The sequence below is a fragment of the Zingiber officinale genome, chromosome 6A (genome assembly GCF_018446385.1).
Source record: "Zingiber officinale cultivar Zhangliang chromosome 6A, Zo_v1.1, whole genome shotgun sequence".
Taxonomy (NCBI): domain Eukaryota; kingdom Viridiplantae; phylum Streptophyta; class Magnoliopsida; order Zingiberales; family Zingiberaceae; genus Zingiber; species Zingiber officinale.
The window spans coordinates 110,843,960-110,903,901 of NC_055997.1; the positions used below are offsets into that span (position 1 = coordinate 110,843,960).

A 59,942-nucleotide genomic window follows, 5' to 3' on the forward strand; every position below is an offset into this window, starting at 1 on the left:
TCCGGCCAGCAAGATCTTCTTAGCCAGCGATCGTCCGCCCGGATGGCCTCCGCACGATCCTTGATGCACTTCTTGGAGGATGTACGCCGCGTCTTCCGAGCTCACACATCTCAACATCGGGCGGGAGAAAGCCTTCTTGTAGAGTTGATCTCCAATAAGCGTGAACCAACCGGATCTCCTTCTTAATAGGTGGGCTTCATCCCGATCGGACGGTGTAGCACCCGAGCGGAGAAACTCCATGATGGGTGTCCTCCAATCGCTCGGAAACGCTAGACCTTCCATCCGGTCGACGTGCGCCACCAAAGATACTTGTTCAATTGGCTGCTGGATGACGACTGGCGTTATTGAACTTGCGAGTTTGGCTAACTCATCTGCCGCCTGATTTTCCGCGCGGGGTATCTTCTGGATAATGACTTCTCTGAAATTGGCTTTAAGCTTTTCGAAGGCCTCAGCGTAGAGTTTGAGCCGAGCGTTGTTAATTTCAAAAGTACCAGATAGCTGCTGAGCGGCCAACTGAGAGTCTGAATGCAGCATCACCCGTCCGACCCCCACATGCCGGGCGGCCTGTAAGCCGGCTATAAGGGCCTCATATTCTGCTTCGTTGTTTGTAGCTCTGTAATCCAGCCGGACGGATAAGTGCATTTTTTCTTCTTGAGGAGAGAGTAATAGTACGCCAATCCCGCTTCCGAGCCGAGTGGATGATCCGTCCACGAATATTTTTCACATGGCTTCGGGTTCTGGCCTTTGTACTTTGGTGACAAAATCCGCCAAGGACTGCGCCTTTATCGCCGAACGGGGCTGGTATTGAATGTAAAATTCGCTCAACTCCGTTGTCCATTTGATGAGCCGCCTGGACGCTTCTGGATTCAACAACACTCTTCCCAATGGGCTATTCGTTCGGACGATGATAGTATGAGCCAAGAAATAGGGACAGAGTCGCCGAGCGGCGAGGACCAAAGCGAAAGCCAGCTTCTCGAGCCCAGTGTAGCGAGATTCAGCATCTTTTAAAATATGGCTTAGAAAATATACAGGTTCTTCTCCGTTCGCCCTTACTAGTGCCGAGCCGACTGCTTGCTCAGTTGAAGAAAATAGATACAAAGCGGCTCACCCATAGCTGGCTTGGCTAGCACAGGCAGGGAGTTCAAGTATGTTTTCAGATCTTCGAACGCCCGATCGCATTCTTCGTCCCAGTGAAACTTAGTGGCTTTGCGCAAGATTTTGAAAAAAGGTAGGCTCCGGTCGGCAGTCTTGGGGATAAATCTGGACAAAGCAGTTATCTGACCGGTCAAGCGCTGCACTTCCCTCAAGTTTCTTGGGGGCGGCATATCTTGTAGTGCTTTCACTTTGCTAGGATTTGCCTCAATACCCCGCTCGGTCACTATGTATCCCAAGAAACGCCCGCCTTTTGCTCCGAACAGGCACTTCTGAGGATTTAGCTTAGCTCCATATTTCCGCAGCGTTCGGAAAGTCTCTTCCATGTCTTCAAAGAGATCGATCGCTCGGGCGGACTTGATGAGAATGTCGTCCACGTATACTTCTAGATTTCGCCCGATCTGCTCTTTGAACACTTTGTTCATCAAGCGCTGATAAGTGGCTCCCGCGTTCTTCAGTCCGAACGACATCACATTATAGCAATAGGTGATGTCGGTTGTAACGAAGCTGACTTTTTCTTGATCTTCTCGGGCGAGCGGCACTTGATGGTAGCCTTGATATGCGTCGAGCATGCATATCAACTCGCAGCCTGCCGTAGAGTCCACCAGCTGATCGATCTGGGGCAGAGGATAAAAATCTTTTGGGCACGCCTTGTTAAGATCCCGGAAATCGATGCACACTCTCCATTTGTTGCTCGGCTTGGAGACTAGTACCACGTTTGCCAACCAGCTTGGGAACTGGACCTCGCGTATGTGGCCGGCCTCTAGGAGTTTCTCGACCTCCGCTCAGATGATTGCATTTTGTTCGGCGCTGAAGTCCCTCTTTCTCTGCTTCACCGGCCGAGCGTCCGGTCGGACGTGAAGCTCATGCTGCGTTATACTCGGTGAAATTCCGGGCAGCTCATGCGTCGACCAGACGAAGACATCACGGTTTCTCTGGAGGCATTTGATCACTTGCTCTTTTTGGCTTGCCTCCAAATCGGCCGCAATGAACGTTGTGGCCTCCGATCAGGTCGGGTGAATCTGCACTTCCTCTTTTTCTTCATAAACCAAAGAGGGAGGTTTTTCAGCTATAGCGTTCACCTCGATCCGTGGCGTCTTCCGAGCGGAATTGGCTTCTGCTCGGACCATCTCGACGTAGCATCGCCGAGCCGCTAGTTGATCTCCTCGTACTTCTCCAACTTTATCTATTAATTATTATTTTCTAATACTTGTGTGGAAGGTGATTTGGACTAATATTGTTTTGCTAGATAAAGGAGAAAGTTTGCCTCCGAGAAAAGTGTCCGAAGGCGCCTTCAAGCAGTGAAGGCACCTTCACAATGTTCATAAAAGGCGTCATGGGCAGCAGCTCGGCTCGATCAATTTGTAGTTGATCAAAGGCATTTTTGAATATGATATTGACCGAGCTTCCTGTGTCAATAAAAACGCGGTGAATAGTATAGTTGGCTATTACTGCTTTGATGAGGAGAGCATCGTCATGTGGTACTTCGACTCCCTCCAAGTCCTTGGGCCCGAAACTGATTTCGGGTCCGCTCGCCCGTTCCTGGCTACAGCCGACCACATGGATCTGGAGTTGCCGGACGCTCGCCTTCCTTGCTCGGTTAGAGTCGCCTCCGGTCGGCCCGCCAGCTATAATGTTGATTTCGCCTCGGGAAGTGTTACTTCTATTTTCTTCTTCCCGAACGGACGGTCGGGGCCGCTCCCTAGACATCCGGAGATTCTCACGTCTGGGAGTATGATGCTGCTCGGGAGTCTGTCTTTGTCGGCGGTGGGGTATCGTCCGATCGGCTTCATGAGTTCTCTGTCGCCTGTCGGATGATGGCGATCGACGGCCGCCACTTCGGGGAACGGGATGAGCGATCAAGGGAAGACTCCGGCGATCTCTTGTGTTGTGCGTGTTCGTCCGGTGGAATGAGCAAAACATAGGGGTTCACACCTTTTTCTTCGGTCTGGGCCGTTCTGCAACTACCTCTTGTACATGGGACCTAGCATGGGGGGAGCGGATTGCTTCGGCCCTCGGTCCTCTGGGCGGCTGATGAGCAGTGTGCGGCTTCCGCTCGGCAGGAGGAGCCCGCTCGGTTGGAGTTTCCTTTCTACGGGCCGCTTGGGCTTCCTCCACGTTGATGTATTCGTTGGCCCGGTGTAGCATATGTCGTAGTCTCGGGGCGGCTTCCGAATGAGCGATCGGAAGAAATCCCCATCCACGAGGCCTTGTGTGAAGGCATTCATCATGGTCTCCGAGGTGGCCGTAGGAATATCCATGGCCACCCTGTTGAACCGCTGGATATAGGCTCGGAGCGATTCGCGGGCTTCTTGTTTGATGGAAAACAGACTGACACTAGTCTTCTGATAGCGCCGACTGCTTGCGAAGTGGTGAAGGAAGGTCGTGCGGAAGTCTTTAAAGCTTGTGATGGATCCGTCCGGCAACCTCCGAAACCACCGTTGAACCGATCCCGAGAGGGTGGTAAGAAAAACCCGACACTTCACTCCATCTATGTATTGATGAAGAGTAGCGGTGTTGTCAAACTTACCCAAATGATCGTCCGAGTCGGTGGTTCCATTGTATTCACCGATCGCCGGAGGTATATAGTGCTTTGGCAGAGGATCCCGCAAGATGGTTTCTGAAAACTGACGGTTGACCCGCTCGGGAGAAGCGTCCGCTCGGGGGGCCTTGCCTTTTCTATTGTCTCGTATTGGCACTTCATCTGAAGAAGATCCTCAATCACGATTAACTGCTGCGACTTCAGGAGGAGTGCGGAATAGGGCCCAATGGAATGGAAATGTGGCCTGTGGAGCTTCCGCTCGGCCTCCTGATGCTGATGTTGCTTGCTGATCAATCCGCTCGGCTTGCGACTTCTGCCTTTGTTCCACAAGCTTAGCTGCTCGTGTCTCGATCAGAGCGTCAAGCTCCTCTGTGGAGAGCATCACCGAGTGCTGTCGTCCAGCTTTGTCCATTGCTTCCGATCGGATTCAGGAGTGTTCCCACAGACGGCGCCAAATTGATCCTGTCCGAATCGCTGAATCAATGGACGCTGGGCACGTGGAGTTCTCCAAGTTGCTGACGTAGATCTCCGGCCGGTCGTATGGAGCTCCGGCGAACCTGCAAAGAAGTCGGGCCGGGAAGGGGTTCCCGGCGATGACCCTCCGACGCTCAAGTCAGGCAAGACAACAAAGCAGTGGCTTCGAATATGCAAGAATGCGTACCTCCGGTGAAGTGCGAGGCTCCTTATATAGAGCTGGGAAGGAGCTTATGCACACATACCGAGGCAAATACGTGTCCCCAGCCCATACCTCAGTAAGGGCTTGTCAGAAAGCTTGCCTGACATCATACTGCTACAGTCCAAGCACGTCTTCGATGGGACAGCGGAACCCTTTGTCGTAAGGTTTGGAGTATGGCCTGGCCATAGAGCATGCAAGCTGTCAGAAGATGTTCCTTGTCCTTTTCTCCTTACTCCATGACGGGTGTCCGGCCGGTCGGCACTCCCCTCACGTCCGGCCGGTCATATGTACTGGTCCACTTGCAGTGTGCTCTGTGGAGACTTTGCAATATGCTACTCTATGCCTTCGGCCGAACGGGCTATCCGCTCGGCCATATGCCTCTCTTCAACCCGAGCGCCGAAATCCTGACTCTTCGTCGGATGCCTTTAACTCTAATGAGACCCCGTTCGGCCGACCGGTCTTCCCCTTCTCCGGTCGGCCGTTCGGCCCTTTGACTCCACGTGGCGTTGACTTCCCTCAGAGGGGGGTCCCTGTTCTTACCGCCGGATCAGAGAGCAAATATGATGAGAAATAATGAAAAGAAAGTGTGATGAGAGAAAATGAGGAAAGAAAATGTGATGGGAGAGAACATGATGAGAGAGAATGAGGAGAGAAAATGTGATGAGAGAAAAAGTATAATGGAAGAGAATGAAAAGATAGAAAGTGTGATGAGAGAAAATGAGGAGAAAGAGTGTATGATGGGAGAAATTAAGGAGAGAAAATGTATGATGAAAGAGAAAATGTGATAAGAAAAAAAAAGATGAAAGAGAGTGTGATAGGAGACAAAGCATGATGAGAGAAGATGAGAAAAGAGAAAGTATGATGATGAGAGAATGAAGAGAGAGAAAATATGATAAGAGAAAATGAGGAGAGAGTGTGTGATGAGAGAGATTAAGGAGAGAATGCATGATGAAAGAAAAAGTATGGTAAGAAAAAAATGATAAAAGAGAATGTGATGGGAGAGAAAGATCATGACGAAAGAGAATGAGAAAAGAGAAAGTATGATGGGAGAGAATGAAGAGAAAGTGTGATGAGAGAAAATACGGAGCGAGAGTGTATAATGAGAAATTAAGGAGAGAAAAAATATGATGAGAGATAAAGTATGATGATAGAATGAGAAAAGAGAAAGTATGATGAGACAGAACAATGAGAGAAAAAGTAATATGAAAGAAAAATTGAACAAATATATTAAGAATATTTTCGCTCAAAACTTAATTCTCATTCTCATTCCTATCAAAACCCAAGAGAGGAGGTGGATTTCATCAAAACCCAAGTTTTTGAGTTTCATTCTAAAATTTTAATTCTATTCTCATCAACCAAACACAAGATTTGGGAATGAATCCATTCCCTCATTTCTAAACTCCTAAACCAAACACCACCTAAATATTCTAATTTGTTTAACCGTTCAAAGCCTATATAAAATAATATTCACACTTTAATTTAATTGAACAATATTCACACTCTAATTTAATTGAACAAAAATAGAATACAATTTGCAAGAAATACGATGGAGGAGCTAAGGGTGTCAATTCGAGTGGGTCGGATCAGGTTGGATTGATTTTTTTTTTACTCAACCCGAACCCGAGCCCAAATTCAAGTTGAACCCCCTAACCCGAACCCAACCCAAATAATCCAAAAACTCAATTCAAAATGACTTTTTTTTTTTACTATTTTTCTTATAATTCTTCACTTTTATCTCAATACTTCATCATTATCATACTAACATTGATATTAATATACATAAAACATCTTAATTCTCAAAATAAAATTCAATTTAACCCCAAAAATCTAATAAACCCTATATTTGGGTCAACTCGGAACAATCCGAATCCAACTCGACCCAACCCGAAAATTTTCAACCTGAAAACCCTCCAACCTGAACCCAACCCGAATCCAAAAATGCCCAATCCGAACTTAATTTTTCAGGTCGACTCGGGTTGGGTCGTCGGATCGGGTTCATTTTTGACACTCTTAGGAAGAGCTCAATGTTGCCGAGTTAGGCTCGTCCTTTCGACTCCCCTATAAGGAAATGATATAATCAGCCATCTAGTGGTCCTATACAGTTAGCCCCACAACTATTTGTGAGGTAAATTAAGAAGTTATAGTTGACCATTGTGGAAGAGGGTTATTTGTCTAGATTTGCCAATAATCAAGCCCTGCCATTATAGTAAGTTCTGTCTCGCAGTAACGAACTCAACCCTACCTTGGAGGTACCTTTCGACTCCCCTGAACAATATGCTAGGGGGCTTGAGGTCGATGAGGTTCCAAATGTTAGTGTCTTCTTGTCCACATAGTGGGTCAAGAATTCACAAAAATTGGATGGGGATTTGAAAGCTTCTCGTTCGAATAATGCTATCTTCGACATCAGCATACATCAGTAATAGAGATTCATAATTCATCCGGACTTAAATCACATGTTTCTAAGTTCGTATAAATCAACTACTTGGGATGTAAAGACCAGCATATTTCAGAAACAACTTTTTGAAAACTAATGCTCATTCCTAGATCCATTTTTCTTTCTCTTTGCAATAGAATCTACAAAACAATGCATCAATTATAATTTGTTTTACCAATTTTAATATGAAAACAAACTTCATGCTCTAATACGCCTTCCATAAAAACTCCCCTCATGCTGCGATCCTATCAATATTTCAACATAGTGAATACTAGAAAAAAAAATGATAAATCTAATTAGACACGTTAACTAGTAGGAGGTGACTGGTCCGATCCCAACACTACAAGAAAATTAGTCTATCATGACACACATAAATGTCCTTATAACATATTTATGGTGACATTAACATTTTGGTGACATCTATCAAAAACGCCCTATAAAGTGATGTCATCTTAGACCCTCCTCCATTTCCTGACATTTTATAATGTCGTTATACAATATCAATGCTAACATCAAAAGTGTCATAATTTAAAGATATAACGACACTCTAAAATGTCAAGCAAAGTCTTTTTTTAAGGACATTTATATATGTCGTGTTATCATCGTAACAGTGATAAAGCTAAATGTCACTAAAACTCATTTATTATGATATTTATATTTTTTACAAGGACAATAAAAAATGTCAGTAAAGATAATTTATAAAATCATTTTAAATGTCACCTTAACTAATCTATTATGACATTAACAACTGTCATTATAATTATTTATAAATATATTTAAACTGATCATTAATATTTATATAGAATATATAAGATAAATTCAATATTTGCACATCATCACGATTCATCAACCATTTAGAATAGAAAAAATTATAAAATATATTTTAAAGTGCAAATAGATAATCTAAATTCATCCAACAAATATTTGAGTCAAAGTTACAAATGCAAACTAACGACAAATTCTTTACATCCAAAACTAACAACACACTACACTCAAAATATTAAGTTTTGGAACAGTCTTATAAAATAAAAACTAACTAGGCAGACCATCTTCAACTGGCATATTGCTTCACAAAAATCCAAGTATCTATCACCTACAAATACAATAAATAAATTTGTATTAGTGAAATAAAACAATGAAGACAAAAAGTTAATAGAAATAATGATAAAGATTAAATAATGATAATAAGTGGGAGCAGCAAAAGCTTGAATGTGAAAGAGTGACCATAGGTTTTTGGGATAGGAGAGGTGATGAAAAAAATGCTAACATGAAGCATTGAGGGTTGATCTAGGAATTTTAGTGGTAGTTAAGACAAGCAACAATGAAGAAGTTTAAGAGATTCTAAATCCAAACCTCCATCTTTTTTCTAATACTTGAAGAACAAGCAGTAGCCGATGGTTCAGGGAACATTATGGTTTTCAGGTTCGAACCAATGTTCATAGCTCCTTAAGAATAAGAGAGGACTGAAGAGGTGTTTCTTCACATAAAAATGAAAATCTCCTACAATTAGTTTATGAAGCAGCCGATATATTGGACGTCAATGCCTAGAAGAATAGAGAACATGATTAAAGGAAGGAGGTGAAGCTATAGAAAAGGGGAGGAGAGGCTACTCCAGCACATCAAACATGCAGCCTCTAGAGAACTTGAAAGAGAACAACTCTAACCCTAAATTTGATCTACTGTAATCAAGTGCAGACTATATCTATGAACCATAACTATAAATTTTAATAGCTTAAAGGGATGTAAACTTACATATTTGCCACATGATCGCATACATTATGCCAATATAACTAATTCCACCTTTTAAATATATACCACATGCATCATGCAGCAGCCCAACTACACAAAGTACTTTTCTTGATACCTTGATAATAGTTTACTTGTGCAATATAAGTGCCCATCTTGAGCCTATACCAATTAAGAGCGACTAGGTATTCCATTTGGAGTCTCAATAACCTCCAGCATCCACTATATAGCAAGTATGCTCCCAAACATAAACAGCTAGAATAGATGAATTGCTGGAAATATCATAAAAAGATGCATGTTAAACTAAATAATATCAGACACTACAAGAAGGTTCAGAACTAAGAAATGACATCTTCCTTCTAGGGTACTCCGTTCTGTATCAATCAGAATAAGGTTTTAACTTGGAAGCTAATAGAAATTTAACTTGCTCGAGCACACTCATCCTTGTCTAAGAATCCTCTCTTAGATACAGACAAAAGCACAGATATAGCAAATTATTCTCTAAAACATTTTAGAAAGTTTAATGTGCAAAAGGCAAACTCTACCAGTTAGAAAGTTTGGGGATACTAAAACTCGTATAGAATTATAATATGAATAAGAAGAATTACCAATTTGTGTTGCACTTGAGCAAAAGATGTCCTTCCATTTCTATGCTCCTCGGTTTGTCTTGATAAAACCATTCAACTCTTATCTATAATGATTCTACAAAAAAATACTTATTCAAATAAGTTTAACAGTATGATAAATTGATTTTTTTTTTAAAAATGCATGTATACTAAATTTAACACTCACAACATAGTATGACTTACAATGCACAATATGAATGTATAGATATTAATTGCCATAACTCATAAATGACAACCATTTAGTGCGAGATAAGCCCTTAAAGAGTTGCTTAGAAGTATATATGATTCTTTAGCTTCTTTCTTTAGAAGGTCGAGAGGAAGACAAGGTTGTGATTAAAAGGTAAGTCTTTCTATATAGAATTACAATTAAAACCACGGAGCAAAGGTATATAAGTTGCAAAGTAATCCAATTTAGTGCACAACTACATAACAAATTTGGAACTTGAAGCAAAGGTATAACTGACTTTGATCAAGGGTGTGAGAAATTTATATGCTGTGAATAACGATGAAAAGACCCAAAGCATGTCTCAACTGCTCCATTCACCTTCCTATCGATATCAATTTTCCACAATGCTGTGAGATCCCGCTGCACCACAATATCATCATCTAAGAACACAAAAATAGTACACAAAAAACAATCAGTCTTACTTTCCATGGATTACTCTCACATCCAACAGGTCAATCCTATTGATACCAAACCTAGAAATCAATCAACCATATCCATGGATTACTCTCACATCCAACAGGTAGAGCAATTAAGATTGTGAAATCTTAGAAATTAGGAACACAACTTACTTAATTCCATTGCACTCCACTGTTAGTTTGCAATCGAAGCAACCCTACTGCTGGAAATCACGGGTAATACTTATTGCTGCCCACACCATCACCCAAATCCAAGAAATCTATCAACTAACCATATAATGAAATCCAAAATCAGTTCATAGGCTTACCCCAATTTAGTTTCCAATCACGGGTAGAAATCTTCATGTCGGACTAAGCAAGGAGATCAAACACTATCCCCAAAGGTAAGGAATGGATCTGCTGGCGCAGCACAATCAGAGGACGTCGGCGCCCATGGGAACAAATCAGTCGCGAATGAATCCAGGCAATCACTGGATCATGGGAACACGCACCCAATGTCACCGTGAGGGAGAGGCCGCGGATGGAAGATCGGGAACAAGGTACTGGATAGGCAGCGCTCAGGTGGCGCTCAGCAGCTTGGAATGATCCGCTGGACTCGATCCCAGCGATGGTAGCTAGGGCTCGAGATGGGAAAAGGAGTCAGAGATGGGAAGCGGCAACGAACACGAACGGCGGCGTCGATGGCTGGAAGCTATAGGCACCGGTATCTCACAGACAAGGTGCCACGATGATGCGTGAAGGTGAGATCGCGGTGGAAGAAACCTCTCCGTCGGTGATCTAGGGCAGAGACACAAGAGAGAGGAAGGGAGAAGAGGGTGTCAGTGGAGCACGCGGAAGGAAAGACTGCTGCCCGGCGATGAGCTCGTGGAGATCGGCGTGGTGGTGTGGACCAACGCCGACGATTAAGGGGTTGGAGGAGCAAAATCGGAGAAAGAAACGAAGGATCGGGGAAAAATGAGAAGGAATTGGGAAAAATCGATTAAATGCGTAGGTTTAGTTTAATCAAATCCAAATAGTTCTACGATGACATTATCAAAATTTGTCACCATAAATAGTCTAAAATGATATTTTAATATTTAAAATAATCTTTTTTGATATATGTCATTAAAAATTATTTATAATGACATTTATAATTAAATGTCATAAAGAAAGTGTCATAATAGATGATATTTCTAGTAGTGCAACATGGTAAACACTAGAGAATTCATGATAAATGGCCGTGGCGTGGTGGACATGTTTATGGAGGCACGACAAAGAAGCGAACGTCCAAGTCTCAGTAACTTTGGGTGTCTCTTCCTCATATGACTACTGTTTGTGTTCTCATCCTTGGTCTATTCTGCATAAAGTTGTGCTACTAGTAGGCCAGGTATAGAAGAACAGAAGTTTAAATTACAAGAAGAGACAAGTGCAACAAGCCCAAGAGCTTTAACCGTTCAATTCACTTTATTGATATGAAGGAAGAAGAGCTTGACATATTGATCAAAAGAATCTGAGTGGTAAACAACCTAAAGGATCATTCACTTCATCTGCTAAAAGATAGTGATCCTGTCCGGAATCTGAATCAGATGGACTGTCGGATGAAGTGGATGAAATGCTAACCGAGTCGTGATGTCCCGGAGGGGAGGGGGGGAGCTGAGATGGCTTCTGTGTTGACCAAGTCATCAAAAGTCTTTTGGTCAACGCTACTTGCAGCCAGCGACCAGATCGCTCCGGTTTCTAGCCCAGGGGGCGCCCTCGGATAGGACGCTGCTCGAGTTGTCGTGATCCAGAAGCGTAGATGGATAAGTCGAATGAAGAGCTGGATCTGATGAAACGGAGCCGGACGCATCATGGAGCCGGAAGTGACGGCACGAAACCAGATCCGACCTCGGCATGCTGGCCGGGATAAGACATCTACACACAGACCGAGATAGGACACAAGCATACAGGTCAGGATAGGGCAACAACACGAAGGCTAGACACAAAGCACACAGTCCGAAATACAACCGCGGCTCGCAGGCCGGGACACAATGCCGACGACACATAGATCGAGATTCAACCGCAGCTCGAAAGCCAAAACATAGTAGTGTTGTGCATTATGGTGGTAGCTCAGGATACGACACACAATTGGATCGACACGGGGTCAGCATACTATTGGAATGTATACTAAAAGCCTAGCTTTTGTAAACATTTATTTTGAAATAAACAATCACATTGGTTAAAAATATCTACATTTATGTTAAGTGTAGTTGTTCAATTAATTTATATCGTAGATAACATGGTGTGTGGTGTCACGCATAGAAGATCATATTATCAGTTCTTTATAAATTATATATAAACAGTTGCTCACGACTAAGATGGAAAGGAACAAACCGTCGGTAAAGTCGTAGTGTGATTAGGGATTAGTTTATCTTGACTAATAAATTACACTAGTACACTCTAAGTGTATTGAGTATGACCATTTTAGGTAAGTTCTTTTTATACTGACTTGATAAAAGAACTAGACCTTAGTTATTATAAAAGTGTGTGCTCTTAATCCTAATATAATAACAAACACATATATTTAGTATTTATTTCTTTGACTTATCAATGGGCGAGTTTTAGCTCGATAAATCAATAAGCCCGATAAGTTGGGAAATGATATTACTTATAGTGCGTGTTGTTGATTATAGAAGGAAACTGTGTCCTAGTAATCTAGGTTGAGAATGACCCCAAGAGGAGCTCATAAGGATTGTCATGTTAAACCCTGCAGGTGGACTTAGTCCGACATGACGATGAGGTTGAGTGATACTACTCTTGGACTAAGATATTAATTAAGTGAGTTGTCAGTAACTCATTTAATTAGTGGACATTCGACATCTTAAACACAGGGAGACTAACACACTCATAATAAGAAGGAGCCCAAAATGTAATTTGGAATTGGTGCGGTAGTTCAATAATAATTCTTTAGTGGTATGAATTATTATTGATGAAATTAAGTTGTGTGCTCGGGGCGAACACGAGAAGCTTATTTTCATCGGGAGACCAAAATCAATTCCTCCTCTCGGTCCCTATCGTAGCCTCTTGTATGTAGAGAATTATACCCACCTATACCCACCTTCTTACCCACTCTTTGGTGGTCGGCCAAGCTAGCTTGGAACCTAAGCTAGGGCCGACCAAGACCCAAGGATTGAGTCAAGATTAGTGGTCAGCCCTAGCTTGGAGTCCAAGCTAGGTGTGACCGGCCATATATAATATAAAAGGGATTTTATTTAAATTTTTTCTTATGTGGATAACATAGTTTTAAAAGAGAGTTTAAAATTTAAATCTTTCCTTTTATAGCTTTCTACAAAAGATTAAGAAAAGATTTGAAATCTTTCCTTATTTGTAGATTGAAAAGTGGATTTTAATTTTAATAAAACTTTCTTTTTTTGTAATCATGTTCATGATTTAAAAGAGAGTTTAAAAATTAAATATTTTCTTTTATAAGTTTTACAAAAGATTAAGAAACGAATAAGTATCTTTCCTTATTTATAGATTGAAAGGAGATTTTAATTTTAGAGATAACTTTCCTTTTCCACATGTTTAAAAGAAAGATTTTAATTTATAAAATTTCTTTTTATAATCCACCTTGAAGGGAAAAAATTATTAGAGAAATTTTTATTAAAAATTTCTGGAAACAAATTAGGAAGTTTTAATTCTTGTGAATAAAAACTTTCCTTGATGGAGAATTCTTTGTGGTCGGCCACTTTAATAAGAGAAAAGAAAATTGATTTTATCAATTAATTATTTCTTTTTCATGGCAAAGAAAATAAGAAAGTTTTATTAAACTTTCCTTATTTGCCGAGGCCAATGATTATAAAAGAGAGGGTAGAGGGGCCTTCAAAGTAATGACTCTATTCTATTTTTTTTTCCTCTCTTTTCCTCCTTGGTGGTGGCCAGCCCTATTGTTTTTCCTTCTTCCTTTTCTTTATTCTTCATTGGCTGGACCTTATAATCTCATGGAGCTTGAAGGTGGCCGGATTCTAGCTTGGAGAAGAAGGAGAGAAAGGAAGCATCCCTTGGAGCTTGGTGGTGGTGGCCGAACCACATCTATTCTTGAAGTACTTGTGGTGGCCGAATCTTGCAAGGAGAAGAAGGAGCTTTGGTGGTTCTCATCTCGGTAGATCGTTGCCCACACAACATCCGGGATAAGAAGAGGAATACGGTAGAAGATCAAGAGATTATTTGCTTACAAAGAAAGGTATAACTAGTAATTATTTTCCACATCATACTAGTTTTCTTTATATAGTTATTTTTGGAAATACCAAACACAAGAGACTTATAATTCTAGAGTTTTTGGATTTGTTTTGAATTTGTGTTTCTTTTGTTTTATTTTTCGAATTTGTGATTCGATTGTTCTTTTTGGTTAAACCTAGAGTTATATAAGGAAATTAAATATTAACTTTCCTTAAAAGACTTTGTCTAGGCGGTGGTGGATGCTCCCATACCCAAGAAGGTCATGTGCCTCGCCATGCAGTCCTGGAAGCCAATTTTGAAAATTAATATTTAATTAAATTTATAACATAGGTGAATTTAGATCAATAGTGTTAAGTTCCGCTTGCGATCTAAGTCTAAACAATTAAGAACAGATAAGTTAAATTTGAATCAATAATGTTAAGTTTCGTTTGTGATTCCTAATTTAACTTCTAAAGAACACAATAACTTGTTTAGGAAAGGTTCGACACTTGTACAAAATTTTTATACAGTGGAACTGGTACGATCTTCCTAGGACCAACCAACACATACAACAACGACAAAATCGAAACCGAGATGGAGTCGACACATGGACTGCTGACGCATGGACTACCGCCGTGTGATGGCTACGACAAGTAGAGGCTATCGGCGAAGGGGTTGAAATGTGTGGAGGCTGCCGACGAAGGGGTTGAAGTGTGTGGAGGCTGCCGGCGAAGGGGAAAGGAAGGTTGTGGCCGGTGTTGCGAGGAGAAGAAGGAAGAGGAAGGAGGCAGTCGTCGCCGGAGGCCGTCGATCGAGGGTGGCGGCGATAGAGGAAGCTGCCCTCCTCTTTTTTTGTTGGCGGCGGCAGAGAAATCCACGAAGAAGGAAGAAAAAACCCCTTGTTCATGTCGATGACGCTAGGAGGACAAGAAGAGGCGTGGCGGCTAACGTCGGCACCGGCGAGGAGTTTAATGTGAGGGAAAGAGGTCGACCCCCTTTCTTGGTGACGGACCAAAAAACATTGAAAAAAGGAGAGCCTTCAACATGATGAACAGTGCCACAAAAACCCCCAAAACCCTCCACATGTGAAAAGCCCAAATTACCCCTCCTCTTTTCCCTAATTTCCTTTTTACCCTATATTTGTATCACAAACCTCCCTTCAAGCCTAGTCCAATGAGGCGCAAGTCCGACTGACTAGACCCAACTAAACAAAAAACAAAATCCCTCCTGAATGTGGAGTCAAATCATCGTGTCAAGCAGGCAATCGGTTGAATGCCAAGTGAGAAACTGAGCGATACCAAGCCAGTGATCGATCAGATGTCGAGCGGGAGATCGAGTGACATTGAATAGGCGATCATGCGATGCTAAACCGAGCGATAGAGCGAATGCTGAGCGGGAGATCGAGCGATATCGAGTAGACGATCAAGCGATGCTAAACCGAGCGATAGAACAAATGCTGAGCAAGCGATAGGGGGCATGCCGAACGGGTGGAAAGACGATAGGCGGACGGTGTCAAACGCGCGATCGAGAAAATGTCGACCGAGAAACAGAGATAATGTCGTTCGGATGGAATGAGAACGAGCGAGCGATGTCGAGTGTGCAACTGAGAAAATATCGACCGAACGACAATAAATCGCGACTGGACAATCGAACAATGGTGGCTGGGTAATAGAGAGAATGATGGACGAGCAAAGCCATGAGCGCGACCGAGAAAAAATACCGACCAAGCGAGCGGGCCATCGAATAATGCCGACTTGATAATTGAAAAATGCTGACCTGGCAATCGAAAAATGCTGACCTGAATCAAAAAATGCTGAGCGGATCGAAAGATGATGGGCGAGCGATATCAAACGCGCGGTCGAGAAAATGTCAACCGAGCGACAATAAATCGCGACCGGGAAAAATGCCGACCGGTACAAAGCAAACAACTGAACAAATAACCAAGCGATATTGATCGGTTAACTAAGAGAAGGCCAACCTGGTGATCAAAAGAATGCCAAGTGAGCACGAAGCCTGTACGCTGGATAAACATGGAACTTGAGACCAAATGAGAATGGGAGCATAACCCGTGGATCGAGCGCTAATGCGAGTAGAGCATGTGGATGGAGCATGAATGGGAGCAGAATAATCAGGCGGTTATGCGAATGCCGTGAAAGGAGGAAAGTGGGTATCGACCGAGCAGCAAATGCGGGACAAAGTGATGAGTGAGATGTGAGGGACGAGTTCTGGGCAAAGCGGCAAGTGAGGCAGGAGTGGTGAGTGTCGGGCATAGCCATGATTGAGACGTGAATAGTGAGTGTCAGGCAGGTGAGTCGCAAACGATGAGCGCCGGACAGAGTGGCAAGTGGAGCGAATGTGATGAATGCCAGGCAAAGCAGCGAGTGAGGTGAGTATGGTGAGTGCCGGGCAGAGCTGCGAGTGAGCATTAAGTGCCGACCGAGCAACAACGGTGAGCGAAAACGCGAATTTAGAGTGTCGGACAGAGCGGCGAGTGAAACAAGTGTGATGAGTGCCAGGCAGAGCGGCGAGTGAGGCGAACCCCTGGCTAGGGAGTAACCCGACCGACTAGTAGTTGAGCGTGAGAGCCTAACCGGGAGATCGTTGGTCATGAGGGCACACTCACTTGTAACTCACCCTAAGGCGAGAGTCTAGAACCCGACCAGGAGGTCGTTGGTCGCGAGAGCATGCTCGCTTATAACTCACACTAGGGCGAGAGTCTGGAGGCGTGAGGGCATGCTCACTTATAACTCGCGCTGGGGCAAGAGTCTGGAGGCGTGAGAGTATGCTCACTTATAACTCGCGCCGGGGCGAGAGTCTGGAGGCGTGAGAGCATACTCACTTATAACTCGCACTGAAGCGAGAGTCTAGAGGCGTGAGAGCATGCTCACTTATAACTTGCATTGGGGAGAGATTTTGGAGGCGTGAGAGTATGCTCACTTATAACTCGTACTAAGGCGAGAGTCTGGAGCCCGATCGGGAGGTTGTTGGTCGCGAGAGCATGCTCGCTTATAACTCGCGCTGGGGCGAGAGTCTGGAGGCGTGAGAGCATGCTCACTTATAACTCGCACTGAGGCGAGAGTCTGGAAGCGTGAGAGTATGCTCACTTATAACTCGCGCTAGGGCGAGAGTCTAGAATCCTGACCGAGAGATGATCTAGAGGCCTGACTAGTACTTAATCTGAAGACTTGACCAAGAAGAAATATGAAGGCCTGGCTAAGTAGCAATTTGGAGGCCTAGCCAGGAATTGATCTGGATGTCTGACCAGGATTTGATCTGGCGATCTGACCAGGACTTGATCTGAAGGTCTGACCAAGAAGCAATATGGAGGTTTGACTAGGAATTGATCTGGAGGTCTAACTAGGAATTAATCTGGAGGTCTGACCAGGACTTAATCTGTAGACCTGACCAGGAATTGGTCTGGAAGCCCAACCGAGAGATCATTAGTGATACTCTGATCTGAGACCGGTGGTGATACTCTAATCTGAGACCAGTGGCAATAGCTTGACCCCGAATGGGGGAGGTGAAGTCCTAAAGTCCATAGAAGCTGAGCCCGTAGCAATATGAGGGAGAAGAACCTTTATCATACCTGACCATGAAATGGTGTCGACCGACTGAGGATCTATCTCGGTCTCTCAACTCCAAATGCCTGTGAAGTCAGGGAGAGAAATAGTGTCGATCCTGTGACTCCCAAATGTCCACAGAGTCAGGGAGAGAATAATCCTAACCGTCAAAGGAAGTGAAACTCATAGTCATACAAGGGAGTAGAGTCCATAGCGTTAAAAGGAAGTTGAGCACCGTGGGTGAAAGGAGCAGAACATGTAGACGTAAAAGGATGCAAAACAGATGGAGGATGCAGAGCATATAGTAATAATAGAGTGAAGCGCCTATAGCAGTAAGAGGATGCAGAGTCTCATGGTGAAGGGTGCAGAGCCTGTAGTAGTAAGAGGATGCAGAGCCTCATGGTGAAGGGTGCAGAGCCTATAACACACCTGATAGAGGAGCTGGGCTCCTAGTCCCTAATCGGAGAGTAAGACCCTTAGCCTGTAATTAAAGAGCGAGGTCCCTAGTCCTGAACGAGAAACTGTACTGCGATTCACTAACCGGGAAGTTGTGTCCCTAGTGTATGAGCGGGGAGCTGTGCCCCAAATGTCTGATCGGGGAGTTGGATCCCTAGTGTCCAATCAAAAATCGAAGATCCTAGTCTTTGATCAAGGAACTAGGATCTTACTCTCTTATCAGGGAGCTATAACAACCCCTATAACCGTAAAAAGGGAGCAGAGTTTGTAACGTACTTGACCAGGGAGCCGTGCCAACCGGCTAAGGGTTCATCTCGATCCCTTGACTCTCGAATACCCGTGGAGTCAAGGAAAAAACATAATGGAAAAACTAACTTATCGGCCAGTTGAAGCTCCAACTCAATTCCTCGACTCCCGAATACTCGTGGAGTGAGGGTGGAAGATAATACGTTCGTCAGGATCTTCCGAGACTGTGATAATGGCAAAGAACCTCCCAACGTAGTCCATCTTCACGTTCCAGAACAGGTGGAGAAGATTCTCACAGACGGTGCCAAATTGATCCTGTCCGGAATCTGAGTCGGATAGAGGTCGGCTACGCTGTCGCTGGTGTTGACAGAAGGTGATGGAGACCCTCAGTACTTCGAGAGCAGGCTCTCACGGGTTGCTGACAAGGGGCGATGACGACGATGACGAAGCGAGAGCTCCCTGCACACACGCAGACAAGCACCCTCCACATTAGGGACCAAGAACCAGGGAAAAAGTCCTCGGAGCAGGCCCTCCGACGCTCAAGTCAGGTACTTTTTCCCCAGAATAACAGTAAAGAAATGCAGAAAGTAGAAGATAGATGTGAAAAAGTTAGTGAGCGTATCTGTGCAAGGGAGAGGGCACCCCTTTTTATATGACCATGTGTACTTAGGGCTTCTGGCAAGCGTCAGGGGATGTCGGGTGTCAGACCTTATCTGGCGGTGGATGACACTTGACATCCTCTTATAGGTCGGAGGAAGGTTCTGTTATCAGCTAGTCACAGACCGTTAGAATATACCTTGACACACAATAGATATTCTCTGACAGGTGGTTACGATTCTCTGACTCTGTTGTCATTTTTGTTGATCGGGCATGAATAAAAGAACTCCTGACAACCAGCACTCGACGAGCATGACCTGGGTGCATATGAGTAGACCGCCATATCCTGACCAGGCGCATCAAGTTCTTATATATAAGTCTGCTGTGAGAAAACTCGACCGGTAGAGATGGTTCTTTCTCCTCCCTCCCTGTTCCTTATGTACCAGTTTGACTTCCCAACCTGGACATATCGACATAGCAACCATTCTGCATTCCCAACTTGGGCATCCTGACCGAGCCTCCATTCTGAAATCCCGACCTGGACCCCCTGACCGAGCATCTATTCTGAAATCCCGACTGAGCAACCTGTCTGAATTCACGACCTGAACCTCCTGACCGAACATCTATTCTGAAATCCCGACCCGGGCCTCCTGACCGAGTGTTAACTGGGTAGCAGCTTTAAAATTTAAGCCCCTCTGTGAAGTGATACACCTCCTCGACCTCTGACTACCACGCTCCTTTGATTTCTGACTGTCACATCCCCTTGACTTCTGACTGCCACGTCCTCTTGACTTCTGACTGTCACGTCCCCTTGACTTCTGACTGTCACGTCCCCTTGACTTCTGACTGTCACGTCTCCTGATCAAACTCTATTATTATGCACCATATATTATCGATCAGATTCTATCATTATACATCGTATCATATAGTAATCAGATGAAGCTTTCTATTCTACTTGAGGTAGCAGCCGTTTGTCAGATTAAAAGCTATATTAATTATTACAGAAAAACCAGCTATGTACCAAAAGGAAATGCATTTCAAACTTTAGAGGTAACATTGTAAGTAGAAGTGCTAAAGATTCCTGTCTAATTTTACCACTGGATGCATTTCAAACTTCTAATGAATGATTTAATCAAGAAGCTAGTAGATTTATATGTTGAAGGTCGACTACGGTCCTCACCATTATCACATAAGAAGTAAAGAACTAGAGAAGTGGAGAATGTGGATCAAGAAGATGCAATAACACGAAGAAGCAGAAAAAATCATCTTTTTCTTTGTCAAAAACTCAATTAATCAGTCTGGAACTTTTAGGGCGACCAAAATCACAAAGGAAAGGGAAACAAGAAGATAAAGTTGAACATAAGGCAAGCAGGACCGGCTCTAAAGAAGGGTGACATTGGGCCCATAATTTGAAAGGGCCCAATTTTTTTTTTTTTTAAGTATTATGTATTATATGCATGTAATTGGAATCTTGAATAGTTGGACCCAAATTCATATTTCAGAATTTTTTGACATTGTCTTTACTTTTATCTTTTTAAATATGTAATTAGGGTCTTGAGTAGTTGGGATTCAAATTTATTTTGGACTTTTTTTTTCACTCCAGACTTTTTTTTTTTTTTTTTTTTTTTTTTTTGTAGAAGGACCGGAGCTGAAGGCAAGTTGAAACCCTACTTCTGCAAGGAAGAAGCCGAGACGACAATGAATCCGTACCTGTTTTTATTTTGGTCCAATCGAACCGGGTTTATGGACACGACTCGGACTAGATCCGGATCAGAAGGGTATTCTTGTCAGTTCGTCAATAAGACACTAGGTGGAAACCCTAGCGAGTCCAACTAAGAACACTATAAAAGGTTCGTGTGTTGGGGCTTCAACTGGCGGCTGAGAAGGAGGTGATCGAGGAAAGGCGGCGCGATGCAGATCTTCGTGAAGACGCTCACGGGGAAGACCATCACTTTAGAGGTCGAGAGCAGCGATACCATCGACAACGTCAAGGCTAAGATCCAAGACAAGGAAGGTGCTTATCACTCGTTCCGTCCGCTTCACTTGTTCGATCTTATTTGATACTTTTCCGGTTTGATTTTGCTCATTTTTTCCGGATTCTAGGGATTCCTCCGGACCAGCAGAGGCTGATCTTTGCTGGTAAGCAGCTCGAGGATGGACGGACCCTCGCTGACTACAATATCCAGAAAGGTTCGGTTTTTATAATCTGTACTTGGTTTTACTATCTCTTTTCGTAATCATGCGAATCATTTTGGTCGCTTCGTGGGTATTAGAGTCTACACTGCATCTTGTGCTGAGGCTGAGGGGTGGAATCATTGAACCTTCTCTCATGGCTCTTGCTAGGAAGTACAACCAAGAGAAGATGATATGCAGAAAGTATGTTTGCTTTCTCTCTTTTTTTGTTCCTTTTTTTGTGCTTTGCTTTGTTTGATTGCCTTTGCTGTCCTATGTGATCCGATACGGACTTATTGAATGCCAATTAAGATATTTGTAAACGGAACTATGGGTTAAATTCTTCAAACTACAATTGTGCTGTAGAGGTTGCCATGGATCCAAATGTCGACGCGCGTTTACTTTGTCAGCTCCTTTGAATTCTACGTCTTTAAATATATCTTGTAGTGCATCCATAGCATAAATAAAAATGCATTTGTTAGGACCTGATACATGTGCAGATTGCATTTCTTTTTAAGAAGATAATTTAATAATATGCTAATGAAATAGAAGATCTAGAGATGGTGCATGTTTATGTAAGAGTATCAATTTGGATGTTAGTGCATATCAAGCCATTACTAATAAATTTGGTTTTGATCACAAAGAGCATGATCACATTTGCTTTCTAAAGTTAATGTTCTATTTTCATTTAAGGTCAAATATACAACCTTTGCTAGTTTAGTCAAATTGAAAAACTTGTAGATTCTGTTGCAAAACATATGCAAGGTTAAAATTATGTTTTTCATCTTGATGTAATTTATCAAAATAGATTTACTTCAATTGTGTGATTTATATGATAAATGCCAAGGGACTCTTTTTCTGATGAGTTAAATTTCTGAGGCAAATTAATATTCTGACCCTCCAAATGCAAATTCAATCTTATTATTTACATACTGATGATGTTTTAGAAACTTGAAATACTGTAATTTGCTGATTACAGTATTGATTTTATTTTAATTGATATTATGTTATATTTGAATGTATGATTATTGTTCATACACTACATGTGATTGAGTATTCAGATGGGTGAATCCCATGGTTCAAGTGCAATGCAGTTGCAACTGTTTTATCTAAACAAATTAACTGTTGTAACTGTAACCTTCTTTTTGTTTCATCAGGTGTTATGCACGGTTGCATCCAAGGGCTGTCAATTGCCGGAAAAAGAAGTGTGGCCACAGCAATCAGGTAATATTTATGGTTTTTTTTTTCTTAAAAACAAATTCGGTCGTACTAGTTGTTCGTTCAAGCGTGATCCATGCCTTCACAATTTGCAGTTGAGGCCCAAGAAAAAGATCAAGTAAACTGCTAGAATGGTTGGATTCGAGGTGCTTTGAAAGAAGATTAGCAATAGTTTGAATATTGAGTGCTATCGGAGCATACTGTCTCTGTTCTTTTTGGATGTTTAGACAAATATTTCTATTTGGTTCTGTGGTTGCCTAATGAGATTTGACTGCGCAAGTTTGCTAGTTTCTTCTCTCCAATTTCCTGAAACAAGGAGTTTAGCATGAAGAGCTTCTACAAGATAGTACTGAAGTAGATTATTTCTTATAAACTATGCATTTAATAAAGTGAAATATTTTTGTACTTAATTAAGCTTGAGTAGATAAAATAATTTTCAATTTTTAATTGATAGAAATGAGTATATATATGTATATATATATATATATAATATTTAGATTTTTTTAATTACCTGGCTAGAAAACGAACTCACGCCTATCTCATCTCACTGATACATAAAAAGGGGCAATCCTCTAAATCACAAAAAGTGATCTAGAGATCTGCTCTCCTCATCTCGACTGCTGCAAGCTGCCCCTTAAGCTATCTGCGAATTAACCGGCGGCGCGTCTTCCACCTGCGCCGATCTCGTCTTCTGGCAGGTTTTGCTGTCCCGATACTTTCTCCTGGAACATCCTGATCCGATCCCACGCCTGGTCGTCGCCCACCCCAATCAAAGACCTATCCTTCGCCTAGATGCGTCAAAATCGCATCTTAATTGACCATTACCCGTATGCCTTCGTCCTCAAGGCCTGCGCTTCGGTTCGTTGGCTCATTCACGGTTAATGGATCGATCAGCTTTTACTGCAAGAGCGGCAAGATTGCGTCCGCTCCGAAGCTGGACGATGTTTCTCGGTTCAAGGATTCGGTGCGTGGCTGCAAATCAGAGGCTCGAAATCTGTTCGACGCGATGCCGGAGTGGGATGCCTTCTTCTTGACTATCTTGATCAATGGACATGGGACAAGGACGTAGCGTGCTGGAATTCCTTGGTCAATGGGTAATGTTGGATTGGGGACGATAAGCCCTGCCAAAGAACTGTTTGACAAAATGCCCCCAAAGAAATGTGAGAAGCTGGACATTCTTGCACATGGCTACTTGCACATGGAGATGCAAAACAAACTTTGGAGCTCTTCCAATTGTGCAAAAAGGCGGGTCCCACCGCCCAGCGGCCCGCTAGGCCTGACCCGACAGGGATCCTAGGAGGAGAACTTTGGAGCTCTTCCAAGTTCCAATGGATGGTCGTCGGTGTTGTCAGAGCTGATCAAGTCTGCTATCGGTGCCATTTCTGCATATTAGCAGTTGGGCGTCCTTGATGAAGGGCAATGGATAGAGACTGTTGGATGTTGTCGTGGAGACATCACTAGTCGATGCAAACATTAGTTGGGGGATCTGAATCATGCTGGTTTGCTTGTTTGTCATGTCCAAGAGTATGGTGACATGGCCAAATCAGCAATCTTAAAAGAAAATATAATAACAATCAAACCTTATTTCACTATATAAGATCAGCAGTCTAAATGAGACTACAAAATAAAAGTTAAACACTCGACTAATATTGAAGCCAAGAGTAGCTGTGATTACAAAGAAACATAGCACAAGAACTTGCCATATGGTGATTCCATGCCTACTATCAACTAGATTGATATCTGTACATTGTGTCAGGCAAAAACTACCAGAAGGAACTTAAAAAAAAAAGAGAGAGAGAAATACTACATTGGATCAATGATCAACTATCCTAAATAAATCAAAATACAAATTACATGCTGGGGAAACTGTACAAGTGTGGAAATGCTGCTTCAGACAAGCAACTCTCCACGGCTAAGGGGAGTCCTATTTGACAGAGAACAAAAGAATGTGGTCAATGGACGCACCAGGAATGGAGGGATATGGTGGCATGGCTGCTGCACTTGCTCATCAGCCTTGAAACACTGCCGGTCTAGTCTTGAGCCAATGCATCATCTCCTTGTCCAGGGGACATTTATTGAGGACGGCGTCCAGCATTGGACTGCCAAAAAATTTAGGGTTGCTCTTGAATAGCCATATTCGATCTTTCGGCCATGGCCTTTGCGGTTCTTTCTCCTATTACCACCATTACAATGTTTTCATAATCAGATCATTCAACATGAATCTTTGCAAAATCGATTGAGAATCAAATCATTCAACATAAATTGTAATTGCATAATGTGAATAGGGAACACACTCACCATCCGTGACATCATAAATCGCACAGTTCGTAAACTGTAATGTTCTCGCAATGGCTTTTGAGTCTTTGCATAGTAGGAGGAGAAATCGGGCAGCGACAAGCAACCTTTGCGAGCTCTCACTAGTCGACAGTCTGGGTCAGCATTCATCTGGCTGTACCAATAGATCAACTGACCCAAGCAATAATTCTCACCATACGTCTTGCAATATTCCTGGAAGCCTGACCCCATTTTATCAGCATACTTGGGACCCAAATCTAGGGGGCTGATGTAGACTGGGGGAGATGTAACAGACTTGTACTTCTGCATCCATGCTTCAAAATGTCAAACATGGCCTAAATTTTCTCTTTTCATGTACAACCATTTAATGCCTACTTACCCGAATCTTAAAAAACACTTTTGTATAAGCATATATATGAATCAAGTCAGCAGCAGCATCATGCCGACACTTCTTGCTACATGGAAAATTTCGTAACTCATCCCTCAACCTGATAAAAGAATGTACTATAGTAAGAATCTAAATGTAGCAAAGTAATTGGGAGACAAGATACATTTCGCAACTAAGACTTGCCATAACAAAGACTTGCGGAGTGCAGTCTCAATGTTATCGGAACCAGATGGATCATGAGCTTGAATGTTGGATTTGAGATCGATAAGTAGATTTGGTTCTAAATGAGGTGTCATGGAATGCAGCAAGTCCTCAACCAAGGAACCCTCCCCTTTCCAGAGGACTGAAACCATTCCTTCTGCAGTAAGTTTTTCAATCGGTGGCGGAGCATTCTTGGCATCCTCAAACACACACCTCATGACATACTTTACCTGCATAGTCCCGCAATGATCAATATATAGTGAAAATTAGTTTAAGGAAAAATCATGAACACCCAAAACAGTGGTAAAAAGTGCAATCACTCTGAAAGAATCCTCCTATAAATCCATTAGTTCTAATAAGAAGTGGTGCGACAATGAAGCAGTTTGAAAATGAACTTAGAGCTAAAGCTAACAACAAATACAGTGGAACAAATATCTCTAATCTAAGATCAAAAAATTTCAAGGGTAACCAAAATATCTAGGCCATGAGTGATGTCGCATTAATTGTTAGATAAAAACAGCATTCAAGAGAATTTAATCAACCACCAGCACATTATCATCATTTTTTTTGAGCATTCATACACAGATAAAAGATTTAAAATATCCAATTACTTTCCTAAATCACAATTTGATGTCAAAATTTGGTCCCCCATATTACTAGAAACTAGAATTCACACTACTGTCATGTTTCCTTCGGAAAGAGAGAAGAGTTTTTTTTTTTTGTAAAATTAATGATTTCTTTGTAAGGAGTTAAATGGAAGGGAGAGGATAGGTAAATTTGGGCAAGTTTTCTTTCAAAACATTGCCTAAATCAGACAAGACTCCTTTTTGTGTGTGATAACCACAGTGATCATTTTTGCTTCATTGGTTAGTGCAGCACAGGAGCAAAGAATCTTTTCATTGTTGGGACCACGACCAGTTCCAATACCCCCAAGCCAGACGACAACAGTTGTTGTTCCATTAATAAAAGAAAACATGGAGAAAGAATGTATTTTACTTCCCCATATTTTCTCCCACCATCCCCCTCCTTTTGTTGCTTCTCTCATTCCCCACCCTCCTAGGAAACACAGTTGACACTGCCCTTGTCAAATTGGTAGTTGGGAAGGTTGCCAAAAAGGAAAAAAGGCTTGTGGGGGGTCTGGTAAACGACAATTGTAGAACAACAAACTTGGCAATGAAGACGAGGGCAAAGATGGACTTTCCTTTACCTTTGTTCCTCCTCTCAGAAGGAATAAGGACAAAAAAATGTTAAGTTACTTCCCTTTGCTTTCTTCCACCGACCCTCCTTTCTTCTCCTTTCTCATTCTCCACCTTTCCAAGGAAACAGTGACAAGGTTATCTTGGAAGGAGTTATGCACTTTGGCCTTAGGTTAAGCTCATGGCATGACTTATGAGCAACCGCATGAATACATGCATCTCAATGTAGGAAGAAAGGATGACATTTTTGCCAGAGAGAGAGAGAGAGAGAGAGAGAGAATACCTTATTAAGAGTGAGTGCAATATTCTGAAGCCTTGCATTATATACACCCTCAGCCTGAATATCAAAGAGAAGGTTAACACTCGAAGGAAAACAGACAGAACAAACAGGATAACAGAACATGGATCTCAGCACGACCTGAATCTCAGCATCATTCTTCTCAACCTCAAGGCATATGTCTGAAAAAAATTTCCTCTTTTCCTCTAAATTATGCTTCAGAATTTCATCAGGTAGTTTTTTCCTCTCAAAGTTTATGAACCTCACCTTCATTGGGACAGGGATCATCAACTGATGGACCAAAATATAGAAAACAAAAATGCAAGGTAGTAAGAGAAATCACCAGATGAGCCGAGTAAGCAACAAGCCAATCAGGTAATCCGTCAAGCAAACAAGGTCCCAGACCAGCCCTTGCCAGGTCAAGATAATCATCTTGTACGATAATATTAGCATCACAAGCCTCTAGCATTAACTTATGACGATCTAGAACTCCATGAGAATCCCTCAAAACCTGATGCATTACATAAGGTGGTCAAAATTTAATTTCAGTGAACTCAGAACCAGCAATCGATGAATAAAAGATTGCAAAAAAAAAAAAAAGGGATGTGGAATCAGCAGTGCCCCCATAGGCCAAGTGTGGCCAATTGGCACCTCAAAAATCTGATCAATAACATAATTCAGTCACTGCACATTTTCTCTATTACTTGCCTTCTCAAATGCTCCTTCCCCAGCCAGATTCAGATAGCTCCCTCTGCAAACTTGACTACCACACAAACAAACCGACGCTTCATATTCTTCCTTGCTCTGCATAGAATGAAGACGTTACACAATGGAGAATGGGGATACCCTAGTTAAATAGGACAATACATTTCGCTGGCTTGATGCACACCTCTGTCACAGAGTTGTAATCAAAGGTGATTTCTTCACCATAACCAATTGGTACTAGAGAATAAATACCAATTTGGTATTGACCATCCACAGCTGTAACTCTGATCCAGAATAATAAACAGTTAAAACATACATTTTGAGACAACATCAGTGCCAGGTTTCAATGAATAAATATCACATTCACTAGATAAATAATGAAAATTAAGTTGGAAAAAAAACAAGTACAAATAAAACAAAGTATTTCTGTTAAGATTTGTGTGAAGAATAAGTCGTAGTTCACGCATTCTAGCTGACAGAGAAGATTACACATGGATCTTAGACATATAGGAAAGTAAGATCAGTTTAGAAGTTTTTGCTAGTAATGCATGAACAGAAAAGGCTGTCTCCTGTTTACATAGATTAATATTTTTCTTTTTTCCTTTTTAACATGAAAAAAAAACTACTGCCAGCTAGTGCATGACTGTCTCAAAAATATCGTAAAAAGATGATTGTCAAGTCAAAATATGTATCACCAAAGTTGTATAAAGAGATGTAAGAAAATCCAGGCACAGAGCACAGTAGAAAGTTAGCATGCTGCTGAAGCTTGTCCTTGATATTAATAAAAGCATTGCTATTACAAGAAGATTACACAATCATTCAGTGTGTCGTGGTGGATCATAAAAGAATAAACCCACAGAGAACTAGTCTAGAAATATGAGCAAGATCAGTTTTATCATGGAACCATGCTGAAAATTAAAAATAGTAATTCTTTCAAAACACAAATAGCCATCTGGAGAAAGGTCTATAGAAGATATCGCTTACTTTGCTTCACAATTCGGCCTGCATGAGTGACAAATTCTGCTTGCATAATTTGCTTTGTGCATAGCATCAACAACAACAAGATCATACCCGTGAAGATCACCCTATTATATAAAAATTAGAAAATTAGCTGTTTGAATGAAATGCAACAAACTAGTATTTGGCTTGATAATTCACATCAAGCAACAATAATCACCTTTGGCCTCTCCAGATATATGTTGTAAAATTCAGGAGCTGGTTCTTGACTATTTTTCTGCAGGGACCGAATACCATCCTGCTTTTCATACCATTTCCAAGCTGGATAGACCTGAATTTAAACAAAATGAAACATCTAAGCTTGAGCAGCGAAATTAAAGTAAAAGATTTCCAGTATTACCCAGCAACTCATCATAGAATAGAAACACAGTTACACAGTACACTACACTAGGACTTCCTATTGCTATGATTAAGGTCCTAAAAATTTCACTCTGCGGGTTCCATTTTCTCTATAGGCGAGCATGGTGAAAGGAATGTTTGCTTGTAGTCACCAGAGTAAAAGAGAGTTGTATTATAAAGAATATTATTATATTATCTTAAGATAAGTTCAGATTTGAATTCTTAAAGATGCTTTCATGTTGAATAGCATGAAAAACTAAACCAAGTGACCCAGATTATCTGCTAAAATTTTAAGTGATCTACAGACATTTGCCTCACTAATTTATGATGAAACTTACAAATTTATACTTCCATGTATAAAAGAAAGCCAGAAAAGTATACCTCTCCTAAAAACTCAACAACAAAATCATCTTGTTCAAATCCTTCCTTCTTATTACATACAACTCCAAGGCCCTGATACAACAAACAAATATCAAGATTAACAAAATGGGAACCACATTGAAAAGGATCCTATCTAGTTTCGTGCACCTAATTTGGAAGTACCTTTCTATAAGAAACGTAGTTATCATCCGGGCGACTCCTCATGGCCTTTATGACGGCCTGGCACATTTTCAATGACCGCTTGTCACCTCCTTCCTCTGCATTCATTTGCATTTCTTCTAAAACAGGCCGCAAAGGATAAACCATAGGGGTGTTACCAGAACCAGTAAATTGTCTGACTTGCTTATTCAATGTTCGGAGAATAGACTGGCAGAACAGTGCAGGTAGTATCAAATATTCAATAATGCAAATAATATAAAGGGAAGAAGACTTTAAATGTAATCCATACACATTCATAATACCTCGTCTATAAATGTATGTCTATCTGTAAGAGTCCATTCTGGCTCGTCTGGCATAGTATCCAAGAGGAGGTTATGTGTATAAGGATCTATGCCATATACTTCTTGCTCTATAACTTCAACTCCAAGAGATTTCCTGGGTTTATATTCCTTAACCTCAGGGATTTCCATATCTGACTCCTCAATACCATTCTTTTGTGCCAATAGTTTGTCAGAGTAATCATCAGGTAATGCAACTTGCATTTTCCTTCGTACTTCCTCCCTGTCTGCTACAATAAGATATTTGTCAATGATTTCATACTTTCTAGTAACAGGAGGAACAAGGCCAGCTTTAGTCATGCGAGCACCCCATTCCCGGTCATATATTGCTGCTGACTCAATGGACTCCTCCAATTTGCAGAAGAAATCTCCTCTTGACTCCCATGTTGAATTTCCTGTATGAACTTCCATGTCACTTTCCGTATCAGAAGCAGTACTCTCATCTTCACTCCTTTCATCTTCATCAGAGAAATCATTTTCATGCTCTTCAGATGTTTCACTTTCAGAATCCATATCTCTCTTCTTTAGTTTGGAGAGACTCCTTTTAATTTCACGATCAAATGCAGAAGCTTTATTATCTGTTCCTCCATCGCAATAAAATGCACTCTTATTTGTGGCCTTCTTTTCACCCAAAGTCCTATTTTGTTTCTTTTTGTATTTTTCAGATATATATGCTCCTGCATCAGAATTGTCTTTGGCTGCCTTTGCCATCTCATCTCTTTCACTAATCAACCTTGGGTTGTCCAACTTCTTTATCAATTGAAGGAAATAAAAGATAATCTTTTTCATGTCTCCATCATTCTGTCTTTTTGATCTACAGAAATGTGAACAGTTTAGTTAAAAGCTGCTGTGGGAGTACAAAAATTCTGATACACAATGTTCTAAGTAACTGGATAAATTAAGTAGAATTTAATCTCAAAAGGGTAGTTTATAGCTACCAAGACCGACATAATGAGAACACCATACAAACATTTAATGCTTCAAAAGATCTGGTGAAAAGAATTCAGATTTTTCATTTTCTAACAAAAGCAAAAATCTAATATCTTACTTAAACGCATCACAACACATCCGACTAATATCATCCTTGATAGAGCTCAAGCCATGTCGCACATAATAACCACTTTTCATCCTATCTTCAATTTTTGAAATCTGAAATAGAAATCAAACACCAAGTGATGTGAAAACATAATCCATATCTAAACATGGTCTTTATTGCAGGTATCAAAATAAATAAATAAAGACAGCTCGGTACACGAAACTCCCGCCAATGCGAGGTTCCAGGAAAGGGTCAATTGTACGTAGCAAGTATTTTGCAAGAGGTTGTTTCCGAGAATCGAACCTGTGCGCACGACAACAACTTTACCGTTGCGCCAAGGCTCCCCTTCTATTACAGGTATCAAAATAAAATAAATAAATAGATAAATTGAAATACAATAATTTTGGGAATACTTTAGGTATAAAGATTTCGGACTTGCTCCCCCTTGTGATACTCCTCAAACTACTGGCAATAAACTCCTCCATCTTTTTATAACTATTCTCAGACTTCCTATGCAACCAACGTCTCATTTGTGCATCCCTAGATAGAAGTTCTGAAGACCTTCTAGAATCAAGTAACTTGGGTCGCTTGTAAAACCCCTGCTTGAACTGGAGGCCTGAAATACTGTTTCTATTGAAGGAATTAGGCTCGTCAATGGCAAAATTTCCTAGATCATCAGAATCATCCAGATAACCATTCAAGGAGCGATAAGTTCTCGACAATGGGAAATTGTTTTCAGCTATCTGCCTTAGGCTTCTCGTTTTTGAATGAGATTCCTCAAAAAATTTTGTTTTGGCTGAACCTGATCTTCCTATCCACATAACTTTTGGATATTTAATTTGTAATTCTTTAAACTGACAGCATCCTCTGATGTCAACAAAAGATATGTGTGGAAACAGCTGGAGGACCTCTTCAACAACACTAGTAGTAACATTGACACAGCCCATTAAACTTATGGATGTAAGATTTTTCCTGCCAAAACCACCCTGTGAGACGAGCTAAAATTAGTATTTATGACTTAAATAAACAAGTTTAAACAAACTGTAAGTGCACATACCATAAGCATGCGAAATACAGCATCTGTACACTTTGGTCCGACGGAGGACAAATCAGCATTTTTGCAGATATTTCTGTAAAAATTTACTGATGTATTCCAATGTTTACATGTTGCAGCAGAGTAGACAAGAGACTTCATATCACTCTTTAGGAAGTGAAATGTCCTAGCAAGAATAGGTGCATTCAACAGACCCCAGTTTTCATTCTCTGCCAGTGAAGTAGTAACAATATCCGCAAAGATATCAGATTCGCAATATAAATCCTCAAACGATAAATCAAGCTTCTCTTTCATCAGTATAGCCTCCCCCATTTCAGAGTCCTCATCACTATCCCCAATGAGCAATCGAGGTCTTTTTCCATCATGGTACATCACATCCTCTGCATAAAAGCATAGGATTAAGTCACAAAAAAATGTTGGGCTCAGCTATATGAATCTTATCCTACCACTGAATTATATTCAAGGAACAAAAAATCCAGAAACTAACAGTATAGAACAGGTAGCACATGCCTAGTGCTCTAGTGCATAGATAACACAACGAACAAATGATCATAAAGCAGAAATATCTACTATCCAATTTTTATGAAAACCATACAAATATATGGCAATAAAAGGATTTATACAACTCAGAGATGAGACCATCATCCTCACGTGTTTTACATATCTGTGTTTATAGCACAGTTTCCAAAACAACTACTCCAAATCAGAATCTGCAGGAGGCATTCCTAGATTTACCAAGGAATGAGAGAAGCCTCTGAGGTATACTAGAACACAGTAGAAATGGCCAGAAATACCTTGTATCTAACAGATTCAGTTGGAAATACCAGAATGAAAAGGCCAAAATTGTTTTTTTTTTTTTTTTTGCTTGTTTTTTGAAGGCTTGGTGACAGCAGATACTTTGAGAAGATGAAAGAGAGTGTGAGGGATTAGCAGCAAAGGCAAACACTCAAAATTGAGATTGACAGTAGGTGCAACAAAGTTTAGCAGTGAAAATACAACATAGACGAGCAGCTATGGTATGTGAGACACTTGAGGCTAAGAGACAAACAAGTAAAATAACAACCAAGCATTACCCCATAAGTGGAGTTGACTATATGGATCTTCCTATGTAATTGGACTATATCCCCTATTATATCATTATCTATATTTAAATAAATTTTATTCTGTTTTATCATTACTAACCAAGTCTTCTTTGGTCTACCTCTTCCTTGTACAATATGTGTATTTATCATAATTTTACATCGTTAAACTGGAGCATTTATTGCTCTTCTAAATACAAGTATGTGCGTACCATTGAAATATGTCTCTTGGAGTTTTCTCTCAATAGGTGCAATTCTGACTTTCTCTTTAATATTCTTATTTCTAGCATCTTCATCTATGCGACTCTCGTGTGCTCGAGTCATAACCCAACATTCAAATTCTTATAGCATAGCAGGTGTAACCGTCGTTCTATAGAAATTCCCTTTAAATTTTAGAAGTACCTTACCATCACAAAAAAGCACCTAACGCTCTCCTCCATTTCAAGTATCCTACTTGTATTTTATATAAAACATCTCTCAACCTCTCCATCCTTTTGTAAAAATAATCATAAATACTTGAAAACACATAACTCGTCATTTTCTATCTTAGCAATTGTCTTACTATGTCTACTATATTGCTAAACATAAATTTTATATATTATATTTATTCTACTAAACTTAAAACATTTTACTTTCAGTGTTTCCTACCAAAAATCAAGTTTAGCTTTTATTTATTCACGTGTCTCATCTACGAAAACAATATAAAACAACATACACCATGGTAACATGTCTTAGATGTGTCTGATGAGTTGATCCATGATTAGTATAAAAAGATAAGGACTTAAAATTGCTCATTGATATAACCCTATCTTTATAGGAAACTTTTAGGTTAATCTTTCACTCTTGTCATTACATCCTCATACATATCCTTAATCGTTTCAATATATGTAATGCTAACACCTCTCTTTTCTAGAATTCTCTATATAATTTTCCATACAACTCTGTCATAAATTTTTTCTAAATCGATGAATATCATGTGTAAGACTTGCTTCTTTTTCTATTATTTTTCAATTAGTTATTTGAGAATATGTATAACTTCTATTGTCGACTTTGCAAGTATGAATCCAAATTAATTTTTTATTGTTTCCTTCGTTAGTCTTTTTTATCACTATTTTTTAAATTTTCATAGTATGACTCATTATTTTAATGCCGTTAAAATTCACTAATTTTGTACGTCTCCTTTCTTTTTATCCAGAGGAACTAGAGTAATTACACTCCACTAATCAAGTATTTTTTTTTCATTTTTAATTTCAGGCTGAATAGCTTTGTAAATCATTCAATAACTTGCTTTCCTAAGCAATTCCATACCCTATCAGAATATCATTTGATCCAACAACTTTTCCATTTAAAGCCTCTTCCACTTCTAAAGTTTCAATTCTTCAATAAAAATTTAAATTTCTATACTCCTCTAACATACTTAAATTATCTAAATTACATTTGCATGTTCATTAAAAAATTGATGAAAATACCTCTTCCTCTTTTATTTCCTCACCATGCACCAGTACCCTATTGTATTTATCTTTATTGCATTTTATTTGGATAATATATCTTGTCTTCCTCTCTCTCACTTCAAGTATTTTACAGATGTCCCCATTCCCTTCTTTCTTACAAGTGTACAATAATATTTTATTTCTCATACTTTAACTTACACCACTTGATTCTAAGAGTCGTGCACATTTTCCTTCTATTGATATTTGTGACTTATTGTTCCCATTTTTAAGCATAACCAAATATTCTTCTCTTTTCTTAAAAAACATATTAACTATTATAAGTTCATATGTTACCGCAAAATCCAACATAGTTTTTCTTTTTCATTTCTTATTCCAAAACTATAACCCCGCACTCTATCATATTCCTCATTTCTTAATCCTACATGCCCATTTAGATCTCCTCCTATTAAAAATATCTTATTTGATGAAATTTTTTATTCTACCTCATCTAAGTATTCCCAATACATATATTTGGTGTCTTCATCTAATCCTATTTGATGTGCATATATACTAATTATATTAATAATTTTTTTCACCGCCACTATTTTATGAGTTATAACCCTATCGCCTTCCTAACTACTAATAATTCATCTTTTAACGAGCTATCTAAAACAATGCATACTCCATTACTTTATTTCTTGTTGTACTCTTTTACATATACCATAACTTAAAACCTAAATTCTCAGTTCAGCAAATTGGCTAATATATTAATCACATTACACTATTAGACCAAAGTAATGGAAATTCAAATCTTTGTCAGAGCCTACATGGTTTCCTATACCTTGTATACAAAAGCAAAGAGGTTTTCACCAATATTATTAGGGACTGAGAGTGGGTCTTGAAGTTAGAGCATCACCATATTGGAGATGAAGAGGTCTTAGCGAAAAATGTCACAACAGAAGAGGGACTTAATCATCTGGAAGCCTTCCTTAGTGAAGGATACATCACACAAGTAATGTTGTAATGTATGTAATATTTAGTGCATATGTTGGCTTTAGTGGCCACGACAAAAAGTGGGCGAACAAGAGTATCTGGGAAAGGGATTATAGAGTATTCTAATATATATAATCCATATTAATTAACTAATACATCACATTATATTCATATAGGCCTGATATAATCGTTTACTTAGATTAATTGTTTTAGAATTTAAAAATGCCAAAGAAAATTTCTAAAATTTAAAAATTATTCAATAGCAAGAATCACATTCCAAGCCAAGGTTTTATTCCCCTGACAAACGAGATGTGTTGGTCATGTTGTTGCTAGTGTCGATGGTTGTGTTGAGCGCCAACCTAAGCAAAGGAGAGGAGAGGAGAGTTGTGTAGCGATTAGAAGTCTCATAGAGTGCCTTGGACAAGTTGTATTCATGAAAGTCATTGTCTCATGCACAACCGTGATCTACAAAGCTATCATCTCACGTCATAAAAACCATTATCATATGCTCACAACTCTCACAACGTTCGTAGAAGCCCTCGTCTCATGGAAATCATTGTTGATGTTTTTATACGTGTAGGATTGGCGCTCGGGTCAAGCACCAAACCTAAACAAAAGAGGGTGAAACAAGATGATCATGACACATGATAGATGCACTTCATCCATTTGTTCATCTCAATTTCACATGTTGATTTGCAAGCAGATTACGATGTTGTCCTCATGCTGACCAACATGGAACAATATTATAAACCATGTCCAATATTTCTAATTGCTAAATAAATATTGAAATAACAAAATATTAAAAATAAGTAATGAAATTCAATATGCATAAGTGTTATCAGCTTCTACCAGGTGTTACTAGTATGCTCATTCTTAATACTAAATAAAATGAATAGAATATAATATTAAACATATTAAAGTTACTGAATTGAAGATAATTTTAGTATCACCTTTAACTATGGCTAATATTCATTGTTAAATTAAAGAAATGTCAGATGATATTATTATATGAGTTTGGATCACTTACAGTTCCATATCATTGTATTCACATTATAAATTTTATCAACTGATTTCCTGCCCAATCCTACCAATATGGTATTGGTGACAGAGCCATAAGAATCCAATTCCTTATACTAGTGATCAGTGTAACTTAATGGTCACATGTATAACGAATTCGACAGAATATATAACAAAGAATGAGCATACTACCCAACACATCAATAAGAATCAAACCTGATTTCCAGATAGTATTGCTTGACAAATTATGAGCTAACACAGCTGAGCTTTTTGTGATAGCTGAGTTAAATGGGAAATGTTTATCCATTTCCTTCTTTGGTTGCTTTGCAATGATCCATGGATCCAAAACCTCATTGATAGCAGCAGCAAACTCCCGGTTCTTATATGACCTCATGACAAGTTCATGCAGCTTACCGCGTGTAAAGCCAACAAACTGAGGATGTGAGTCATGAAGTGAATGAGAAGCACTACTAGCACTGTTTAGCAATGACTGCTCAAGGGTATAACAACCTTTTTCAGATGGTGTGCCTGCCCCATCTTCAGTATTTATAGGTTTGGAAGATATCAGTTTCTTAGTTATTGGAAGCCAAGTATTGTCATTCTTCCTAAAGACACTGCTATGCTCCAATATAGTACCTTTACCAACTAAATCTTGCAATTCCAAATATGAGAAAGGTCCATGTTCACAGCTAGCACCATCTAGATAGAACCAATCACCTAGATCAACAGATAAATCATCGATAGTGCAAATCCGATCCCTTGGAACATTGAGGACAGCCTGGCATCGATGCAGCATCTGTAGGTCATGTTCATGTGCCTTCTTTGAACGAGAGGGCTCTTCACGAAGCAAATTCCTTTCACAACTAGAGTGTGATCGCGAAGATCTTGAAGGGTGCAACTCAATGCTTCTAACCTTTCCAGAAGGTTCTGAAGAAACATGATCATTTACAACACAAGCATTTATTCGAACTACAGGAAGAATTATACCCTTCATAGCCCTAAGGGGCAAAGGCTTAGTCTGGATTGATCTGCTAGCAACTGCATTTTTACTTGAATCATTACCATTATCACTATTGTCATCAGATGATGCAAAACTCCATACTGGCAGATCAAGCCTTTTACTCCGGGAAGGATAATAGAGATCGTCCTTTCTTTGCCGACGAGGATCCTCATTATCAGACTTTGGCATCTTACAAAGAGGATAACCTTCATTGATTACAAATTTCCGTCTGCAAGATCGTTCGAGGTTAACCTCATCATTTCTCTTCCAGTCACCACCTTTGCAAAACCACCTCCCAGAAAACCAATCACTACAACTACCACCAGGAACAAAATGATCCATCTCTGAAGGTGCAAAAACTGGCCTGATTTCAGTCATTTGTGTTGAGAAGTTTTCTTGATCTATAGCAACTCCATTTCTTGGGTATGGTAATGGTGTTTGAGCCTTGAATCGCGAGAAACCTACAAACCACACATAGATAATAAAATAATTAAAAGAATAAATCAAAATTGAAGAGACAGTCTAGTTCTTGCAGTTTCGAAGTCGTTACTTATTAGTCTTTCAAAAAAATATCAGAGTCAAAGAGTATGGAATATCCATTCTGGTAACCATAAGAAACTTCAACAAAAATGTGCAAGCATTTTTACCATCTTCCAACATCAGCTCTCCTGTTTTGTGATATAAAGATTTATATCATTTTACCTATTCTTGATTTAGGGGGTGCTTGGTTTGCGGAAGAGAATGGGAATAGGAATGGGATTCATTGAAGTAAATAATGGGAATGGGGGGTTTCAATCCGATTCCCATTCCCCTCATTTTACTTGGTAATGGCCCAATCCTATATTTGGGGGTTTGAATCCATGGGACCCACCATCAATACCCAAAACCAAACACCAACTTTCAATCTCATTCCCATTCCTCACTTCCATTCCATCCAACCAAGCACTCCCTTAAAGGAATCATGGAAGTAGTAGGAGATACAAGACTAAAGTAGCCAGTAAGTAATTAAAAACGAGAAAGAGGAAAGGAAGGTGACAAGACATAAATTTATATTGTCATTTTTCTATTTCTTTTTGGAAACTGAAAAGGAGAGAATAACTGGAGAATCATGAGCTAATTCTTGCATATTCAAACTACAGAATATCAAAGGAGGTTCTTTGTATGTATTCATATAGTCATATAGATGTGACAATAGCAATGTAGAATACCTTCGGATTGACACCAGTTCTCCCAGTCCACATACCCAAACGATGTACTCAGTGCTTCTGTGAGATAGCAAAATTTCAAAAAATAAAATAAAATTAGGTTCGACATTTGACATAAAATGGAGTAGCTTATCACGACTCATTAAGAAAAGCTGAAAGTTATTTAATCAACTTGAAAACATTCTAGTGTAGGCTTTTTCTTGTTTTAAAGGAGTAGAATCTGCAGAGTCTGGGCAAAAACAGACCTTACACTGCATCTAATATTAAGGGCTTAGGAAAAAAACAGCAGAATCAATAAAGTTACCTCCAATAATCTCAAGCTCTTTTCCATCTACAATACTGTAACCATCCAACAACATTTCTACCCTCTCATCTATATGGTAAGCTTGGATAGGTTCTGGTAGAATTGAAGGTTCATCTGTACCAAAATCCTGTTGCAGAGGCATGGAATTGGATGTTTCCTGACATAGAACTGCAGCATCAACTAACAAATTCCCTGGGGCTTCTGGAGGACTTACCATCTGGGTTACAACATCTGATACAATAGAGGGAAAGTTTATTGTCACCAAGGGGGAAACTGCATTTTCGACAGTAACCCACCTATCACTGTCAGCATGCTTTATCAGATGATCAGAAAGGAGGACTCCATTATCCACTAGCCATTTCAGATCAACTAACTTTGAAGGTCCTTGTTCAGTGCCAAAATGATCAAGATAAAACCATTTTCCAGCATCAAAATCAGATGATATGGGATCACGGGGTGGAGTATCTGATATATCCATATCCTCTTCCATTGATGATGCATCTTCAAATGCTCCTGGAGTGGAAGGTGGTGGCGGAGGAAGAACAGGTGGAGGAGGAGGAGGAGGAAGATGAGGTGGTGGAGGAGGAGGTGGAATCTCAATAGACTGTCTATTTGAATTCTGTAACAGCTTTTCCTTGCTGAGTTTATCAGCAATACTTCTGTCAGCATTGCTCTTATTTGACTTACAATTAATTATATTTTTTTCACCATGATCCTTTCCTCCCACTCTGTCATCATTTCTGCTGGATTGAAGCTTTTCACTAACTTTATTTTTCTTGCTTGATTCTCGATGATCAGCAGAATGTCGGATATCATGTGGATGTGGTGACCGCTCTGAGTGCATTGGAGTTCGGTCTCTGTGGCCATGGTGACGAACCCGTGAATGTGGAGATCGGTTGGAACGGCTCGGAGTGTGATCCCTATGATCAAAACGGCGACTCTTCTCATGTGGGGACCAGTTGATGCATCGAGGACTATGGTCTTTGCTGTCAGAGTGGTGGCTGTGCTCTTTTGATGACTTCTCTGAATGGCCTGGACTGCGGCATTGTCTATCATGAGTACCTCCAGAAGAAAAGGATGGATCAGTGAGCCTAGAAGACGAATACTTGCTGGAAGCAGAGGAAGATTCAGTTCTATGGCATCTATAAGAATTACCAGAGCGATTAACTTCTTCAGCCCTCCGAGTAGTCCTTGATCCTGAATGATCAGACAAATTAGAATGCTGTCTATCATGCTTAACCTCACCTGACAATTTCCTAGCATCCCTGTCAGACGCACCACCATCCCATCTCAATGATGGTCTCTTCCTAGAGTCAATATCACTTGGGCGTCTATCACTTCTCTGGTGACTGCTCTCTGGGGAATAATCCCAGTCATGCTTCCGCAATCTCTCTAGTACTTCATTTTTATCCACATCGGCCTTCCTTCCTTTGCTTGAGTGACCCTGTGTCTTATCCGGTTCTGCTGCTCTCTTCCATTTATCTGGAACAAACTCCCCTCTTTCCAGCTCTGATTTGCTCCGTCGATCTGAAAATGATTCTCCTCTTGCCACTTCATCTCCCAATCGTCTTCCTCCCACCACAACCTCACTTTTCCATAATTTCCTGGGAACAAACTCTCCCTTCTCAATTTCACCATTTCGGAGCTCCTCCTTCTCCAATTCCCCATTAAGGAGTTCCCCTTCCTCCAACTCCCCTTTCCGATGCTTCTCCAGCACAAACTCCCCTTTTTCCAACTCCACCTTCTTATCCAGCTTCAGATCTTTTTCACCACCAGACTCACCTTTCCTCTCGCCATTCCTCGCACACTTTTCCGTCGTAAAGGGATTCGAAGCCAGCATGTATTTGCCCCCACAGAGTGACTCCGGAATCGGGAGGCGCTCCATGATTCGCTGCGAGGGTGCACACGCGACTCCCCCCTCTCCCATGGAATTCACGGGAACCCTAGATCGGGGTCCAGAGATAGACCCGAGCAGTCAAAACCCTACCCTCTGACTGCTCCGGGGCTCTCAACGCTCATCTCGAGGTCAGCACTGCCTGCATCCGAGCTCCAAGATCGAAACCCTAACACGGGAAAAAAAAATCTTTTCAGCGACAGCAAGTCATATACTAATCGAGCGCCAAGACGAAAGACAATGCAAGGATTCCAGCACGCGGGAACTGGGAACCGAAATTCCGCAAGGGAAATCCTACAATTCGAGAAGAAAGAAAGGATTACAAGGGAGCGGCATCGGAAGGAGCTCACCGGCAGGAGATCGATGGAGCGGAGTTGTCGATCCGGGAATCTGCGGAGGAAGTGATGCCGAATCGGAGGTGATGCCGCTCTCTTCCTCCGGCTTTTCCGCTTCTAGTGGCTTCCGGCGCCCTACTTCGCCGTTACCTTGTTGGATCGCCCGCTCTGTCGCACGCGCGGGGGAGACGACGAAAGAATTGCAATGTTTTATTAAATCTTGCTCCGCCCCGAATATATATATAACTGTGTTCGACCATTTTAGGATTAAGACTTCGTTATGATTTTTTTTTTTCATATTTCAGGAGTAAAAATGATTTTCTATCCCTTCAATTCAAATCAACTGTATTAATCTATTTATCTTTTTCTGTTTTTATTATCTTCTGTTTCTTTTATTCTAGTTTTTTTATTCCTCCTCTATCTTCTAGTCAAATGATTAACTAAGTAATATCATATCTTAGCCGACGAATCAGGTCCTATAAAAATGTCCTCCTCTGCTTAGGAATTATAGTAGTAAAAACCGATTCATTCACTCTCAGTCCAACTCTAAATTAATATAGAAAAATAAATTTATTAATCTTAACAACTGAATAATATATAAGAAATAACATACACCCGACTAATTTTATAATGACAATATCAGTATTTAGCCAACTATCCATCCCAACAAATTAATAGTCACTAAATAGTTATAATTAAGGTGGAACCGCTACCTTAGGGGTCCGGCCCCACAAATATCTAGAGGGGGTAAATCTTTAAAGCACAGCAGACCGAGGTTTTACGTCTGTGTGCAACTGGCGACCCTCGACCCCTAAACCTCCGTTGCAAACGTCAAGCACCCTTCCAACTGATCCAACCCATGGAGGCATAGTCACTAAATAGTGAATATTCAAGTAGTAGTAAAATATACTTTGGATAATTCATCCAAATAATTCTTTGTCTACTTTCACGTTGACATGAAATTTTGTTATCTTATTTATATCTTGGATGAATAATAGTAAAATTATTAGCTTGTGATCAAAAGATTATAGATTTGAATTATAAAAATAATCTTTTATAAAAAGTAAAGTAAGATTATGTATAATAAATCTTTCGTTGGAACTCCGTATGATAAGAACCTTGTGCATTGAATTGTTCTTTTTTTATTCATACTCTAGTTGGAATGATATTAAATTATCATCTGAATATTCATGATTCGATATCTAATTATGATATATTTATAGGATTTTTTTTCTAAATAAAATATATAATCATGAAATGTTAAATTTTGTATTGTCCGCTGTGAACATTTTCAATTTACTATGACGTTATATATATACACCCTCGCGTGTGAAAGTCCTATTTATGTTACATTCTTTTTTTTTTTTTTTTTGGTTAATAGTCTCTTCCTATTAAATATGCTCTTATCCAATTTGTTTCATAGTTTTTCTTTATTACGACGCTCGTGGTCCCGCTATCATCGCTTTACAAATGACTCGCTTAAATCCGCCATTACTACATGCTCACAACTCCATTGGGGGACGCAAATCTCTCTCAATCTATCTTCTAAGTTCCAAGGCATATCATATCTAGCTAGGGATGTAAACTGATCGAACCGAGTCGAACAGTATTAGGCTCGAGCTCGGCTCATTTAAGTTATATTCGGATTCGAGTTTGAATCGAACTTTTATTACAAGGCTCGAGCCCGGCTCGTTTTGGAATGATCAAGCTCGTGAATAGTTCGAGCTCGGCTTGTTATTAGCTTCAATTCATTAAGCGAGCTCGAGCTCGTTTTCAGACTCATTTTAGAACTCATTTTTTTGACTCGTTTTAAAGCTCGTTTTAGAATTTATTTTTTGGCTCGTTTTAGAGCTCATTTTTTGACTCGATTTAAGACTTGTTTTAAGACTCGTTTTTGGCTCGTGAGCCTACAAACGAACATGTTCACGAGCTCACGAGCCGAATATCCTTAAGCTCGAGCTCGGCTCGATAAAACTGTCGAGCTCAAAATTGAGCTTGAGCTCGGCTCGATAAGATAAACGAACGAACTCGAACGAGCTTTTTATCGAACCGAACTCCGAATAACCTACGAACCTTTTGGTTCATTTACATCCCTATATCTAGCTCCTTATTAGTATTTACTTTCTCAAACATTGTTAATCATCTTAAACGTTCATTTGGTCACGTTGCTATTTTTTCTAAAAGTGGTGAAGGTAATTAGCTAGGAATGTTATTATTGACAAAAAAAAGACTCTGTATTATCATGTGTAACATAGAGACCATTAGTATCAGGTCAAGGAAGAATCCATAGAGAGAAATAGTAAAAAATCGATAGCAAAGTGTGTGTAGAAAAATACAACATCACATATCTCCGTCTATAGATAGAGACCTCTTTTTATAGTGACACTGTTGTATCTATGCACGCATCTCAAAGCATTTACATGCTTTCCAAAGCACTCCTAAAAAAGGGCAAGTTATAAACTAATGATGCCACTTTTTTTAAAATAAGTTCACAAATTTCTATGATTTGATAGGATGGAAGCTTCGAAAGCACGATTTATCTATAGGATATTCTTTGTCTTTCGTGACACAAACTTCCAAAAAGTGTGCGAAGGTGTTGGGTTTGGGGCCCACACTAGGCCGACTGACCACCATTTAAAAGGGTTGATATCTCGGTCTTGAAGAATATGGGCATTGACCTAGTTTGCATTAGACCTATCTAGTGGCTTCAAAGGAACGCTATGTCATATCGACCCATAGCCCAGATCGACAGACGAGTTGGTTGAGTTACTTAATACTTAGCAATGAGGTTTACTCGCTTGTCCCCGAGTTAAGGCACAAAATCCGATCAATCAGAAGGTCCGGTCGACCAAGTTCTCGCTACTCCATGCACTCTACCTACACGTAAGATGATCTGCACTCGAGCTTCGAAGCTCGGTCGACCACTCACACCAGACTGACAATACAAGGCCTGATCGGCCACGCAAATCTGACCGGCAATTCAAGGTTCGATCGACCGCATGGGATGTTCAGGCGCACCCCTGCTCTTATTGGTGATATTGACCAATTCTTGACTTTAATTGTCAGGCCAACCAGTCTTTCCTGCCATGACTTGCTTTTTGAAGGTGTTGGTCCCTTAATGACCGGCTAGAGGGCGCGTGAATAGCTTGCACAATAAAAACAAATCCTTCTTGACTTTATAGCTATATTAACATAAATACTTGTACAAAAGAAAACTAATTAAAGAAAAAAAGGCTCAGAGAATTTATTTGGTTATACCCGGAGAGGTTGTTAATCAAAGGAAGATGAAAAGCTCACTAAACAATCTCTTTCAGGCGGAGAAGCCTCTTACAACAGTTAAAACACTCAATTACAGAACAAGACTAAAGAATAATCAATTACAAGTGTTGTTCTACCTTCTAAGACCATGACTATATTTATAGCCCTGGTTGGGGGCGCCTAGAAGGGTTTCAGGCGTCTGGAGAGGGATAAACTTCTATACCTATCGCAATGGCTCGCGACAACTGGCGTTTGGATGAAATTCATGGTCCGGCCGCCTGGACCATGCAGATAACGCTCCCCCTGGGCAAGGCGCCCAACTATAATTTCCTGATTTATCTCCAATAAGTAAGAGGTCAAGTCTCGGTAAAGTCAAAAAAAATGTCCTCTTGCAGTGACCAACTATAGTTTCCTGATTTATCTCCTTATAGATAATTATAAGACTGACTATATGAAATCGCTAGGACGACGAATTTCACCCAAAGATCTAATAAACAAACAAAGATACAAAAGTAATGAACTCAAATATGTAAACAAGTTGGCACTTGAAACTTTTACAAAGATAATTTATTTTAGAAAATATTCATAATTTTTATATCATATACCTAATTTAATTTAGTTATCTTATACTTATAATATTTTATTTTATTTGTATATATTCTCATGTAATTTATTGTTGAGTTAAATAATATGGCCTATTTATGCCCAAGGATATGTGGTGAATATGCACCAAAATTTGTAAAACAACTACTTGAATAGTTGAATACAAAGTTTAAATATTTGCTAGTATTTGCTATTCTATTTGTCTTCAAAATCAACCTTGAACTTTTATACAACAAGTTTTTTATCAAAAAGAGCGGTCATATTTCTTTATTTATCAAAATAAGCATTCTAGTTTTAAAACTATCAAAAAGAACATCAAAAATAGTGTTATTCTCTTCCTACCCCTCCCGCCAACCTCCTAAATCCCTTTTCTCCAGAGGTCGTTTTCCGATGCATCCGAACCATAATTTAAGATTTATAAATCAAAAGTTATTTGTATGGTTTGAATGCACGTCACCTCATCATAGGTCTCACCTTATCTCTCTCTTTCCTCTTTATGTTCTGATGTTGACAACTTCAACATGAACCTCTTTTTGTTTTGCCATATCTCTTCCTGCATTTATGTAGCATTGCAATAGAGTAAGTAGAGAGCTTGAGTTTTGTCGTAAGGTATTAAAGAGGCATTAAAGAGTGCTACTTCAAAGGTTACTGATTTGAAGAAAATTGACATAGAAGGATAAATTTCAAGCAAGACTACATTTAGTAGAAGAAGAGAGATACAATTTAGTTATGTACATATAGTATTTGCTACAAATTGGTCTGTAATATCAAGAAAGACTAGGATGTTATTCTTTAATCAAAAGGAATGTTTGACATTATATCTACTTTCACCTCGCTCAACTATTCCTGTTAATTACAATTTTGTCGATATCCAAAAATCCTAGGTCCATCAGTGGGTTTCAGTCAAAATCCACTGATGAACCTACAGAGATCAAATTGCACCCAAATCAATTTCTATGGATTTCTGATGTATTAAGGACTATAACGGTGTCGTCTATTGTTGACTTAGATCTCTCCAAAGTCGATCTAATCTTACGATAAATTTCAGCCATAACGTGGGTCTGATATAGGAAAATATCAAACCCACAGTGGGCCTGATATGGGATAATATCAGACCCACGCTGGACCTGATATGAGATTATATTAAGCCCAATGGTAAGCCTGATATGGGAAAATATCATGCTCTTTTTAATCCTGATATGAGAATTGTATAGTTGAATTATTTTCTGATAAATTTTTAGCCAGAATGTGGGTCTAATATGACATATTAAAACCAACATGGGCCTAATATAATACCATATCAGAACCAACATGGGCTTGATATGCTCCCATTTCAGGACCAACGTGGGCCTGATATGCTTCCATATCATACCCTTTTTAATCGTGATATGAGAATCATATAATGGATTAATTACATGAATAACATATAGACTTGTAAATTGAGTTTAAAATGTAAGTTCTGACATAAAAAATTGGATTTTGTTGAGCTTATAAATTTAAAGTCCACATGGAGTAGTTGATTGAAATCCAACAGCTACACTCCTTTGTGCCAAATGACATGACACGAGACTTTAATTGACAGTGGTTAAAACCAAGGTTTGACACCTATCTACCTTCTCTTCACTCAACCCTTCCTATTGATTTCTATTTTGATAAATCCAAATACCCTTGGTCCATCAGTGTATTTTGGTTAAAATCCACTAATCAATTATGAAAATCTAGTATAAACACATGCTTTATTGTTGGTTGCTTTTTGAATTTTAACACCACTAAATTTTACATTATAACTTTGCTAACTTAGTTTGGAATTGATTTTTCAGGGATGACTATATTACTGAAGAAATTATCTCTGAAATATGAAATGCGCTTGATGCAAATTCTATTGTGGAATAGGGAGTTGATATAGTAGAATTATCTAGAACTAACATTCCATCTACTTCTGAGTATACGGGTGTGGGTAATACAAATAGAAATACAATCAATTTGACTTTTGATTTAAATGAAGAAGGAAGTCACCTAGAAGATGAGATTCAAAATCCTGATATGATACTTGTCAAATACTTTGATTCTACTTGGAGTGAGAAGGAAGAGCATCATATCCCGATTTTAGAGGAATTACAATGCAATATACAAGAATTCTTAGCTAATAATATGTAGATTGAATGATATAAATTTCCCCCATAGCAGTAAAATGACTTAGAGGAGGAGTTCACAATTATTAATGATCCATATGTTGGAATGTATACTGAAAGCCTAAGCTTTGTAAACATTTATTATGAATAAAGAATCACATTTGGTCTAATTGTCTACATTTGTTTGTAGTTGTTCATTTAATTTATATTGTAGATAACATAGTATGTGGTGTCACATACAGAAGATGATGTTATCAGTACCTTATAAATTATAAACAGTAGCTCACGACCAAAATGGAAAAGGAACAAACCATTAGAAGGTCGTAGTGTAACTAGGTATTAGTTTATCTTGACTATATAATTACACTAGTGCACTCAGAGTGTATTGAGTAGGACCATTTGAGGTCGTTTCTTTTATACTGACTTTATAAAGGAACAAAGACCTCAGTTATTATGGAAGTGTGTGCTCTTAATCCTAATATAATAACAAGCACATATATTTGATATTTATTTCTTTAATTTATCAATGGGTGAGATTTAGTTCGTTGAATCAATAAACCCGATAAGTTGGGAAATGGTATTACTTATAGTGTGTGTTGTTGATTATAGAAGGAAGCGTGTCCTAGAGATACTAGGTTGATAATGTCCTCAAGAGGAGCTCATAAAATTGTCATGTTAAACCCTGCGGTGGACTTAGTCCGACATGACAATAAGGTTGAGTGGTACTACTCTTGGACTTAGATATTAATTAAATGAGTTGTCGAACTCACTTAATTAGTGGACATTCGATATCTTAAACACAGGGAGACTAACACACTCATAATAAGAAGGAGCCCAAAAATGTAATTTGGGATTGGTGCGGTAGTTCAATGATAGTTCTCTAGTGGAATGAATTATCATTGATAAAATTAAGTTGTGTGTTCGGGGCGAACACGGGATGCTTAATTTTATCGGGAGACCAAAACCAATTCCTCCTCTCGGTCCCTATCGTAGCCTCTTATTTATAGAGTTCTATACCCACCTATACCCACCTTCTATACCCACCCAATAGGGGTCGGCCAAGCTAGCTTGGGAACCAAGCTAGGGCCGGCCTAGGTATATTATTGGGTGGCCGGCCCTAGCTTGAACCCAAGCTAGTGGGGGCCGGCCAAATTAAATTAAAAAGGGATTTTAATTTTAATTTTTATTATAATGTGGAAGATATAATTTAAAGAGAATTAGAATTAAAATATCTCTCTTGTAAAAGATTTACAAAAGATTAAAGAAAGAGATTAGATCTCTTTCCTTATTTGTAGATTGGAGAGATGTTTTATTTTCTCTTTAAAATTATTCACATGTTAATAAAATTAAAATTATAGATATTTCCTTTTATTAACCATGAAGAGATTTTAAAGAGAAATTTTATTTTTTAAAATTTCCGGAAACAAATTAGGAAGTTTTAATTGTTGATTAAAACTTGTCCTCTTTTGTTTTCCAATGATGTGGCCGGCCACTTGAAATTGATTTAGGAAATTTTATTTTATTTCTCTCAATTAAATCAAGTCAAGGAAATTAAGGAAAATTTATTGTAATTAAATTTCCTAATTTGCCTAGGCCAAGGAATATAAAAGAAGGGGTGAGGGTGCCTTCAGGAGACAAACCTCTATTGTTTTCTCTCCTTTTTCCTTGGTGTGGTCGGCCATTACCTCTCCCTCTCTTCCTCTTGTGGTGGCAGAATACTTCATCTCTCTTGGAGTTCTTGTGGTGGCGGATACTACTTGGAGAAGAAGAAGAAGGAGAGAAAGTTAGCATCTCTTGGAGCTTGGTTAGTATTTTGATTTTCTTCTTTGGTAAAGTTCTTCCTTTGTGGCGAACCTTGCTTGGAGGAGAAGAAGGTGGTTGGTGGTTTCTCATCTTGGTAGATCGTTGCCCACACAACGTCCGAGGTTAGAAGAGGAATACGGTAGAAGATCAAGAGGTTTTTCTACAAGGTATAATTAGTAATTTTTATTTCCGCATCATGCTAGTTATTTATGGAAATAATACCAAATACAAGAGGCTTATGATCTAGTATTTCGAATATGTTTTTCGATGTTGTGTTCTTTTGTTTTCTTTCTTTTCCTTGTGATTTGATTGTTCTCTTTGGTTAACCTAAAGTTATTTTAGGAAATTAAATATTAGCTTTCTATTAAAGGTTTTGTCTAGTCGGTGGTGGTTGCTCCCATATCCAAGAAGGCCATGTGCCTCGCCACGTCAGTACTGGGAACCTTTTATGGAAATTAGTATTTAATGGAATTAATAACTTAAGGAGACTTGGGTCGAACGTGTTAAGTTCCGCAGGAGATCCAAGTTAAAACCTAAAAGAACAAATAGATTAAGTTTTGGATCAAACGTGTTAAGTTCCGCAGGCGATCCAAAATTTAATTTAAAAGAACACATGGTAGCTAGGAAAAAGGTTCAGACCTTTGTACAAAATTTTTGTACAGTGGAACCTCTAGGTTTTCCGAGTAGCAACCAACACCATATATTCTAAATTCTCGATTGCTGTAAAGGCCTATAGGAGAGGCAAGAGATGTGGATGAATTTTTCATTGGATAAATTTTTTTCTTCTCGACAAGAGTTCAAGAATGCACATGTAAAGCATGCCATGAATAAAAATATGAGATATAACCCAGTTGAAGCCCTAGTAAATAAGGTGAAAGTAGTATGCTTTAAGTAACCATATACATGGAGAGGGTTAGGCGGGGTGATTTAGAGTTTACTATTACAAAATATGTAAAAGAACAACAATTTAGTATTGGTGCAATATCCTCTAGGTCAAGGTTGACTAGGTTGACTAAGCTTGAGTTGACTCAAGTTTAAGTCTCGATGTTTAGGTTTCGATGTTTGACAATATATGGAGATTGCAGGAGAAATCGTCCGATTGTGAAAATTATTGATACAATTCCCCTCTGGTCAAGGTTTGACCAATTTGATCTGAAGAAAAGTTAAGTAGGTTAAGGTTGACCAAATACTTGACTGGGAAAGTCCTAATTGGAGGTTAGGCAAAGGCAAGTCCTAGTGAGTGAAGTCAGCCAGTTGAAAAACCCCAATGAGTGAAGTTGGGTAGTGGGAAAATCCTGGTGAGCGAAGGTAGGTGAAAATCCTACTGAGTAAGATAGGTAAAAGTCTTGGTGAGTGAAGCTTAACAGTTGAAAGTTCTATTAAGTGAAGCTAGACAGATAGAAAATCTTATTGAGTGAAGCTAGGTGAAAGTCCTGGTGAGTGAAGCCAGGCAGTTGAAAGTCCTAGCGAGTGAAGATAGGCAGAAGGAAAGTCCTGGTGAGTAAAGCCAGACACATGGAAATTCAGGTGGGTCAAAGTTGACCGAACACCAGGTGTTGGGGAACTCCAAGTGGGTCATAGAGTACCGGACACTTGGCACGAGACAGTAAGTCTAAGTGGGTCAAAGTTGACCGGGCACTTGACAAGATAGAAAAGTTCAAGTGGGTCAAAGGATTGACCGGACACTTGGTGATGAAGTCCCAGTAGGTCAAGGTTGACCACATGCTAGGCACGAGGAGTCTCAACAGGTCACGGTTGACCGGATATTGGGTTTGGGAGCCCTAGACTTGACTTGAGCAAGCTAGGGCTGGTCAATTTGATCGAGTGATCAAATTGGACCAAACTCAATCGATCAGCTGATCGATTGTGCATAGTGCTACGACAAACAGCAACCTAACCGATAAGTCGATCGATTGGGAGCCCTTGTTGCGAGCACAGAGAGTAGCCTAATTAATCGTCCGATCAATTGGGCACCGCCAATCGATCGGTCGATCTATTAGGGGTTAGTTTTCTCGCGTGATCGCGAGAAAGCCTGAATCGATCGGTCGATCGATTCAGGTAGTTTCCAATAGAGCACAGAGACGTTCTGAATCGATTAGCCAATCGATTCAAGCCTCCCCAATCGATTGAGATATGACTATTGCGAAGGAAAGCATACAAAAACCTTCTTCCTCGCAGCGATTCGATAGTCCGTTTACTCTCCACTCCTCGCGATCATTTCTCACAGGTTTACGCTAGTTCTTGAAGCTTCTTGGAGCAAAATATTGTTGTACTTCCAAGGTCAAGAGTCGTTTCACACAAGAAGAAGAAGCTAGCTAGAGTTTCATTTGTGTAAAATCTTGTAAGATTTTCTTTGTATTTGCTTCTTCTTTTCTTCTTGTTGTATTGAGAGATAGTACAAGGCTTCTCCACCTTCGGTAGTTACCGAGAAGGAGTGTTTTTCATAGTGGAGAGTGCGTCGTGTGTGGATTCTTGGATTAGTCACCTCTTCTTGAGGTGAATATCAAGTAAATCTATGTGTTAGCGTTGTGAGTCTTGTTTCAAGTTCTTTCCGCTGTATATCATCATCGCAAAGCAAGCAAATGAACATGATGAGCTATTCACCTCCCCCCTAGCTATAAATTGACCCTAACATGTAGCACCGTAAGGGAAAGTGTTTATCATCAAGTCTGCTCTTCCTCATTTGTAGCATCTTTTCTTGAAGAGTAATTTGTTTCTAACAAATAGTACAAAACCAACTATGATTATATCTAATATAAAAGCTAGGTTTAGCATAACCATATCATACAAAAAAGTATACATAGCCCGAGAAAAAGTGATGAAAAAGGTGGTTAGAGATTATGATCAAGCATATAGAGATCTTCTACTATATCTGCATCAGTTGAGAGTCAGGGATTCTGAAACTTATGTGGCACTACATAGGAATGGTAACAATCAGTTCTAGTGATGTTTTTGGACTTTTGGCGCATGTCGAAGAGTATTCAGATCATATCTATGCAAATTTATCAGAATTGATACCACATATCTAGGGATGTAAATGAACCAAACGGTTCGCAAGCTATTCGGAGCTCGATTCGGTAAAAAGCTCGTTCGAGTTCGTTCGTTTATCTTATCGAGTCGAGCTCAACAGTTTTATCGAGCCGAGCTCGAGCTTAAAAATATTCGACTCGTGAGCTCGCGAACATGTTCGTTTATAGGCTCGCAAGCCAAAAAAACGAGCCTTAAACCAAGCCAAAAAATGAGCTCTAAAATGAGCCAAAAAACACAAACTCTAAAATGAGCCTTAAAATGAGCTTTAAAATGAGCAAAAAAATGAGCTCCTAAAATGAGCCAAAAACGAGCTCTAAACGAGCCCAAAAACGAGCCTGAGCTCGCTTAACGAGTTAAGCTCGTTAACTTTGATAATTGAGCTAATAACGAGCCGAGCTCGAACTGTTCGTGAGCTTGATAATTCTAAAACGAGCCGAGCTCGAGCCTTGTGATAAAAGCTCGATTCGAGCTCGAGCCGAGCTCGAGCCCGAATATAACTTAAATGAGCCGAGCTCGAGCCTAATACTGTTTGGCTCGATTCGGCTCATTTACATCCCTACACATATCTAAGAGGAAAGTATCACACAATACTAATCACTAATTGTATAGAGAATTTAAATACTTTATTCAAGTATGCACGTGAACTTTCCCTAAATATATTAATTGATAATACTAGAAGAAAAGTAGCTCAATGGTTCTATGACTGGAGGGAGGAAGGCTCAAAATGGGAGGGTGTTTTGACACCTAATGCTACTATAGAAATGGATTCAAGGAGAGATAAATCTAGACCATATAAAGTTTACCCCTACTCTCAATCTAAAATGAAAGTAGAGACCCGGGGTGCTTCATATATTGTTAATTTGGAAAGAAAATATTACAGCCGCGGAGAGTTTCAAAATTCTGGATTGCCTTGCTCATATACTATTGTTGTAATCATTCATCAGAACATGAATACCCTCTCATATTGTCAGCATTATTTTCATTCATAAAATTGAAAGGTCACTTATATGGATCGTATTTATCCTTATCAAAGTAAGAAATTTTAGCCTTGTAGTGTAAATAACTTTATAGTTCTATGTCCTCATAATCTTGTGCAGCCCGGTAGGTGAAAGAAGACATGGATCGGCAGCCACTGCAAACAACTTGACCATAATCAAAGGACTTGTAGAATGTTGTCAACCCTGCTAATTGACTTATTGTATATGTATGCAGGAATATTTTGTAAGTAGGAATATTATGCTTGATTTATATATTTTGTATGAAGGCAAAATGGATTCATATCTTTTGTATGTAGTATATCCTGGAAAATTTTATATGTAGTGCATCCATATATTTTTTTTTTACTGGTATATGTTTGCATGAATTTGAAGATAAATAGTTGTGTTGAGTTTTATAAATTTAATATCTTTGATATGAGAAGTGTCAATTGTCTAGATATTTTAAAGTGGGTGCTTATAAATTGGGTTTCATTTGAAAGTTATAACTAAATTATGATATGTTTCAGCTAGAACGTCAGACCCACATTGGGTCTGATATTGAACCATTGATAAGATCGTTTTTGTCATGAAATAATATCAAAAGAATTTAAGTATCGAACCCCTCTTACGCTAATGTATCATAGAGATGACTCAGGTCGTCTCCCAACGAATGTAACGATAGGATGGGAATTTAGAATTGCTTGTTATTTATGTTTTTGGATTTTTGATATGAAACAAGGGTTTGGGTTTTGGATTCTGAGCCTATGAAATGAAGAGCAATGTAAGTACGAAATCTAATCCTAATGAATAAAAGACATCCTATCTACCCATTAATAGTGATCTCACAACGCATTGTCACTCTACGCTACGATTTCACCATCAACGAAATTAAACTAAAGAATAAAATTATGAACACTAAAAGGAATTGTAAACAAGTAAAAATCTGATCTAATGCAGGTAAAAGAGTTTAAGCTAAACAAATTATGAAATTGAACTAATTGGCACTTAAGAAATGACTAAACTACTTAACAAAAATTCAAATACATCTAAACAAATAGAATTCTAAGTCTATGGAGTTACACTCAACAACTAGCAAAAGAAATTTGTTCTACAATTGAAATGCAAGAAACTAAGCAATAAATGTAAGAAATGAAATGAGTCAATCTCTCAGCCGCAACCAACTTTAAAGCAAACTCTCTTGCCATCACACAAGAGGCTGAAGATACAACCCTCATCTCTGGTAGTTAGGGAAAAAGCACAAGTAAGTCTAAACTCTAAAATCAATCTAAAGCTTGCAATCTCCCTTGAAGAAACCCTCTCTAATGAAGCTTACAAGAATAAATCGAAATTGAAAATTCAGATATGGAATCTGAAATTTTGAGTTGACCAGATCAAATGGGATGTTGTAAATGAATGGAGAGCTTACAGGAATCACCAAAGAACCCCTCCGATGATCACTGATGAAGGAATGAAGAAGATGCTGAGATACGACGGAAAATGTAGGGACAGTGCAAAATTCAACAAACTCATCGTCGAAATCCTCTTTAGCGAACTTCCAGCTGATTGAAGGTGATCTAGAAGCTGCCTTGAACCTCCACTCCAATGTTGTAGCTTGAGAAGAAGGAAGGAAGGAGAGATGGGGGGTTGCGGAGAAGAAAAATGCGGATGAACAATAACCCGAGTCATTGTTCATCCGCGTAAAATATGCATTTTATACCTAGATTTTGAACCGGATTTGAAATCTGGTTTAGGTCTAGTTCAATTAGGATTTTAGAGATTTGGTTGGGGGGAGGGGGTGTTTGACTTGGATTAAGATCAAAGTAATACTATGGGGTAAAATTAAACTCAGGTAGGGTTTTAAGCTCCTTCATTTAGTTGGATGAACCAAGATTCCCCTTGCGATTCCATCTTCTTTTAAACCATGTAGCAATTTGAACTAACTTCCTTGTCCTACAAGATCAAATTCAAATATATAAGGGATAATATCATAAATCAAGGAAGAAAATACAATGATGTCCAAAATAATCTTCAACTCATAAATATGGTTTAAAGTGTACTTTAAGTGTGCAAATGGATAGAAAACATCAAATCACCATCCAAAATAAAGTATCAAATAATAGCTTATCAACTATATTAGGGCCACGTTGGACCTTATATTGGACCATATCAGGTCCAACGGTGGACTTAATATGGGAAAATATCATACCCTTTTTAATTCTGATATAAAAATTGCATAGTTGAATTATTTCCTAAATAATAAATAGGGTTGTAAATTAAGTTTTAACTAAAAAAAATATGGTTTTATTGTACTTGTAAATTAAAACTTGAAAGTGTATGTTATTCATTGAATTCCAACAATTGCACTATACCGTGCCAAATGGCATGACACAAGAACTTCATTGAGAGTGGTTAGAACCTAGATTTGACACCATATCTTCCTTCTCTTCACTCAACCCTTCCTATTGATTGATATTTTGGTTAAATCTAACTATCCTAGGTCCATCAGTGGGTTTTTGTCAAACCCACTGATAGACCTTGAGAGGTTAGATTGCACCCAAATTAATTCCTGTGGTTTTTTGATGCATCAAGGACTCCAACGGTGTCGTCTATTGTTGATTTAGATCTATATGGAGCCGATCTAATCTTATGATAAATTTCAGCCAGAATGTGAGCTTGATAAGAAAAAATATCAGGCCTATAATGGGCTTAATGTGAGATAATATCAGGCCTAAGCTTGGCCAAATATGAGAATATCAGGCCCACGTTAGGCCAAATATGAGATGGTTAAAAAAGGAAAGTTTTAAAACTTTAAAAACTTTCTTTTAAACCATGTGACCTAATTTAAATAAGGAAAGTTTTATAATTTTAAAATCTCTCTTTTAAAACTTGTAGATATCTATAAAGAGAAGATTTTAAAAATTCAAAACACCCCTCACACTTTGAATTATGTGGCTGACCCCCTTCAAATTACTTGTGGTCGGCCCCCCTTGAGAAGGTAGTGGCCGGCCCTTGGCTTAGTCACCAAGCCTTGGGCTGGCTCCTCTCTTGGACACCAAGATGAGCTTTTCATGTGTGGATATGAGGCATTAATGAGGCTACGACAGGGACCTAGAGGAAAATTTGATTTTGGCCTCCTGACGAGCTCGAGTATCCCGTGTTCGCCCCGAACATACAACTCAAGTTCATCAATAATAACTCATTCCACTAGAGAGTTATTATTGCACTACCGCACTGATCCCAAATTATATTATGGGCTCCTTCTTATAATGAGTGTGTTAATTTTCCTGTGTTTAAGATATCGGATGTCCACTAATTAATTGAGTTGCTGATAACTAATTTTAATTAATGTCTTAGTCCAAGAGTAGTACCACTCAACCTTATCGTTAGTCGGACTAAGTCCACCTGCAGGGTTTAACATGACAATTCTTATGAGCTCCTCTTGGAGACATTATTAACCTAGATTACTAGGACACAATTTCCTTCTATAATCAACAACACACACTATAAGTAATATCATTTCCCAACTTATCAGGCCTTTTGATTTATCAAACTAAATCTCACCCTTTGATAAGTCAAAGAAATAAATATTAAATATATATGCTTGTCATTATATTAGGATTAAGAGCACACACTTCCATAATAACCGAGGTCTTGTTCTTTTATTTAGTCAGTATAAAAAGAAACTGCTTCAATGGTCCTACTCAATACACTCTAAGTATACTAGTGTAATTATATAGTCAAGATAAACTAATACCTAATTACACTATGACTGTTCTGATGGTTTGTTCGATCTCAGTCGTGAACTACTGTTTATAATTTATAAGGAACTGATAGCATGATCTTCTGTGTGTGACACCACACACCTTGTTATCTACAATATAAATTAATTGAACAACTACACTTAGCATATAAATGTAGACATTTTTGACCAATGTGATTCTTTATTTTAAATTAAATGTTTACAAAAGCTAGACTTTTAGTATACACTCTAACAATCTCCCACTTATATAAAAGACTAAGCTGCCATATCCGCTGCCATACATCTGATTCTCATCCCCTCCACATGCCGATTAAAAGCTTTCGCCGGAAGGACCTTAGTGAAAGGATCTGTCAGGTTATCTGCTGATGCAATCTTGGCGACAACAACTTCTCCTCGCTTGACGATGTCTCGTATCAGGTGGTATTTGCGCTCTATATGTTTACTCGCCTTATAAGCTCGTGGTTCCTTCGAGTTTGCAACTGCACCGCTATTATCACAATAAATTATGATGATTTTGGACAAACCAGGAATCACATCTAAGTCCATTAGGAAGTTCCTAAGCCATACAACTTCTTTGGCTGCCTCAGAGGTGGCCACATACTCAGCTTCCATGGTTGAGTCTGAAACGTATTTCTGCTTAACACTCCTCCATACAATGGCTCCACCTCCTAAAGTAAACACATAGTCTAATGTAGACTTACTATTGTTCCTATCTGATTAGAAGTCTGAATTCGTGTAACCCACAGGGAGCAAATCATCTGCTTGGTAAACTAGCATATAATCTCTAGTCCTTCTCAGGTACTTCAATATATGCTTTACAGCAGTCCAATATCCTTGTCCAGGGTTACTTTGATATCTTCTAATCATGCCCACGGTAAAACAGATATCTGGTCTCGTACACAGCATTGCATACATTAGGCTTCCCACAGCCGAAGCATAAGGAACTGTCTTCATGTCCTCTATCTCTTTTGATGTCTTCGAAGACATCTCTTTAGATAAAGCTACTCCATGCCTAAGCGGTAAGAAATCTTTCTTGGAGTTTTGCATGCTAAAACGAGCAAGGATTGTATCTATATATGAAGCTTGAGATAGACACAACATTCTTTTCTTGCGATCCCTTATGACTTTGATCCCAAGAATGTGTGCACATTCTCCTAAGTCCTTCATATTGAATTATTTGGACAACCATACCCTTACATCTGATAACACTTTGACATTGTTGTCAATTAACAAAATGTCATCTACGTATAGTACAAGAAATACCACCACAATTTCCGTTACACTTCTTGTATACACAAGACTCATCCGGACACTAAATAAATCCATATGATTGGATTACTTCATTAAACTGAATGTTCCAAGATCTTGAAGCTTGCTTTAGTTCATAAATAGACTGATTGAGCTTGCACACTAGATGCTCTTTGCCTTTTTCAATGAACCCCTCTGGTTGCTTCATATGGACGTTTTCTTCAAGACTTCCATTAAGGAAAGCTGTCTTGGCATCCATTTGCCAAACCTCATAATCCATATGAGCAACAATGGATAAGAGTATCCGGATAGACTTAAGCATAGCTATCGATGAAAATGTCTCATCATAATCGATTCCCTCTTTCTGAGTGTACCCTTTCGCAACAAGCCTTTCTTTGAAGGCTTTTACCTTCCCGCCTGCCTCTCTTTTCCTTTTGTAGATCCACTTGCATCCAACGGCTTTTATACCATTTAGTGGTTCTACAAGCTCCCAGACCTTATTAGAATACATAGATTCTATTTCAGAATTCATCGTCTTTTGCCAAGATACTGCATTTTTATCTTGGAGTGCTTCGTCATACGTCTAGGGATCAGGTTCATATTTACCTGGGATCAAGTCCAAAGATTCTCCCAAAAACATGAATCTCTCAGGTTGCCTAACAACCCTCCCACTGTTGGTTAGTCCTAGGAAAAACGTACCGGTTCCACTGTACAAAATTTTTTTGTACAAGTGTCGAACCTTTCCTTAAATAACCTATTGTGTTCTTTAGAAGTTAAATTAGGAATCGCAGACGGAACTTAACATCATTGATTCCAAATTTAACTTATCTGTTCTTAGTGGTTTAGATTTGAATCACAAGCGGAACTTAACACTATTGATTCAAATCCACCTATGTTATTAATTTCATTAAATATTAATTTCCAAAATTGGCTTCCAGGACTGCATAGCGAGGCACATGACCTTCTTGGATATGGGAGCAACCACCATCGCCTAGACAAAGCCTTTTAAGGAAAGCTAATATTTAATTTCCTTAAATAACTCTAGGTTAACCAAAAAGAACAATCGAATCACAAATTTGAAAAAGAAGAAAACACAAACTCGAAAAACTAATTCGAAAAACTAGATCTAATTGCCTCTTGTATTTAGAATTCTTACGAAGAAAATAACTAGTATGATGCGGAAGAAAATTACTAGTTATACCTTCTCTTTGTAAGCTAATGACCTCAAGATCTTCTGCCGTATTCCTCGCCCCGCCTTGGACGTCGTGTGGGCGACGATTCTCCAAGATGAACACCACATAAAAGCTTCCTTCTCTTCTTCTAAAATCCGGCCACCATCACCACCAAGGAGAAGAGAGCAAAAGGAAAAAGAGAAGAGAGAGAGGGGGGCCGACCACTTGAGATCTCCAAGCAAAAGAATAAGAGTTGTGTCTCATGAAGCCCCCTCACCCCTTCTTTTATATTACTTGCCCAAGGCAAATAAGGAAAAACTTTTTACAAAAAATAAAATCATCTTCTAGTTTTTTCTTTTCCCTTTTAATTTTTTCTTTTCTTTCCTCTTGATTGAATCAATCACCAATTTTGATTTTGTGATGATTTTATTTATTTTTATATGGCCGGCCCCTTGCTTGGGCACCAAGCAAGGTGGCCGGCCACCTCATCAAGGGAAAAGGAAATATATTTTTTATAAAATTTTACAAGAAAAACTCTTATAAAATTTTACAAGCTCTCTTTCCTAAAGTAGGAGTTAAAAAAAGAAAGTTCTAAAAATTAAAATCATGTTTTAAAATTTAAAACTTGTCTTAAAAAATTTCTTTTTTTAACATGATGATAGAAAATTTTAATTTTCAAACTTATCTTCCTTTTTTTCTTAAACCATGAGGATGGTTAAAAAAAGGAAAGTTTTAAAACTTTTAAAACTCTCTATTAAAACATGTGGCGAAATTCAAATAAGGAAAGTTTTTAAAATTAAAAACTCTCTTTTAAAACTTATAGTTTTCTACAAAGAGAAGATTTTAAAAATTCAAAAGACCCCTCCTATTTGAATTAATCTTGGCCAGCCGTACAAGCTTGGTCACCAAGCAATAGGGTCGGCCCCTATAAAGAGGATGTGGCCGACCCTTGCTTGGTCACCAAGCATTGGACCGGCCCACTTCTTGGACACCAAGAAAAGTCTTACATTTGGATGGACTTGAGGCTATAATGAGGCTATGACAGGGACTTAGAGGAGAAATTGGTTTTGGCC

At 39.3% G+C, this 59,942-nt stretch overlaps 2 protein-coding genes across 4 annotated transcripts; one reads left to right on the forward strand and one right to left on the reverse strand.

Moving 5' to 3' along the window:
• The first annotated feature begins 20,700 nt into the window (after nucleotides 1-20,700).
• LOC121997429 (ubiquitin-60S ribosomal protein L40) lies at nucleotides 20,701-22,533 on the forward strand. The gene is made up of 5 exons (XM_042551829.1): nucleotides 20,701-20,867; nucleotides 20,957-21,043; nucleotides 21,127-21,229; nucleotides 22,183-22,249; nucleotides 22,339-22,533. Exons 1-5 carry the CDS (start codon nucleotides 20,765-20,767, stop codon nucleotides 22,363-22,365), a joined length of 387 nt encoding a protein of 128 aa, XP_042407763.1. The 5' UTR covers nucleotides 20,701-20,764; the 3' UTR covers nucleotides 22,366-22,533.
• Nucleotides 22,534-23,868: 1,335 nt separating this feature from the next.
• LOC121997428 (histone-lysine N-methyltransferase ATXR3-like) lies at nucleotides 23,869-41,111 on the reverse strand. 3 transcript variants are annotated; one of them, XM_042551827.1, is made up of 21 exons: nucleotides 40,902-41,111; nucleotides 39,813-40,720; nucleotides 38,658-39,719; nucleotides 38,357-38,413; nucleotides 36,365-37,609; nucleotides 31,633-32,009; nucleotides 30,989-31,561; nucleotides 30,588-30,688; nucleotides 29,504-30,353; nucleotides 29,205-29,408; nucleotides 29,043-29,114; nucleotides 28,483-28,593; nucleotides 28,290-28,390; nucleotides 27,490-27,589; nucleotides 27,309-27,404; nucleotides 26,944-27,111; nucleotides 26,607-26,867; nucleotides 25,110-25,357; nucleotides 24,918-25,026; nucleotides 24,542-24,841; nucleotides 23,869-24,416 (listed from the first exon to the last, which is right to left on the reverse strand). In XM_042551827.1, the coding sequence occupies exons 2-21, from the start codon at nucleotides 40,582-40,584 to the stop codon at nucleotides 24,252-24,254; spliced, it is 6,972 nt and encodes a 2,323-aa protein (XP_042407761.1). In that variant the 5' UTR covers nucleotides 40,585-40,720; nucleotides 40,902-41,111; the 3' UTR covers nucleotides 23,869-24,251. The 3 variants fall into 3 exon arrangements, with proteins under 3 accessions (XP_042407761.1, XP_042407760.1, XP_042407759.1); XM_042551826.1 differs by having other exon boundaries at nucleotides 26,607-26,660; nucleotides 26,742-26,867; nucleotides 38,658-40,720; nucleotides 40,902-41,110; XM_042551825.1 differs by having other exon boundaries at nucleotides 38,658-40,720.
• Nucleotides 41,112-59,942: the final 18,831 nt, after the last annotated feature.

Coding starts and splice junctions, on each gene's coding strand:
- LOC121997429 (XM_042551829.1), top strand. CDS start 20,765: ATGCAGATCTTCGTGAAGACGCTCACGGGGAAGACCATCACTTTAGAG. Junction 20,868..20,956: donor TAAGATCCAAGACAAGGAAG/GTGCTTATCACT, acceptor TCCGGATTCTAG/GGATTCCTCCGGACCAGCAG. Junction 21,044..21,126: donor TGACTACAATATCCAGAAAG/GTTCGGTTTTTA, acceptor CGTGGGTATTAG/AGTCTACACTGCATCTTGTG.
- LOC121997428 (XM_042551825.1), bottom strand. CDS start 40,584: ATGGGAGAGGGGGGAGTCGCGTGTGCACCCTCGCAGCGAATCATGGAG. Junction 27,405..27,489: donor ATTACAACTCTGTGACAGAG/GTGTGCATCAAG, acceptor CATTCTATGCAG/AGCAAGGAAGAATATGAAGC. Junction 27,112..27,308: donor GGGAAGGAGCATTTGAGAAG/GCAAGTAATAGA, acceptor GTAATGCATCAG/GTTTTGAGGGATTCTCATGG.